The following is a 72,089-nucleotide window of genomic DNA, read 5'->3' as shown; positions in this document are numbered from 1 at the left end:
AATTCACAACCCAAACACTAGAAGACCCTAATAACAGAATCCAGAAAGCAAAAGAAATCGAAAAGTACTAATTCAAACATTGCGAGTTGTTAAACAATGAATATCTCAATGTTAAGATAAATAAGATAAATAAGTATAGCATTGAAACAATTAACACAAATTTTGGTAATAAAGTGAACTGTTTAAAATACTCTTCAAAAGTAAAACTACTATGGGACAGCCAAACTTAAGAAATTCACCACTAAATAGATTGATTCAATTAAAATAAGTCCTCTCTTGCAAAACCTTTGTAACCAACACTCCCTTTTACCAAGTAAACAACCTGATTATTTCTAATGTAGTAACTCCGAAACCTCTGACTAATTCTTCTCTCGAGCTTCCACTTGCAATCTTATAACTCTATTGGCTAAAGGCTTTTTATGGTCTTTGTGTGATTTAAACATAAACTTTAAGAATGATGCAATTGTAAGTATAAAACATAAATGTATCTCTTAGCAAATGAAGAAATATGCTTTTTATTCTCTAAAAATAATTCTCATTTTCTCTTGAAAAATAGTCCTCCAAAAAGCCTTTAAATAAACTTGGCAAAATAGCCTTAAAATTTCAAAGTTATTTTATCAAATATAGCAGTTTTTAAGTTGGGGTCTGGAACTATAATTGAGCTTGTTAGAACCTAACTAGGGTTTCACAGGGGTTCACAGCTTTCTCAAGCAGCGCATTTGGACCTACTTGCAAATGACCAACACTATCAAACTTCGTTTGGTAGATCATCTGGACTTGCTTTCCAAATGAGTAGCATTGCCAAGAATTTGTCCGGAGGAGCTAGCAAACGAGCTATTCTATCCATATTTCCAATTTTCTATTGACAACTCGTTTTGACCAAATAAAAATTGGAATTTGAAAATGTTCATGAAATAGAAAGTTGTATAATTTTAAATTAGCTTTCCAAAGCCATCGAGTTTGTCTCAATCTGATGTTTAAATCAAAAGTTATAATTGTTCTACGCCGACTAGGTTTATGTTTAATAACAGATACAAACTAGAATTCTCATGTTTTGAATCAACTTTTGCACGACTTAACCTTATACTTAAAACTTACAACAAACATGTTTTTATATTGAATTTGATAATATTAAAAACATAACAAACTCTTCCTTTGGAAATTTGGTGACAAATCCCAATTATAACAAAATTCTCAAGTCAATATACTAAAATCCTAAACCCTAACATAAACCTATTGAATCACAAACTAGGCTAGGATGAAGTTCTAAGTTTAACATGTTCTCTAATACATGAACAAACCATTAAACACATAGAGAATTGAAGTAATAAAGATCATATCAACACATAGATGATTATTTCAAAAATTATCCAATACAGTAGCACATAAATGTGAATCCATCCACAACATAACCAAGAAATATAAATACCACTCCCTCAATACTACTCCCCCTATCAAATACATCAATTGTCCAAAAACCAAAGCAAAAAATTCTCCTCCTTTTTGTCACAAAATTACAAAGCAAATGCATCAACAAAACAACCGAACACCTAAAACAATGCAACTTAAACACCATAAGTTATATGAAATGCAATTTAAGTCTGGACCATATGTCTAAAATGCATAAACTAAATGTAATGCATTAAGTAACTCAATTGAAAAACCTTCAACAAATCTCCCCTTAACTCAAATATAATTTGCACACCAGGAAACACATCTAAATGCACTTGACACTAAAGTTGTATTTCTCTATATAGAATTATTTAATTACAAAAAGTTCGTACTTACAAAACATTTGTAATTGACTCCCTTATACCAAGTAAACAACCAGCTTACTGCTACAGAAATAACTCCAAAATCTCTAAGCAATTCTTCTAGGAGCTTCTACTTGCAATTTTGGGATTTCCGTTAGCCAAAGGCTTTTGATGATCTTTGTGTGATTTAAACTTAAAACTCTACGAATTATGCAATTGTAAGCACAAACCAAAATTTTTTTCTCTTAGAACATGAACATATATGTTATTTGCTCTTTAGAAATAATCATATTTTCTCTTGAAACATCGTGCTCTAAAACCCTTAAATAAACTTGGCCAAATAGCCTTGGAATTTGAAGGTCGTTTTCTTAAATATAATAGTTTTTAAGTCGGCATTTGGACCTATAATTGAGCTTGTTCGGACTAGATTAGGGTTTTACAGCTTTCTCAATGTGTTTAACAAATTTCATAAGTGGCGCGTCCAAACATGCTTGCAAATGACCAACACTACCTAACTCCATTATGTAGTTCATTCGGACATGCTTTCTAAATGAGTAGCACTATCGAAAACTCATTTGAACGAGCTAACAAACAAGCTCTTCTATCCAAATTTCCACACTTTTATTGACAGCCCATTTTGACTCGGTAAAGATCATAATTTGAAAAGGTTCATAAATAGAAATTTTTATAGTTTTGAATTAGATTTCCAAAGTCACCGAGTTTGTCTTCATCTGATGTTAGAATCAAAAGTTATAATTGTTTTACTGCGACTATGTCTATGTTGGACAACATATACAAACTTGAATTCTCATTTATTGAATCAAATTTTGCACCGCCATAACTGTAATATTAAAACTTAAGGAAAAATACATTTTCATATGAAAGACTAAAAACCCAAAACCCAACATAAACCTATTAAATTACAAACTAGGCTTGGATAAAGTTCCAAGTTTAACCTGTTTTCCAAAACATTAATAAACCATAAATACATAGAGAATTGAAGTAATAAATCTCATATTAAAAGTAGATGATTAATTCAAAAATTATCAAATAAACATAGTAGCACATAAATGTGAATCTATCCACAACATATTCAAAAAATACAAGTACTAGTTCCCTAATCAAATACATCAATTGTCCAAAAACCACCCCCCCCCCCCTCTTTTTTGTCATAAAATGAGAAACGATGGTAACCCCAAATTAATACTTTTTAAAGTTTAAAGATATGATTGCAAAATTGATTAAAGATTAGGAGTGATAAGTGAAGTTCTCCCAAGGAAACATTATAGAGCAAATGCATCAACAAAACAAACAAAACTTAAACCGAATAATTAGTTTCCTTAATAAGAAAAGAGTTCATAGGGCACATAGTGTAACGCCCCGTGGAACTCAATTAACTGGTAATTGACTACATGGTTCGTCTCCTAGCCTACATCCCTTATGGGACAAGACTCTGAGATCTTAACGTTCTTCTAAATGAGAGAATACAATGGAAGACTTTTAAATTACAAGAATATAAAGCAATAACTACAAGCCACAAGTACAATCACTAGAATAAAGATAAATTATCATAACATAAATAGATCTCCTAAATGTACTGGTCGAAGACCAATCGTCAAAATAAACATATTACAGACCCAAAAGATAATTGTCTTGCAACAAAGTACTAAGATCAACGCCTAATTTTAAGTAATGCCAAAGAGATGACAATCTCTATCATATCCGCCCATGTGGTTCCTCCATCATCCCACATGGACTTCAAGCACACTGGATCCAAATCTTAAAAAATGACTCTTATCAAATCCCGAGCAATCACCTAAGTTCGGTCCATAGGCATCATCTTCTAAGTTAACTAAACCGCGCAATTTGTATATCATGGGAGAAAAATGAAAGGGGGTAAGTCCAAGGACTTAGTGAGAGTTAATGCACACAATACCTATATCATTTTAGTAATGAACTTCATTTAGTAAAGAATACAACATTTTAGGTATGACAGTCCATGGATGCAATATAGATATAATACATGCTATAATAATGAGTAACAGTGATAGTTTAATAGTATGGTCTACCTGAAATATTACTCATTCTCAACAGGATTAGCATTGTCCCGAGAGATAACTTATATGATGTAGTTAAGTTTATTCAAATCAAGGAAATGATTAAATCGGAATTTCTTTAATTGGAGTCAAAATCGGATTGGATTCAAATTTGGATTATGCACACGTCTCAGTATTTTGGCCATAACTTTTGGCTCAGGTATTTGATTGAGGTGAATCCAACGGTATTGGAAAGCGAACTCAAAATAATACAAATAATTGTGAAATATGGTTTTTTTAATGCGGACATTTGTTATGCCAAAATCGTCTCACAATAAAAGAACGCAAATTTGGACGAATCCTATTCCAATTTATACTTGGATTGCTTCCTAATTTGACTAGGAGATTGAAGTACAATTTTTACGGGATTCCTAAGACTTCTAGGGGTTTGTTTTACACCCTATAAATAGACCCCAAAGCTTCAAGAGGTGTTCTTAGATTTAGACATAAATAATCTTCTAGGAGGCTTGACAGGTTGAAAAGAAGAGGATCATGGCAGGAAGCCATCTCAACACCACGATGAGCAGCTAACTTCGTAATAGGGCATTGATGTTTCTAGGTAACAATGGTTTAATTGTATTTCGATTTAAGTATTTCTATATTATGCATGATGGTTGTATAACTGTGTGAATGGATCTTAATGTTTATATTCAATCATTATAAATTTCTTATCTTGTCTTAAAAAGTCTTTTATGTTGGTTGAACTCAATCATTCATATTTTATGTGATTATATGAATGATTGTTATACAATGGTTTTAATTGACATATGATCAATAGAATTATATAGATCATGCCTATGGAAGATAAATTTTATTACACCCTAGTTTAATGTAATTTAGGTAGACAGTTCGTGCCAACCGAAGATAAGTTATACTATTCCATCAATTGTATGTATCCTATTAAGGAATTAGATAGGCCATATATAGGGAAGACGGATCATACTGCATCTTAGTCGTTAAGTGGACGGTCCGTGCCAACTGAAGATGGGTTATACTTATGTCTTTAATGATGATATTTTCTTGACTACTCGAGTGAGACGAGCCCTATATCATGCTTAATATGATTTTTCCTTATTAATTTGTGATTGGCCATTGTTATGCGGTGAGTGGTGAAATCAATCTCCTATTCTATCTCTCATCACATCTATCTTTACTTTTATGTCTTTACTTTTATGCATTTAATTTAGTTATAAACAAAACAAAACAATCATCTTTTAAATTGAGTTATATTTAAGGGTTAATAACTTTTTTGATACTTGGGTTTTAATGTTTTTATTTTTTTTTCCCTAGGTTCTAAAACATTACAAATCTAGTACCTTAGATTTTGGAAAAGACAGAATCACCATCTCCATTAATTTTCATGAATCCCCCACTAACGGAAGTCCATGTCATCACGTAATATCGCAACATGTGTCCTCCTTAAAAAAAAAAAAAAAAACTAAATGGTAAATCCACGTCTGTAGAGAGAACAGATCAAAGAGAAAACCCTTCTTCCCTCTCCAAAATCCAATCACAAATCCCAATAAAACCCACAAGATTTCTAGTTCCATTCATAGAGAACAACGATGGGTTGAGCCAAGATTCCAAGGACGGGGAAGACAAAATAGAAGAAGAAGAAGCTGGGTCTAAAGGCGGCGGTGGTGGTGATGATTTGGGGAATGATTGGAAACTTTCCTTTATCAGATAGACTTCGGATCTAGTCGAGCAAAATCATCTGATCATCTGGGTATGCGAGATTGAGTGGTGCGAGCACTGAGTCAGACTGATGGAGTTACTAAGGCTTTTGTGGTGGTGGTGCTTTCCTAGCTTTTTACTTTGTGACCCAGGTCTTCAATGGTGTCCAATTGGTTTCAGATCTATGATAATTCTTTTGTGGTATATGAACAAATTAGAGTTTTCAGATATTGGGTTTTCAATCTATTCAAAGATTTTTTTTGCTTGTTGAAAAATGCAAATGTTAGTGGATATGAAGATGAACGATTTGAGAACATTGATCTGAACAAATAACCAAAAATGAGAGAAATCATATGCTCGTATTTGTTTATTCTGTTTTTTGGCTTCTTCTTATGTATGAACTCTTTAAAGGAAATCATATGCTCGTTGTTGTTTCGGCTAAACTAAATGGATTCTTAATTTAAGTTTGACTCCCCACCACCAATCTTTAGGACAGTGGCGTCTGATCTCGAATTCCCAAACCTCGACGACGAATGGAAAATTTTTTATTCCGACATGGATTTATCATTTAGGTTTTTTTTTTTTTTTTTTTTTTTTTTTTTTTTTTTTTAAGTTGGACATGTGTCACAATATTACATGATGACGTGGACTTCCGTTAGGGATTGACGGAAATTAATGGAGGTGGTGATTCAGTCTTTTCCAAAATCTGAGGTACTAGAATTGTCATGTTTTAAACCTAGTGGGGAAAAAATAAAAAAATTAAAACCCAGGTACCAAAAAGGTTATTAACCTTATATTTAATTTTGAAAAACTTGATAACAACACCCTACTGTCCTTGAGGTTCGACACACCCTCTATATAGCTAAATCCTACAAGGATTTGTTCTATTGCAAGTGGTTATTTTTATTATTGATATATTTTGGTACACAAAAAGACCGCATCAATTTTTGGCCCCGTTGCTAGGGACTGCTTAACGGTTGAGTTTTTAAGTTCTAAAGATTAAATTTAGGTTAATTATTTCCTGCTTTCATTTATTTTCTAATTTTATTTTATTTTATGTTTCTATTTCTTTTTCTTTTTTCGTTTTTGTTGTTTTAGTCATGTGGTGAGACATTCCAATACCCCATGGACCATGTTTATATTGCTATAGTTCTTATCACCATGTTAGAGATTGTCCTACTATTGGACAATTTTCTAATTAGTCTTATGAGCATATGAACACACCATTCTCTATACCGAGGAATGACCTTTAGTCTGATTCCTATAACTTGGCATGGAGCAACCAGTCTAATCTCTCATGGCAAGCTCAAGCCCCAAGAAATTATACTTCACAATGTCATGAACTGCACTATCAATCATATCCGTAGTTCAATGATCAATCCTATTCCCCTCAATATCAGTCAGCTCCACAACAACAATATCAGGCTGAGTCACCTTCTTCGAGGAATTCTGAATATGTAGAGAAGATGGTAGCTAATCAGGGGAAAATGTTCGAGAAGGTGTTAGCTGCCTTCAACAAACTATAGGCCAATGATCAACTGCTACACCGTCACTCTCAATCTATCACCGAGATAGAAGATTACCAAGAGGAGCCATCTCCCATCTACTGGCCTCCACAACAACAATACCAATGGGAGCCATCTCCTCTGTCAGATTCTTACTTTAAAGATAAGATGTTGAATCTTATGAGCAAGACTAATCAGATGGTGAACTCTCACTCTCAATCCATTGCTAGGATAGAGGCTTAATTAGAACAAATAGCCGATATCCTCAATAGAGAAGACGAAGAGTTTCAATCAGTCAGTGGCCAATCCTGATGGACACTACATTGTGGATGAGATTATTTATCATGAGCAAGCTATCGCCACACTGTGGAGTGAAGAAGTGGTCAAAAATCACGTGGAAGAGAGGAAGCAGGAGCAAATTGAGGCCCTACAGGATCTACATAGGGAAAAAGGCAAGGAAGTGAGCATTAAGGCTTCTTCACCATCAACTCCTATTCCTGAGATGCCATATGAGACCTAAACCCCTATTCCAGGTAATCTGAAATCTTTATTTTTAGGGACAAATGACACTTTCTCAATCATTATTGCTTAGGACTTTCCAAAAGGCTAGGAGAGTAGTTTGTTAAGGCTGTTAGAAGAGCAAAAAGAGACCATCGAGGTAGAAAAATTTCCTGAGTATTCTCCTTATTTTATTCCAGTTCATAATTTCCTTCTGGATGAGAAACTGTTTGAGAATACTCAGAGTGATCTACCTCGATCTGCAGACATTATGAATTACCTTTCTATGGGTAAAATTCATTCTATTTGGTCCAAGAGAATAAAAAATTGGTGCTTCAAATTTAAACTTAAGGGTCAGAGAGCACTGAGCGCATCAAGGATGTGGATTCAATTGACTTGTCTCATCCCATATATTTTGACTACATGAGTCAGCTTTATAGGATCGAGCGCAGGCCCTGTGCGTTCGACTCCCCACTCTACCGGGGTACATGATCTCCATCTAGGTTTATTTTTTCCATTGTTGTTTCATTCTTTGATTATCTTTATACAACAATGTGTTGCACTTGACTGGTATTTTGTTGGAGTATCACTTATTTTTGCAGGACATATGTTTTTGCATACAAGTTTGAGGGTATGATATGCTCCACATCTGCTCAACTAGGTATTTCTATCCTTTTGCTCTTATTTTTCAGTTCTATGCACATATTGTGGACAATGTGTGATTCAAGTTTGGGGTATAGAATAGCAAAACATTGTCCAATATTTTTATTATGTTATTCTTAAGCATATGGTTGAGCTTTAAATTCTGATTTGCATTTCATTGGTGAGCTTAACATTATAAACACATGATCACTTATCTAGGAAATTTGAGTCTTGTTACTTTCTTTGGTAACATGAGATATTACTTGTTTCAATTTAATTCTCACAAGCACACTAACACGTAATCTGTGGGGTATGAAATTCGAGATTAGTTTTGTCTGTTGTCAATATCTTGAATGCAGTTGAATAACTTGTTGGAGAAATAACCTTGGCATAATAATACAAATAAATAAATAAATAAATAAGAAGAAAATGGAATAATTTTGATTAGTTTGAGTTTCCCACTGAGTAACCGGACATGTTGCCTCATTAAGCAGTGAGTATTCGCATCAAAAGTGAGAAGTTGGCTTGATTAATAGTATGGCTAGTTTGGCTTCGTAGCCTTTTTGACTCGAGTTAGTAAGTCATTAGGGGTGTCTTTATACCTAATGCCCTAAAGTCATCTAGTTTGGGAGTTATTAGCTTAATGCTTGATACATGAGTTAATTAGAAAGCTTAAGAGAACTAAGCACCGCACAACCTGCATTTAAAAAGAAAAGAAAAAAAAGAAAAAAGCATTGGTTGTTTTATCCAATGGGGAGTCCAGCGAATTTTGAGTATTGAACCATGCATGATTGAGATTTAGTTTTTGAACTTCATGACTATGTGTTAAGTTCACTTTACACTAGTTGAATCTTGTGATATCTCATAATGCCATGTTTAGTAGCTTGATTCTTAATTTCTTGGAATTGTGAAGATGAAGTTTGTTTTGTAGGTATCATTCTTGTTAAACCCTCACGAGACTTTACTCTTCCTTTAGGGATGCCTAGGAGTTTAAAATGCTTGTTGTATACGCTAAATGCAATTGTACATCTCACAAAAGAATGATTTATTTTGTTGTTTTTCAGTTTATTTCCTGTTTTGTATTACTGGGGGACTAGTAATATGTAACTTTGGGGGGGGGGGGTGTGTGTGATATGCGACGAATGTTGCACATTCAAGCCCCTTAACTCGTATATGTTAATTCCTTATCATTGTTATTTTTTTTTTGATTTTGTGTTGTTTTATTGTTTTTAGGTTTTAAATAAAGATGCAATTAATTCCATTGGTTTCGGGCTTAAAGCACACTTTAAGAAGATCTAGAAGATATGGTTAAACTTAATCAATCATAATAGAGGACCTCAATGATGTGGTTAAGTTTAATCAAATCAAGGAAATGATTAAATCGAAATTTCTTTAATTGGAGGCAAAATCGGATTGGAATCAAATTTTAATTTTGCACATGTCTCAGTATTTTGACTATAACTTTCTGTTTAGGTATCGGATTGAGGTGAATTTAGTAGTATTGGAAAGCTAACTCAAAATAATAAAAATTATTGTGAAATAGGGTTTTCCTAATTCGGATGTTTGATATGCCAAAATCGTCTCGTAATATAAGAACGCAAATTTGGACGAATCATATTCTGATTTGTACTTAGATTGCTTCCTAATTTGACTAGGAGATTGAAGTAGATTTCTATGGGATTCCTATAGCTTCTAGGGTTTGTTTTACACCCTATAAATAGACTCCTAAGCTTCAAGAGAAGGTGTGGTTACCTTTAGACATAAATAATCTTCTTATAGACTTGACAAGTTAAAGAGAAGAGAATCATGGTGGGAGGTCATCCCAGCACTACGATGAGCAACTAACTTCGTAATAAGACATTGATGTAGCCCGTTCCAAGTAATAATAGTTTAATTGTATTTCAATTAGGTTTTTTCTATATTATGCATGATGGTTGTATAACTGTGAATTCATCTTAATGTTTATATTCAATCATTATGAATTTCTTATCTTGTCTTATAAAATCTTTTATATTGATTGAACTAAATCTTTCATATTTTTTTGTGGTTATATGAATGATTGTTATACAATGGTTTTAATTGACACATGATCAATAGAATTAGATAGATCATGCCTAGCGAAAACGGAGTGTACTACACCCTAGTTTAGTGTGATTTAGGTAGACAGTTTATGCCAACCAAAGATGGGTTATACTATTCCATTAATTGTATATATCCTATTAAAAAATTAGATAAGCCATACCTAGGGAAGACGGATCGTACCGCATCTTAGTGGTTAGGTGGACGGTCTGTGCCAACCGAAGATGGGTTATACTTATTTCTTAAATGATAATATTTTCTTGACTACTTGAGTGAGACGGGCCATATATTATGCATACTATGCTTTTCCCTATTCTATCTCTCATCACATCTATCTTTACTTTTATGTCTTTACTTTTATGCATTTAATTTAGTTATTAAAAAAAAAACAATCATCTTTTAAATTGAGTTATATTTAATCTTGAAATACTTGATAGTAACACCCTGCATTCCTTGAGGTTTCGACACCCTCTATATGGCCAAATCTTATAAGGATTCGTTCTATTGCGAGAGGTTGTTTTTATTATTGATATATTTTGGTACACAAAAAGACCGCATCAATGACGCATATCACTGCTGCGTGCTAGGGTGCATGGGGACGTGCATCCTGTGCTAGGGTGCATCCTACATCCACGCTTAGCTGCACCTCCCCCCTTCCCGTGCGAGTTCGATCACCTGCAATCCCCCCTTTTTCTCATCTCTCAGCTCTCTCACTCCCTCATGCCTTATCCCCCATCTCTCTCACTCTCTCTCCGGCGCAGCCACTCCTTCTGCGTGGTACTCCTCTAGTGTAACATCCCTATTCCAAGTGGTATGATATTGTTCGCTTTGGGCCAAGCCCGTACGATTTTATTATTGGGTTTACCTCCAGAATGCCTCATACCATTTAGAGAGAGTAAATTTCATATAAACACATCATTTTTTCCATGCCCAAGCAATGTGGGACGTTACAATCATCCCCTCTTAGGACCCAGTGTCCTCGTTGGCGACCCTCATGGGCTTGTGCATTCTCCCCTCATCTCAGGCTAGGCTATGGCTTTCATACCATATGTAACATCCTTGCTCAAAGTGGTATGATATTGTCCGCTTTGGACAAAGCCTACATGATTTTATTATTGGGTTTACCCCCAAAAGGCCTCATACCATTTAGAGAAAATAAATTTCATATAAACACATCATTTTTTTCATGCTCAGGCAATGTGGGACGTCACATCTGGCATCTTCTCTCTCCGGCCAACAAGTACACTCGATCTCCCTCTGTCTATATATATGTTTTTTTCTTAATTGTTTTTTTTATTATTTTTTTTATTTTTAAATATATATATTTAAATTGGTAATCAATAGATTTTAGATTTCTGTTTTTAATTTTTGTTTTTAGATTTTGGATTTCTGTTTTTAATTTTTGTGTTTAGATTTTAGATTTCTGTTTGTATTTTACAAATTAATTGTTGGAATTTCCATTATTATAATTTTGTTTAGGTTCTTTAACTTTAGATTATACATATACAAATAACCTAGAATATTTTTGTAGATTTTAGATTGTAGATCCCCTAACAAACGCAATTAAATTTATATATATATATATATATATTAGTACACAGAATATATAATTATATTGGAATCATATTATATGTAAATTTTATATTTCAGCAAAATTAATTAGTATTAATTAGTATTAATTATTATTACCCGCTTTGATTTGCTACTACAAATTTAATTATTATTATGGTTGTGTTTGTGGATTGAAGGAAAAAGTATTTCTTTATATATAGTTTTATGATCAATAAAACTTTTATCTTAGATGTTTGAATGAAATAAATGTATTGACTTTATTTTTTATTATATATATATATATATATATATATATATATATATATATATATATATATATATAATATTTCTTATTCTGATCATAAGGACAACATTAGCAATTTTTGATAATGTTTTCTTGAGAATGGAGAATTTCTCAATGTGTCAACAAGGTTTAGCTAGGAGAATTTTGTCATTCCTAAGTAAATTAGCTTCTCTCTCTTTTTTTTTTGTTGGTATTGATTTGTTATTTTAATAATGATTAGAATATGTTAATACTTTTGATTAGAATATTTCATTTCTATTTTGAGTTGCAATTGTCAGTTGTTTTATATATAAATAAAAAAATATATATATATATATAGTAGATTTTTTTTTAGTTTTTAATTTTTTATCTCCACGGCTAACACAACTGTTTAGCGTTCCCCTTCTAATCAGTCTATATATTAAGTGTGACGAATAATTTAATACACTTCTATCTCGATTAGTTTAATACACTTCTATCATTTTACAAATTATAGGCTTGATGAGTTTTTAAAATTCTAACTACGTTGTCATTTTCACATTTATCATCTTTAGTAGATTCTTTGTTATTTATTAATTTATTGTAACAAATTATCATTATTAAGTTGTGTATTGAAATAACAAATATTTCCCGCGTGGTGGTTAACTGAGTAGCTGGTCTTGTTGGTATTAGGATTGTTAGCTCTGTGTTGCAGAGTTGTTAATTGCGTGTTAGCTGGGTTTCAGCTTTCGTCCAGTGTACTGTTGTGCTGGAGTGTGTTGTAATTTTTTTTTTTTTTTAAAAATAAAATCTCTCATTCATAAAAAGAAAAAACAAATTCGAATATTTTAATCAGAAACAATAGTTAGGATTGGAAGAATTTCACAGTCAACTTGCTATAAGTAATTTAGAGAGTTTTTATATATTCAATCTATCGTGTTCTTAATAGAAGATAATTATATATTTAATTAATTAAGATGATCCTTATATAGAGTTTTCATTTAAAAAATCATTGAATTCAAAGTATACCTCTTTTGGGAGACGAAAGTTCATTAAATACTGGTGTAGAAAAAAAAAAAAAAAGAAAGAAGGAAGACAGAGAACAATTTTGGGCTTGCCAAATTCGATATTCCTATCAAAATTAAGCTGAACAGAAAATAATAATAATAATAATGAATTTAAAGTATGTTAAATTATTTATTAAATAACGTGTTGAGTAGTCTAGTTTTAAGATATACTTTTAGGACAAACAATAATTTAACAAAAATAGACATTTGAAAATATAGAATGCATGCCTGCCAGCATAATCTAAAGTCGGGCACAAATTTTCCAACCTTAATGGATGTTTCTTTTGAAACAAAGGCAATTTGCTCATGAATGTCAGAATATCTTGTGGGCGGCGCCAAATGCTTGGTTGGAGAAGCACCAAATGTCACAAAATGTTTTACTTTGGTCAAGGGTTGGGCCCCTTACGGCATCGACCAACAAATTGTGCAATGCATCAAATTTTTTTTGAAGTCTCTCTAGCTTGTGACTCCTTTAAATCAACTCACTTACCAAAATGGCTTGTCATATTTTATTCCCTATTCCAAGTCAACTTTCTCATGTGTTAGCAAGTCAATTGCCAATCCTAATTCTTCATATTCAAGTATAAAGTTCGTGGCATTAGCATATTTACTTTTGGAAAATAGGGTGTGCAAATTGACACAACAAATATTAATCTTTACCTAACCTAAGGATGATTCATACTGTGAGTGATCTAATCCAATTTGTCATCTGCTTCTTTCTTTTTTGAAAGAAAAACTTAGATAATTCTCATTCAAGAAAATCAAAGTGAGGAGGTTTGTAGTTTCCTCTCAATAATATAACAAATAGAGCTGGATGATTCACCTACTCAAGTCCTATCTATGAAAGTGTTGACTGCCAATTTAACCAACGTATGAGCTGCCATATTCGCCATACGATTCACATGTTGACAATTCCAGCTTAGTATTTATTGTAGCACCATCCTGGTATCCTTAATAATATGCGCAAACTTCAATTCTTATTGGATGAATTTACCCCTTTCACAATAATTTGGGCATCTCCTTCTAGAACAATACACGACAGCCCCAACTCTTTACAAATCTCTGCTACATAAAACGAAGCCAGAGCTTCACTTGCTGTTGGATCCACATACCCAGACCGTGGAACTGTTCGTGCTACTACAAATCGGCCATCAGAGTCCCGGATCACCATACCCATACCAAAATCGATCCAAAGACCTGTTAATTCCCACATCCCAGTTTATTTTAAAACAACCAATAGTAGGTTTTGTCCAATGAATGTTGGGTGCCGACCCAATCTACCCAGCAAGCTGTTTTTGCGAATTTGCCAAAATGAAGTCCTCCATCGCATGCGTAGTTGCCCGAACCAGATCATTCAGGGCAATGAGTTGTTCTCCATGAATCACCCCATTCCGCCTCATCCAAATCCTCTTGGCCTAACATGTAAATACCGTGAGCATTTCTTTCCCAACCTTTTCATATATCTCTTCCGCTAACTATATAAAGTCCTCTCCTAAGAAATTGCATTTCTGGAAAAATATTTCTCTAACACTCCAGACATCAGTAGTCGACGGGCAAGACCACAAAATGTGAGTTGCAATTTCGACCTCAATTCCATAGATTGGACATTTGGGATCCAAAATAATTTTCCTCTTCAGCAAACTATTACGTGTGGGAAGGATGGTATGACACACTCTCCACAAAAAATTCTTGTCAGCATTTGGCATATGAAGTTGCCACAGGACCCACCATATTTCACTTTCCTCCACTCGCCTAGAACACTCAGGTCTGCTCCACTGTTCTATCTCCTCAGCTAAATGATACACACTTCGAACGGAGAACACACCTGAATCAGTACCCCACCACACCAACACATATGGATGATCTAACCCGCTTATGGGAATAGTTTAGATAGCCTGCACCTCCTCATAATTGAAATTATCCCTCAGCCATTGAAAATCCCACCAGTTTGTGTCGGAGTTGATTAACTCCCTTACCCTTGCAGTAGCCGACAAACATCTTAGCCGACAAACATTTGGCATATGAAGTTGCCACAGGACCCACCATATTTCACTTTCCTCCACTCACCTGGAACACTTAGTTCTGCTCCACTGTTCTATCTCCTTAGCTAAATGATACGCACTTCGAACGAAGAACACACCTGAATCAGTACCCCTCCACACCAACACATATGGATGACCTAACCCGCTTATGGGAATAGATGAGATAGCCTGCACCTCTTCATAATTGAAATTATCCCTCAGCCATTGAAAATCCCACCAGTTTGTGCCGGAGTCAATTAACTCCCTTACCCTTGCAGTAGCCGACAAACATCTTGGCTGACTGTGGATCTTAAAAGTATTTGGGATGGGGATCCATTTTTTCCCCCAAATTCCAGCGTTTGCCCCATCTCTTATCCTCCATATTAAACCACTTTCCAACAGATCAGTAGCTCCATGAATACTTCTCCATGCATATGAAGGCTTTGATCCTAACCAAGCTGCTAGAATTGATTCACTTGGATAATACTTTGCCCTAAGAATCTAAGCAGGTAAGCTATCCGAATCATGGAATAATCTCCAGCATTGCTTGGCCAAAAGAGCCTTATTGAAACACCGGAGATCCCGAAAACCCATTCCACCCCTCGACTTAGAAACTCCTAATTTGCTCCAGCTCATCCAATGAATTCTAGAATGATTCTTTTGGTGGCCGCACCAAAACTTCTGCATCAAAGTATTAATATTGTTGGAGTTCAATCATTTGGGAAGCATGAAAATACTTATGATATAGGTTGGTATAACCTGAATAGCTGCTTTCAACAATACCTCTTTCCCTGCTTACGAAAGAAAATTTAACTTCCAATCTTGCGTATATGCTATGAAGCAAGGTTGAAATTTTTTGATAAATACCGCTCGCAAACTCGATACAAACTCGTTATGAAATTAACGAATTAGGGTTGAAGAGTACTATATATGGTCCATTTAGTTAAATAGGTCGGGTTATGATTAACCTATATAGTCTTTGTTGAGGTGTAACAATGCCGCTCTACTCACGTGAACGGCTCTTAAAACATGTCTTACGAAATGTGATTTCGAATGCCATAAAAAGTTTTGGTTCCTATCATTGAACACCAATTAACTTTCAGATAAGATGGTGAAATACCTTATTCAACAAATAGTATCAGAATTATGGTCATGGGTTTGAGTCGCAAGAGCATCACATTAAGAAAATAATTGTTGATGTGCAACAATACCGCTTTGCTCATGTGGACGGTTCGACTTCTCTCTTACTCGACACCAATTCCGTTTTCGAGACAAATGAGCCTTAAGCATATATACCAGTTTATAAAGCAGCTAAAATTTCTTCATTTGACCATGCGTTTCAAGCTATATGTGGTTGCATATGCAGTGTAACTAATTGTTAATAGCGTATTAGAGCATGCATGCAACATGTGAATGTCTGACTGTATCAATAATTAAAATTATCTTTTTTCTTTTGGACAATGCTTAATAATCTGTATTCTAGATATTCAAAAAACTTCGTAAATCGTAACCTTCCCATTAAAAGAAAGTATGCTAGAAACTGGTGTCAGATAATAGATCCTGATCCTCTCAATGCAGAAATCCGAATGAGAAAAATAATTGAAATGATAAAATCCAAGTCCAACCCATGTGACGAGCTGATAAAAGTTGTGGGATATATATATATATATATATATATATACAAATACAGATAAAAAGATTTAAAAAAGCAAAGTAAAAAACAAAAAAAACAAAAAAGATCTAGATTCCTATCTAGTACAGTTTTATTATGCAGTAGTAGCCTAGTGATAAAAAAGGAAAATGCAAGGGGGAATGAATCATACATATATTAAGAAATCTACTTACCTTTTTACAAAGAGAATTTTAATACTAATTATTAGTGGATGGAAGGAAAGTTAGGTTCCATTATAAACACTTGTTTCCAGATATTTATTAAATGCCAAAAGTTACTCAAAGGAGGTTCATGAACGTCAAATCCGTAATGAAAATTACTCTCCTTAATTTCTATTCGCTCAATCCCATGTACCACGGTCCACGCACGCAGACAAGGGTTTCTAGCTTCTTACGTAAGAAATGTCGAATCAAGCTTTGCCTCTCATCTCAAGCATCTCTAGCTAACCCACCAATTTCCATCCAAATCCTGTGGGCTGTAGTTTCGTGAAAGACAGTATGATTAGTGTTTACGTTTATTCAATGCCGCCCTGTATTGAAATTAGCAGCCTATAACTTTGATCTTCGTACGTTCAGAAATGAGACCATGTTTTCTTGTTACTTTGTTTTCAATGGAGGAGACAATTCATCACTACACCATATATATATATATATATATATATATATATATATACGTATAATTAATTGTGGCTCCTTTGACGAATTACTGTTTGTGTATGATCACCAACTGGAAAGCAATTTAATTTGAAAGAATTCTAATAAGCTTAACAGGTTTATTAGTGCACGTTTAACATATACATATAATCTTTTTTCTTTTTTCTTTTTTTTTCTTTAAATTATTTCAAGCTAAAGAAAAAGTATGAGGTATATATGGTCAATGATTGCTATTCTTGGGGCAAAATACATAATTAGAGTCGTGAAAGTCAAAAATGGCGCACGAACTTTATCTTTTTTCCATCCCTGTGCCCGACTAGATCGTATATTTTCAATGAAAGCTGTGGAAGAGGGGTCCCTGCAGTGTGCAGAGTGTGGACATGCTCAAACCATATGCACATGCATGTTTATGAAACACCCCATGTGTTAGAAATGAAAGCCACAACCCACGCCAGTCTTTCATTCTTATTTACTCGTGGGACTCATGGTGTCATGACTTTTGAATTTGGAATGTTCTATGACGCTGGACCTAGGGTTGAAAATTGGTGTTTGCGTATTGGTTTCGGATCATATCAATGCATGGATATAAGATTGTGTAGATCGCTTTTGACTCAATCTATTTAATTAAATGACTCAGATCCTTTAAATCTAACTGGCTAATTTCGTATCAACCTTACTAACCATGTCGAGGTATAAGTATATGATTCTATAGGTTAACCATAATCCGGTTTATTTAATTAAATTAGTTAGACCCCTAAACCATAAGCTGTTAATTTCATAACTGGTTCGTATAAAAAATTGATTGTTATATGTGGGCCCTCCCAAACTCGAATTGGTCGGGCCATATTGGGCCAGTCAGTGCATCACAAAAATTATTTGTGATTGTCTGTCAATGTCCTGGCCCATTCTAAAGAACTTTATCCTCATAAGTATCTCAGGTGAGTGAGCCAGTGTGGCCCTAATTGTTAGTCATAACCAATTTTTGTTGGTCGGTTTGAGGTTAATTGGTTGTTTTGTTTTGAGTGAAGACCTATCCCCTGTTTCTTAAACTCTCATTACCGATGAAGGTGAACTTCGTAATACAAGGTTCAGAAAGGTTCATGTGGGTTTACAATATTCACAGTACAGGTTCGATACGTCTTTAGATGTTGTAATTCATATTTGTTGTCTTTATTTATTTATTTATTTTTTTTCTTTTTGTGTCTAAATGTTTTTAATTGAGATATTGCTAATTAAAGTAATTGGAGGACATAGAACTACTAAATGGCAACAAAAAATAAAAGATAAAGAGAGAACATCTGGCCTGTGGGTGGCTGCGACTTCACCTGGCCTCGTCCTATATGATAGGGCCCGGGCCCAACTTCATATAAGGCTTACCAATCTTCAAAAAGGCTGCCCATCAGCCTCTCATCTCACTCTTATTTGATTGGGCTGGTTTGGCCATGCCCATCTGCCTTGAATTTTTTAACACAGGCTGATCCAAGAGTAGATGGCCACTACTATGTCAGCCAAGTGAGATGTAAGAGTAAAGAGTGGGGGGTGTAAATATCCCACAAATATATGGGTAGAGAAATGCTATATATATACTAGGCAAATATTTCACAAATATCTCATTATATTGACTTGACAAGGTGTAGTAGCCCTTTGATCGGCCCTTGTTAAAAAAAAAAAGAAAAAACCCAACTATAACCTACTTATTTATCTTTAAAAAAAAAATAGAAAAATTTGTAAAAATTAAAATTAAAATTTTATTATATGGGTGTTTTAGGAAATTTAATTACAATATAATTCAATTCACTTGTTATTGTGCTGAACCAAATAGTGGAGTACAAATTTAGGGTTCTATTTATGTGTTACAACCAAACTAATCAATAAAAATAAGGGTTAAATACCTCATACCCCCTAGGGTTTGCCAACTTTATTTTTTTCCTCTGGGGGTTTCATTTTTATCACAGGTCCTCCCCTGGGGTTTTGATAAAGGACTAATTTAGTCAATCCGTTAGTTGACCGTTAAGACTGACATGTGAACCAATCAGATGTTGACATGTGGCACCTATTTAATTTTTTTTTTAAAATTAAAAAAAAAATGTATTTTTTTTTTTTAAAAAAAAAAAGAAAAGGAAAAAACTGGGGGTGGCCGAGCCACCCCCTTGGCCATTTGGAGCCACCCCCTTTGGCCATTTGGGGGTGGCTCGGCCACCCCCAGTTTTTTCCTTTTTTTTTTTTTTTTAAAATGCTTTTTTTTTTTAATTTTTAAAAATTAAATAGGTGCCACGTGTCAACATCTGATTGGTCCACGTGTCAGTCTTAACGGTCAACTAACGGATGGACTAAATTGGTCCTTTATCAAAACTCCAAGGGGGTCCTATGATAAAAATAAAATCCCATGGGAGAAAAAATAAAGTTAGTAAACCCTAAGGGAATTTGAGGTATTTAACCCTAAAAATAACTATTCTGAAATTCGGTGCAATAACCAAGGTTGTAATGGTTCACCCAATAAAAATCCCAACAGGCATCGGAACAATCAGCTAACCAAACACTTGCATTTAATGCTACATAAGAAGATATCAAAATAAAATTAAAAAAAAAAAAAAAAACCTGCAACGTTAGTTCATCATTGGAACAACAAATAAATCATTTATCAACAAATCAAAACATAGTATTTTGTAGATGAAAAGGAAAACCATTGCAACAAGGAAAAAACTTATTTGGGATAGCCAAACCCATGATTCCACTACAACCTATTTAAGAAGTAACTACAACCACTATGGAACATCAACCATATACTAACGGTTATTTGTTAGCGACTACATTAAAAGAGCAGCATTTTTTTTTTTTGTTATAGACGTTTTTTTCCTTGGGACATCTTGTACAAGTCCTGGGAAAAGATGTGCCGATGTAGGTCCTTAATTTTTTTAGTTCACTTAACTTATATTAATCCTCGGGAAAAGATGCGCCGATGTAGTGCTTATATTAAAAGAGATCGAGGCACTTTTTTTGTTACATACGTTTTTTTTCCTAGCACATCTTGCATAAGCCCCGAGGAAAGATGCGCCGATGTAGGTCATTTTTTTAGTAGCGAACATATATGTAAACTTACATTCCCCGTAACTTTACCATATACTGTTGTAGGATGACCTGTTGTTCACGTAGTCTCTACTCCACAAGTCCAATTTTGGCCAATCTTTAACTAGCTGAATCCTTAGTGATCCCCATCGGTAGACTTTGGTTGTATTACTTGTATAGCCACAACACGTTACCCCATTGTTCAGTCACAATACGTTGTTGGGTTCTTCAACAACCTTCAATCGATCCACAAGATGATCTTTTTTTGAAGTACCTTCTTCAAGTGATGTATCACACCAAACACTTCGACCTGATCTCTCACAAACTCTTTCGGAGTTTCTCTAAATTTCGTGTGACTAAGAGATTGATGAAACTTTAGAGAGAATAAGCAATCCTTTATATAGAAATACTGCAATATGCGGCGGCGGTATCCAGACACAATAACTGAGTGTTCGGCCACAACTTGGGTTTCACAACCCTATATATATGTCTCGTCCGGACTTGCCTCTTTTAGATTTGCGCTATTCGTAGTGACGCCCAGACATCCCTGCCAATAGGATGTTTCTGGAACTCTAACCGTCTAGACATGTTCTTTGTCCATCCGGACACCCATGAACCCAATACAGTTGTTCAGACTTTTTTGGTAACGAGCACTTTATGTAATGCCTTCTGCAGTTTGTCGTCCGAACTTATCCTCTTCTTGTCCAGATTCCCAATTTTGTACTTGTCTTCTTTCAAGAGTTTCTTCACATTCTCTAATTGCAGACCTAAGTACGAGCTACCCAAAATCCCCAAAACATAAAATCAAGTTTTGAACATCGTATAAGCCAATATGAAATAATTTGCAAATTAACCTAGTCTAGGAAGATTACAATATGAAATAATTTACAAATATTGTAGCATATATGGCATACTAGGGCGTTATAGTTCAATTAGAAACCGCTCAAATAGCGCAAGGAGGAAAAGAAAAAGTCCCATTATGTTTCCAGTATTGTTAATATGATACTTCTAATAATATATTACAAGAAAATAGCGTGTGCGGCATTATTTAGATAAACAATGTGAATTTGAAAGATTAGAAAATGATCTTGTCATTCTGAATCCTTTGATGCAAATCATAAGGGGGTTTCAGTTTATTTTAACAATGTGAAGTTCATTACGTCATGAAGGGAAAAGACAAGGAAATAAAATCTTGAAGATCGATCATAGTACAACATTGTAGGCCTGGGTTTTGTTTATTTATTTATTACTGGATACCTTAAGGCAGGACCACTTTGTATACCTACCCTTTTAAGGGCAAACCCTATATGTGCCCCTCACATGAATCAGATAAACAATATCGAATGCTTTATGGTAAAGATATAGGTGAATCTTTTATAATATAAAAGATGCCTAAGGTTAAAATGAAAATCCCTTATACTGTCAAAAACTTGAGAACATGGCATATTAAAATAAGTTACGAACTTACGATACAATTACCTCTAACAAGTCTTCCTCCACTTCCTCTCCCATTCTTTGTGCAACTTAATTTGGACAAGAAATCTCTCGTTTCTGCTTCTCACTTTCAAAATAAAGATTTCCTTATATTTGCATGTAGGATGACAACTATATATGTATATGTAATCTCATGAAATCCATTTTGGCTCAAGCATATAGTCTATATATATATATATAATCCTTCACAAAGAAACCAGATTCAGTGTGGATCATGACCTAGTCGAAGCTCCAAATCCACTTCTTCATCGTTGTTAACTCCCCTCTTCATTCCATCATCCTCTACTTGCATGGAGCCGATTTGAAGGCTCAAATTTGCACCCAAAAGTTGTTGGTTCAAACACTTGGACCCAAACAAATCACTTTGATGGAAATTAGCGTGTGGGTGTGGCTGAAAATACGTATGACAATTCCTTTGCAATTGCGCCTCGAAAACTGGGGAATACTTTGATGCTTCGCATGAAACCGGTGAAATATATGTAGAAGAAGGGATGTAGTCCTCCTCGTTTGCTTTGTTTGAAAGCGAAGGGCTTCTGATTTTCTTGGTCTTGGCTCGATCTTTCCTGTGGATGTTCATATGCCCTCCCAAGGCCTGCGCGTTGTCGAAGCCCCGCTTGCAAAATGTGCACTCGTACGAGCTTTTACTGCCCATCTCGTCTTTCACTTGTTCTTGCCGATCATGATCATTCTCTTCGCTTGAAGTTTCCGACCCTCCTTGTTTGCCGGACTCCATACCGAGAGACCCTTTTCCGGCGATCTCGTTTTGGCGCAAAATTGATATGGCCGGGGATGGAAAGTAGTATATAGAGAGAGAGGGAGAGGGAGAGAGAGGGCCGGGGGGTGGGAAAGTAGGGTTTTGTAGAGAAGAAACGGTGTGAAGGGTGTGAGATAGAGACAACAGAAGACCTCGGCTTTGCCAATGAGGGTTTAGTGGATTTGTATTAAGTCATGAGACACTAGCAGTTTTGGCGTTTACTTGAAGACTTTTTCATTTAGCCGGCTCTGCAGTGGAGCGATCCTTATTTGGTGATGCTTATCTTTCTCTCTCTCTCTCTCTCTCTCTCTCTCTCTCTCTCTCTCTCTCTCTAATTTGCTTTTGATTTGGTTTTAATTTGTGCACTTGTTGCTCTCATTGAGGTTTTCTTGATGCAGCTGTTATCCAATGGACTGATTAATACAATTACAATAATGTTCATGTGAATTCGCCACTAATAGCAAGTATAGCATGAAAATGGTCCAGTTTAGGTGATACCCAATTATCTAAATTAATTAATGTATTCTTCATTACCCTTAATTAGACCTGTTTAAGGGTGAGATGGGATTAAGTAAAAGAAAAAAGTTGTTCATGAAATCCAAGGTTTAATTAAACTGCATGCCTTGCCAATCTTAGTTCTGGAACTGCAGCTGCAGTTCACGTGGCATGGGCCCTAAATGTATGCATCTTTTACATGTGATCGATAATAATTCTTGCATTTAAGAGGCGATGTTGATGCTAGGAAATGAGTGTGTCCATGAAAAACAAATGCTATCAAATCGCGTCAAAGTATCTTTAAGGCATAAATGAGAGAATTTTTTTTTTTTTTTTTGGTAGATCCGAACGGAAGGGGGGGAGGTCCTATGGAAATGCTATAAGAAACAAGGTGAGTAGCGGCCTATTTAGCTAAAAAGTGTGCACAAAAATTGGAACATATAGATACTTTTAAAGCACTCAAACTTTGAAAGAAAGAATGATCGAGAGTACATAATGTCAGTTACAATAGATACAAACTGCCAAGTGAAGAAGAGATGGAACTAATTTGCTGTAAGAATCACTAGAACGAATCTCTTTCTAAAGCAGCCAACAATGGAAATATAAATCGGCACATAAATGAGAGTAATTGAAATGGAAATTCTACAAATTCCATACGATCGATCAAGTCTTTATTTTTTTATTTTTAAATAAATGGGTCTAGCCTAGAAGCTAACGAGGCATAAGATGCAAATGGAGGGAGCAGTTCAAAAGGAATTAAATTGATTGCAACCCATTTATTTTTTAGACTGCAAATCTCTACCAGACAATATGTCTTGTAGTGTAGTAGTTGTTTTAGCATTAAAGATGGCCAAAAAAACGCGTTTACAGTGGCGTCAAATAATACTTGGGTTTGACGGTGTCTCTAAAATGATATCATGTATGAGGGCTTAATATATAGGAGGAGACAGCTACTTTTCAAGTTTATGTAACCCTCAAAGAATATTATAATCATAGTTATAATTTTAGATATAGTTTAGTGAAACATATTTGTACAAATGGAAGGAGGGAGTCAATGACAACTACGTGAGTGTTGTACTAAAACATAATTTGGAGGAGTTTTCATCCAACTGAACGAATTATCAAATTGATATCTATCATTATAATATATATAATTTTTGTGAATTTGCTATCCAGCGATTTTTATTTTTATTTTTTATGGCTAAGCTGTGAAGAGACTACTGTACGACAATGAGGTTTCTGCAAAATAAAAGCAATGTCAGAGGGTCACCGGTTGAGGATGAAGACTTTCATATGCTTAATTAAGTTAGCATATTTATTTTTGAGTAAGAAAATAAAAATTTGTCTCTAATTATCCATAAATTAGTGTGTGTTGAGAGAAGTATGTGAGAAATGAGAGGGGGAGAGGGTCGTCAAAGAGAGAGAGAGAGAGAGAGAGGAAGAGGAAAAAAAAAGACCCCTTCTCCTTCTTTCCTCTTTTTATGTAAAGATGCAAAAAATGTAGACACATGTTATTAGGTGAGTGGATAATGGCATATGGTAATAAGTGTAAAAAAATGGAGCCCACTAAGAGAGATTTTCTCCCCCCAACAATTTTCAAATGCATTTTCTTTTAAGACAGATGTTACATGGGATGTATACATTTGAAAATCACCCATACACTCTAAAGGTGTATATATCAATTGAGAAATGTTTGGTTTTATTCTCCGACATCTCTCTTATCCATTATCGTACAAAAGATGTGTAAATCTACCATTAAAGCAGATTCAATAGTGGTTTTTTTTTTTTTTTTTTTTTAATTTTTAATTTTTGATTTTTTAATTTGTCAAGCTTCCCCCCAATGATGATACCCTAAGTAAAATAAAAACAAAAAATACTAAAACTTCCAGAAAAAAACCTAAAACTAAAAAAAATAAAAAATCAAAAGGGTGGCAAATTTAAAATTAAAAAAAAAAAAAAGAAATCCTTTCTATAAGAAAAAAATTAAAAAATTTTGATTTTTTTTTTTGTTATAAAAATTGAAAATTTTCATTTTTTATAACTTTTTTAAATAAAAATTTCCGTTTTAAACAAATTAACAATTTTCGCTTTCTAAAACAAAATTAAAAAAAAAATGTTTTTTTTTTAAAAAAAAATAAAATTTCCATTTTTAAAAAAATATTCATTAAAAAAAAATTCGTTTTAAAAAAATTTCATTAAAAAAAAAACAAATTAAAAATGTTCGTTTCAAAAATAATCTTTTTAAATTATTTTTTATTTTTTTTTAATTTATAAGGGCATTTTTGTCTTATTAAGAAATATATAGGGGCATTTTTATCTTTTTGCTAGCCTTAGGAGAAACATTGACAATGTTTAGGTAGTTTGGGGGGAGGGGGGAGGGGAAAGATTGTCACAATTGAAAGTTTGGAGGTGACATTTATTAATTTGGTGGTAGTTTGAAGGAGGCATGTAGACTTTACTAGAAAAAAAAAAAAAAAAAAAAAAAAAAAAAAGATAGACAATAAATGTGTAGGAGAATGACACCAAACAAATCTCATACAAAGTTGAAAATATACACTAAAGCCATATCTTAGTATAAACGATTGGTTTAGAAGAATTTTTTACAATCCACTTTAGAGAAAAGCTAGAAAAGATTTTCCAAATAATCTAACTAGATAAAGAGAGAAATTTCCTAGTAGAAAGTATTTTTGTTGGGCTTATGGGCCTGAAAATCAATATTCCATCCATAGATGGGCCCAACTGAGTTCTTTTTATACGTCTGATTATAAATTTATAATAACTAAATTAAATGTACACGATTTCTACGTATTAAGAATGCGCGCACATTTTTATTATTATTCCAAACATAGTTTCTGGTTGGATCCAGAATACTGGTTCAAAGAATTAATGGGTCGAAGTTGGAAGCCCAGGTCAGAACCATTCTGTACTGGGTTAATTAGACTCCGACCCGGCCCAAAGAGATGAAAATCTGTTTCCATTTCAATTTTCTTAATTTCTGCTCCAATCTAGAAAAAGAAAAAGTCTAAAACAACGAATCCAACTCTCTCTCTCTCTCTCTCTCTCTCTCTATATATATATATATATACATATATAATGTAAATCATTGATAAGCCTTTTGCTTTCATAGCACCAATTATGAAGTGACATGTCAGCATAATTACAAATTTCTTACACCACCATAAACAACTATAAATCACACGAGCTTACTATAAAAATTTATGTTACCTCTGTATTCATGTTGTACGTATGTACAAGTGACTCTCTCAACTTTGACTATATTCTCTTTTAAAATTGAGTTTTTCCAATGGAAAAAAAGTACTGTATTTAGAAAAATTTATGTTATTTGTAATGCCTCCACACTAATTAAAAAAAAAAAAATGATCTTAGGCAAAACTAATTATCTTTAAAGACAACATTTACTAACATCAATACCATTTATACTGAGCTTACAAAAATTATAACTACAGAGTAACACATCTACTCACTGTATATTCTAATGAAACTGGACTAAATGAGTTATTCTTTTGGCATCTTCATCTCAACGAAATGTTCGTTCTAACGGTTTACGAAACATTCTGACTTGCAAAACATGATGTGTTTGAAAATGAAAAATATTTGTGTAAGTTCACAACTTAGTAAGTAAATTGTTGCATAATTTATTGTGTGATGAGCCTTAAGTGCCACAAACATATTTCATACACTTTTTTTTTTTTTTTGTAAGATATTTCATACACTTTTGAGATTATCAAGAATGTTACGGTTTTCATCAAAATTATAAATATTGTCTCGGTTAGTACATTAATATAGAAATGGGTTTTGTATTAAACTAATTAAAGTAAGCTTAATTTAGGGCAATTCACATTTAATGCATCAAAACATGCTAATTGGAATTCAAATATATATTATAATCATAACTTTCTTCATATGGTTAACCCAAAATTTTAACCACTTTACAGCAGGAAAGTGAGCCACTCTCCTGAGGGACTTGTAGTACAACATCGGTGCCCCAATGTTGCCATATACTGCTTATCAAAACCGACCCAACCAAGTTCGACCCTTGGTGATCCACACTATGGGTATGTCAGTCACACTATAAATCTCTAGTACAGAAGTGACTCTGATATGAATTGGACCATAGGGTAAAGTGTATATACTGTATTGGTAGCCGCCATCCATTCATGGTGATCCGCCGTATATTTTTCGATTATCCAAAAATATTGCTATTATAAGCAATTATAATAACCTAATGAAAAGTAATGCTCATAAGATCAATCATTTAGAAAATTAGCATGTAGGAAACTTTTCATCAGAAAACATCGTATTTGCATAATTTAAGAGCTGATATATTCTGTAAGCATTTACTTACCTTACTTGATCAGCCTCAGCCTCTAACATCTTACTTCACAACTGACAACAGTGCAAATCACACTCTAGTACGAGACACATAATATGCTAAAAGTTTTAATCTTACACGTATGACCTAATCATATACTTTTGTTTTTACATACACTTGTATTGCCAAGTAATAAATAAAAGTACGAAAATATCATAGTCATGTGAGGCCAGGGTCCTTGTTGTTGAATGCAATGCAAAAGCTAGGGAATGAGCAAAGATGCTGATAAGGACCGACTGGCTTACTTTATGCCATGCCCCCCACCCCTCCTTTCTCACAACTTTCACCCCATTGATTAATTAGTATTGAATTCCTTTCCATTATTTTCTTGCACATTATGTCAAACCAACGTATACCATATACTCTTAATTTAGTCTTAGGTGTGACACATCGCTGTCTTTCTTAGGTAAGTTTTAGTCTTAAGCTCTTTGCCTTGTGACGTTGAAAGCAATTTTTCTATAAACTCCTTTTCACAAGAAAAGAAAAGGTGAGTTGATGAAATACAACGTTGTTATATGGCTCGTGTTATTTGGGATTTATAGTCATAAGAGACAACATTCTTGTAAATGAAACTAATTTTTAATGCAATGTCACCTCGTATTATAAAGGTAAGTTTATAGTCAACCTGCATAATACTCCATAGTCGTGCTTAGTGGTGAAAGGCAGTTAGTAAAATTTACTAACCGCTTTCGCTAACCACCTAAACGATTAACCGCCTAGGCAATTAACGGTTAATAATCGTAATAACTGTTTTTTTTTTTTTAAAAAAAATTAAAATTAAAAGAAAAAACCAAAACAACCTTGTTTATATGGTAATACAATAATATGCACGATTAGGGGTGAAAAGGCGGGCGCTAACCGCTAACTGTCTAGTGGTTAGTGGTGTTTTCAAAAGCGCGAACCGCTAACCGCTTTTTAAATAATATAGATTTATATTTATATTTATATAGTATATTACTTATTAAGTAACATTAGTAAATATAAATTAATTGTATATAATTTATTTAATATACAATAAAAATATATTGTTTGTATGTTATATAATGTTTATAATATTAAGTTTTTAAAAAGATGAGTTGGGTATGAAGCCAAGAACGCTACACATGGGGAGTAGGTTTTCAATTTGCCTCTTGGTCTTGTCCCAAACTCCCACATGGACAAGTACAAGTGTTTTCAATTGCCTCTTATTTGTCCCACATCAAAAAAAAAAAAAAAAAAAAAAAAAAAAAAAACCACCACTTCCACCTTCACTCATCTATATAAAGCACATGTCCTTTCCTAATCGTTTAAATCTTACCTTAGTCAAGCACTTAAGTTGAGCGAGCCAAGAGCCAAGTTTCGAGTACTCGGCTTGCCTGGCAGGCGAGCTTAGCTAGCCAGGGAGAATGGCGAGCCGAGCCAAGCACAAATTTTAAAATTTTTTTTTTCCTTTAAAAAATGGTTAACCGCTAACTGTTTCAATAACCGCTAACCGCCTAAGTGGTTAGTAAATTTTAGTAACTGCCTATACGTTATTGTATAAAAACGATGTCGTTTCATGTATGTATGTATATTAGCGGTTAATGCGACTAGTATAACTCATATTTTTGGTTAATGAAGTCAAAGTATTTGAGTAGGTGAGTTAAATAAGAACTCTTTCACATTTAACATAAAATTGTTAATAATTTGAACAACAAATTCCTAGATATCCGAATTCAAAGTTCATTCGTATTAATTCAACGTGGCTAGCTTTAACAACCATCCAACACTTTCTGCCCCTCTAAAATGCAAAACAATCCAAGTGATAGTTCGTATTTAAGACACAATTTACGAATTTGACATCAGGATTCAATATCTGGCCGGTTGGTTTGTACATTGCAAGGGCTTTGCCTGTGGCTATTGTTGAACTTTGGCAAAATTATATGTCGTGGGCAAAACCGGTTCCTGATCCATATATATGATGGCAAAAAAGGTGACGTGGAGGTACCCGCTCCTATGGTTCTAGCACTCACTCACCTATCTCACCTGTCAGTATCCGACTTGAATGAGGGAGGAGCTTGTACGTTTCATGATTGCAAATGAATGTTGCCATGTGCTCTTCCTTCAACTCTCTTACATTTTATTGCTCATTTCCTTTGACCGAAACCATGTATTGTGCATATATTAGTGAAGAATTTCGCAGCTATATATAACATTACTCAATTATCTTATAGATTGAGCGGCATCGGGACCTAATTAAAGGAGTTTCTCCTTCAAAACTTATCACACCATAATTCCTGAAACTTGATGAGCATTGATGCATGTTCTAAACTGATGTAGAGAGAGAGAGAGATTTATCATGAAGAGAAGAGTGAAAGAAAATAGAATGTGGAAAGAAATTAAATACAAAACAGAATAAAGAAAACAAACACAAGAAATTAATATGGTTCGGTCTATGACCTACGTCCACGATAAAATTCAAAAGACTACATTTTTATCTTATTAATTCATTTATGAGTTTACAATATTCAAAATGCTCTATTTATAGAGCTTACACATAAAATATAATCTTAATCAAATCCCTTAATGGAGGTGATTCAATCTCATAAAATCCCAAGTTATGCTAATTTAATCCTTATCAAATTCTTAACTTAAGAGTAATTCAAATATACTCTAACATCCCTTCAAACTCAATGTCGAAGATTTTGAAAGCTTGAGTTTGATTTTTTCTTTTGTTAGACACCATAGTGGTAGGCAATGACGGCCTATGATGGTGGTCAAAAACTCGTTGGAGTCGGTATGTAGCAGTGGCAGTGACTTGATTTGATGGCGGTCGGAAATAGTGACCGGATGGGCCTTTAACAATAAGCCAAATTTTTGGGGCCGAATTGTAGGCCGAAAAGAGAGCTAACAAAGGGTTGAAATGGGCTAGGCCAATTATGGGCCTTAAATGGGCTTGGGTCTTCAAACAATACCACAAAGGCCAAGCTTGAGTCATTAACAATATCACAAACGCCTAAAGATGCATGTGAAGAAGGCTATGTTTGTTAAAATTTCTATAAAGCCTTTTTTCTTTTTTCTTTTTTCTTTTCTAACATTAATTAAAACCCTTTCGAGAAAAAAAATTTATAAATTAAAAATGAAATGCTCTTCAAAATACAGAACACAAAACACTTTTCAAAAGACAACAAACACAACACAATACACGTTTTAGAAAACATCCCATGAATATTTTGAGAAAATACGTATTTACTTTTTCAAGCGTGTAGGCTAACTTGTTAAATAAAAAATTAAAAAAAAAATGCAGCCGCATGGCCACCCTAGTAACCAAAAATTTCAGAACGTACACTTTTCCATAATTCCTTCTTTGAGCCAATATATACAAGAAAAAAAATTTCGCTGTTACGTCTTTGCAATAAAAGTTGGATGAATAATAAGTACTACATTATAAAAACAAAAATTAGACGTCTTTACTTCATGAATGCAAGAAGTTGAGTTTGTGGGGGGAATCAGAAAGAAATTTCCAATTACTAAAAAGAAAATGCCTTGTTAGTTGTTAAAAAAAAGAAAAAGAAAAATATAAGTTGTTACGCATATATCTTTGACCCATTTACACGACTTTATTGGATGATTCACTATGAGATTATGTGGAAGTAATGATATTTAATCTCTTTTTCAAAATGAGTCTTTATTGGATATATATATATGCACAAGAGTTTTTGCATATGTTTCTCTTCAATGTCATCTAGTTACGTACATAGAATTGATACATATATAATCTCCTTGTCCAACGCCATATATGCATGACCAAATAATGAAATTCCTAACGATATTGACCTAAACCAAGCTATGATTTACTTGTTCATCGCTAATGATCCATATTGGGCCTAATTCCCAAAGATAGCTTGCTTCCAGCATATCGCCGGCCTGAAGAATACTTAGTCCAACCCATGGAAGCATCATGTTTATGCTCGAATGCACCTGATGTAACACCTAGGTACCATATTGAAAAGATGATGAGTAGCTCATATAGAGTGGGTGGTTCATAAAAATAGTTATAAGTGTTAAGTCTTATATTGTCTAATTGTTAGGTGAAACTGAGCTTTATAAAAAATTCTAAGGAAGTTCTAAATTGACAAGTCTTTTTGGAGTAATAAAGCAGATGTGGCTAGTGTTTTTTCTGGGTCGTTACAAATAGTATCAAAGCTACATTGTAATACCTGGTCATGTGGTACTAGAGTACGACATGACGTGGCCTTGATGACAATGTTAGGAGAGTGAGAGTTTGTAACAACCCAATCCCATTTTGGGAAAATGAGGAGTAATTCACATAGAATAAGTGATTTATAAAGATAGTCAAGAGTGTTAATTCTCACATTTCCTAGTTACTACATGAAACTGAGTTTTATAAAAAATTTTAGGGAAACTCCAAATTGACTAATTATTTTAGGGTGGTACCATAGATGTGGCTAGCGTTTTTTCATAGATTGTTACACCTGATGACCAAATAAAGCGTCGTGCCCCAAGACGGTTTCTAGCAAGGCTGCTGGCCCAAAAATGCTTGGTTCAAGTCATGGACTCATCAAGTGTACATTCTTGTTCGACTAACGATCAGATATGGCGCCAAGCCTAAATAATCCCAATAGCATGCTTGAAGCCCAAGTCGTCTAGAGACACACCATGCATGCTTCGAGTGTCGACTAGTGCAGCGAATCATGCACCCTGCCAACTGCCTTTGTTATAAATAATGCAAAATGTGTTCCTATTTCTTAGCTTGTTAGTTGAGTAGTGAGTTATTGGTTCCTATTAAATGGCTTGTTATTTGTTTCAACATTATCTTTATTGTATGCACGTTGAGTCCTTGAGTTTAGGAGTTTAGTAATTACTTAGTGCTTCATGTTATTCTAGTAGTGGTTAAGTGAGTCCTTGTTTTTAGGTGTAAGTGGTTCAATTGTAATCTATTTAAATGGTTTACTTAATGAATTATAACATCAGTTTATCCAGAATATATTTGCTTTCACTTTGTTTTTACCTCTCTCATCCTAACAGTTGTAGAGAGGATACTATTGCTTATGCATCTATCTTTCTAATTCTTAACATCTGGTATTAGAGCAAGATTTATGGCAAGCAACGGTGTTAACCCCTCAAATCCATCACTCCCACCCTTACAATGAGTTGGGTATGATAGTTGGAGTACAAAGATGAAGACTCTCTTTATCTCCCAAGACGTATGGGATTTAGTAGATAAAGGTTATACAGAAACTGGTATTTCTACAAACACATTCAAAGTGTTTCGAAAGAAAGATGCCAAGGCTTTGTTTTTCATTCAACAAGCTGTGGATGACTCCATCTTTCCCCGAATTGCTACTGCAACAAAGTCGAAGGATGCTTGTGATGCATTGCAGAATGGGTATCAAGGTATTGTCAAGGTATTGACCATCAAACTTCAAACTCTTCGTAGAAATTTTGAAAGTTTGATGATGAAAGAAGGTGAGTCTATGCATGATTATTTCTCTAATATGCTAGACGTTGTGAATCAAATCAGAAAATTTGGTGAAAATTTATTTGATCAGAAAGTTGTTGAAAAAATATGAGAAGTATGATTATGTGGTGGCTGCTATAGAAGAATCTAAGGATTTAAGTGTGCCAACGGTTGATGAATTACTTGGCTCATTGCAATGTCATGAAGAAAAGATGAAAAGATATAAAGAAAATTCTATAGAAAATGCATTTCATACTAAATTGCAGTTTCCTAAAGGCAAAACAAGTGGTGTGACTAATGAGTCTGCCGGCGAGGGTTCAACCACAAGAAGGCTTGGAGGCCAGTTTTTCCATGGGAGAAGAGGTGGTCGAGGTAGTGGACATTCAAGTAACAACTACCAATATCATAATGGAAAAGAAGTTGAAGCTGGTAATGAAGGTGAAAATTCTTACTGAAAATCCCAATGTTATTATTGTAAAAATTATGGCCATATAGAGCGGTATTGTAAGCTCAAAGAAAAACAAACAAACTTTGCGAAGAAAAAGAGAAAAATGAAGCAGAAAGCTTGTTTCTTGCGTGTTATGCTGTTAAAGAATGTGCGCCAGATGATTGGTATATTGATAGTGGGTGCAATAATCACATGACACCCAATTTGAAAGCCTTCATTAGCTTGGATAAATCCGTAAAAAGCAAAGTGAAGATGGGTGATGGAACCATATGTTCAGCCCATGGCAAAGGTAATGTAAAGCTGAACTCATGTGGAATGGACATCATATACAATGTTTTGTATGTTCCTGATTTAGATACAAATCTGTTAAGTGTGAGGCAATTTATAAAAGAAGGTTATTCTCTTGTATTTGAAGATTTCTCATGTTATGTGTATAAAAACAAAACCAAGAAGGATTTGTTACTCCATATCCCTATTGTTAAAAACAAAATGTTTCCTCTTAATTTTGCTGAGAAAAAGTAAGCACTTAAGGTGGATGGTTTGCCTTCAATTTAGCAAAGTGATGAAGGAATTTATACATCTCAAAAGGAGTATGGAAGTGATCCTTTTGAAAAGTATGGGATGCATGATTGCAACCCAAGGAAGACTCCTATGAACACCAATCAGAAATTCAGTTTGAATTTTGAAGAAGCTAAGGTTGATGCTAGGATTTATCAAACTTTGATTGGAAGTAATCTTTTTGAAATACTTTATGGTGCTACGATAATGGTGCTGAAATATGTGAAAGAGACATGCTCCTATAGTCTTTGGTATACTAACGTTAACGGTTGTGAATTGTGTGATTTTTTTGATAGTAATTTGTTTGGTTTATTGGATGATTGTAGAACAACGGGGTGCGTCTTCGCCCTTGGTTTGGGAAAAATTGTTTGGAGTTCAAAGAAGTAGAGATATTGATGTAATCTATTGCTGAAGTTGAGTATATTGATGTAATCTCAACAACTTGTGAAGCTTTTTGGCTAAGAAGAATTTTAGAAGATATGAAGCAACATCAACGAGAAGCTACAAATGAAGAGCTTGCAAATATCTTCACAAAGTCCATTCTTTTAAATAAATTCATTCAATTTAGAGATTTGTTAGAAGTTGTAAACATTCTGCATTAAGGGGGAGTGTTAGAAATAATGCAAAATGTGTTCCTATTTCTTAGCTTGTTAGAGCATTCCCAATGGAAGAGCCAAATGTTACTTTTATTTAAAATAGCTCTTCAAATGTTTAAAAAACATCTTACATTGGATTAGCCAAAAGAAAATGTAAAATAGATATTTGATTGGAAGAGCTAAAAAAAAAGTTAAATGTAGCAGCACTTTTCAAGGGAGCTATTTTATTTTTCATTGTTTCTCTCACCTGTTTTCTCTTTTTCGCAAATATTTTCCTACTTTTTCTTTGCATGTTCTTTTTTCGCAATTTTTTTTTTCCATTTTTCCTCTCACATGTTCTCTTTTTCCCAAAACTTTTCTTACTTTTAATAATATTTTAATAGAATATATAGAAATATAGCTAATCGGATGTAGATACATTTAAAAATGGTTTAGCTAAACTAGATAAAAGTGAGTTTTGATGAGCTATTTTACATAAAAATATGGCTTCTCCATTGGGAATGCTCTTAGAGCATTCCCAATGGAATAGTCAAATGTTACTTTTATCTAAAATGACTCCTCAAATATTTAAAAAAAACCCCTACATTGGATTAACAAAAAAAAAAGGGTGTAAAATAGATATTTGATTGGAAGAGCTAAAAAAAAGCTAAATGTAGCAGCACTTTTCAAGGAAGCCATTTTATTTTTTATTGTTTCTTTCACCTGTTTTCTTTTTTTCCCAAATCTTTTCTTACTTTTTCTCTCGCATGTTCTCTTTTTCCCAAATCTTTTCCCATTTTTCCTCTCACATGTTCTCTTTTTGCCAAAACTTTTCTCACTTTTAATGATATTTAAATGACATAGATAAAAATATAGCTAATCAGATGTATGAGACTTTTAAAAATTTATTAGCTAAACTAGATAAAGTGCGTTTTGAGAAGCCATTTTGCATAAAAATTTAGCTCCTCCATTATGAAAGCTCTTAGTTGAGTAGTGGGTTAGTGGTTCCTATTAAATAACTTGTTATTTGTTTCAGCATTATCTTTATTGTATGCAACACGTTGAGTTCTTGAGTCTAGGAGTTTAGTAATTACTTAGTGCCCCATGTTATTCTAGTAGTGGTTAAGTGGGTCGTTGTTTTTAAGTGTAAGTGGTTCAATTATATATAGTTTATTTAAATGGTTTACTTAATGAATTATAACATCAGTTTATCCAGAATATATTTGCTTTCACTTTGTTTTTACCTCTCTCGTTCTAACAGTTGTAGAGAGAAGACTATTGCTTGTGCATCTATCTTTCTAATTCTTAACAGCCTTGTATCGCTCATAACGTTCTCCTAAAGTTGTACTTCCACAAAGGAGGTACGCTACAATTCCTCTCTCTCTTTCCAATGTTATCTTAACGGAATAATCTCCAAGTCAAACTGACGGGGTCCGTGTAATGGGCAAGGCCTATAAAAGGAGTTGTCCAATTCACATGCAAAAGATATATCTTAATCAATTCACCAATTGCTCTACAAATTTCCTTTTTCCTGAACACGGGCTTGAATTTCGGACGGAAACCGCCCGTACCACCACCACCGGCTCCCTCTAATTACCTCTTGCAATTTCCTTCCTAGCTGGTGGCGTAAAGTCTTCTGCATCAACAGATCTCATTCATCAACTTAAGCCTCACTAAATTATCATGAGAGGATTATCCCATTTATCAATTTAACTGTTTTTTTTTTTTTTTCTTTTTTAAATAGCAGTTTGATTATAAATTATATTAATATTGCGAAAGTAAAGGTTGGGGGTGGGGCAGTGACGTAGTGGTTTGTAAGTATGCGAGTGTCGTGATGACTAAGTGCTATCTTGGGAAAGAGTTTGGGTCTCTCAGTTCTCTGTAATGCTTCAAACTGACCTAAAAAATTCATTCCATTTTAGGAAAAGCCATCATACCGTTTGACGCCCAGACAATGTCGGGAACATGCAAACCATCAGATTTCGGGAAAAGCATCCAATGACCATCTCATTTATCATTGACATGGTAACCATGATTGATGATTGTCTCAGTGATTCGTAATTACAGATGTGAATGACAAAGATTTCTTACATCTATCTACCTATCTCCATGTAACTTTTCATTTTCATTCTTGTTTTTTCGTTTGTACTCACTATCAAGTAGATACTATTATAATGCTAACGTTGTTCTATGAAATCTTTGTTGTCTTGGAACAAGATACTTTTCTGAACCCACAATCATGCTTTATATCTACACGACTTTCCTTTTTACTCTTTGTTTTAATTTATGTTTTCTGTCATATTTTTAAAACTTTTAGGGTATTCTAGTACCATGTAGAATTTCTTAAATCTGGAATATCATGAATTGTAAAATGGTTTAATGAAATCTTGTCATATAAGCATTTATTATTTTCACCAATCCCAATATTTACCACTGAGAGAGAATTCATGTATAACCTTCTAGAGGAAAATTACTGATAAATATTTGCTTTGTTATTGGCAGGAAGACTTGCAAGCAAGAGAGTAACTTAAATCAGATTTAACTAGATGCATGGGCTTACGTCAGCAAGTAATTTTCTGCTTGCTTTTAAGTTTCACCCTCTACGAATAAGCCACAGCTAGAAAATGACATGGCATTATTGGCTTTATAATCATAAAAGAAAGACGTTGGAACTTGGTTCCAATAATGATTTACACTTTCATCATTGGAAAAATGAAGAAAGACTTTCATGGAGAAAGATGAGGGTGCATGCATGGAGAAAGAAAGACTTCCAAAAATTTACTAAATTCAAATTTCTTTTGCAGATCAATCCGGCCATGGTTTTCTTTCTAGAACCAAACATATAAGTGCAATATTTTCCTTGTGCAATCCATGCAGCCATGTTATATATGCTTGGTTAGGGCTATAAATACTTGTTAGGTTTCTGCTTTTATATATCACCAAAGTGGTTGATTTTTTATTTTTTATTTTGTTATAAGATAAAAAGGAAGGGGGAGAGGCAATTCAAGTGGTTGATAATAGGGTATATATACAATTAATATATTTGTTATTACAGAAACTTTATTTATTTTATTATATTGTAACACGAAACCCCAAATGATGGAACCTTCACAACATATTTTCTGATCAAGTAAAAAAGGTCGGATGAGATGGGGTGAGGAACAAAAATCTTAGATTATTTTTTCAATATTTTTGTATGAAAGATAATATATATATATATATATATATATATATATATATATAAATGAAAAAAAAGGAAATATACAAGCAAACGGCTGACTCTAAGTAAACAGCAATAGACAACGAAATCAAACAAATATTAGGTTAATGAAATATTGCATTTACCTCCTTTTAACTATCATTTTTTTTCAATGTCATTTCAATGTTTCAATTTTTATAATATCTCTCTTCCGTGATAAAAAATAACAAAAATACTCTTCATAAGAACATTGTAAAATTAAGACATTAAGAGTGACATTACAAAAATGATAGTAGTAGAGAAGGGCAAATCTGGTTAACCCTTATACTAAAATCTAGCAAAAGGAAAAAGTGGTGTAATTTTAATTCAACGTGATAAAACAAATATTGTATCTGTGTTTTCCTTTTTAATTAATTATTTGGGCAGTTACTACAGTAATCAATACCAAATCCATGCATCATCATGCATGGAATCTCACTCCCCAGTGACAAAGTATCTATCTATCTACCATGTAACGCTCTTTTTTTTTTTCTTTTTTTTTTTTAATATATATATAAACTGGCTGCTTACAAGCAACCTAGATTGGACATTCTATTGTTTATCTTCATCTTCTTCTTAGTTATCATTTAACAGTCACACATCCTTCTCCAAGAGTATTAAAAAAAATTAAAGAACAAGTTGGTCTCCTCATTTCTAGGTGGAAAAATCACCCAAGAGGCCATCTAGTACTAATTCACAATTTTACCTTTTTTTTTTTTTTTTTTTAAGTAAACCAACAGCCATTGTTGTTAAGTAACAGTTAACCTACCAAGATGTACAACACCAACGACAATAACTAGAGCAAAGGAGAACACCCCACCCCACCCCCCCACCCCCCCAAAAAAAAAAAAAAAAAAATCTGAGAACTCTGTGTTTCTCATGAATAAACAAACAAACAAGAGATGAGATGATTCAAAACTTAAAGCCGATCGATCTAGTCTTTGCAATGCATAGGACACCAACAAATCTGATGAAATAGCAAGTATTTATCTTAGCCATATATAGCCCATAAGAGATGGAGAATGAGTTCAAAACAGTTAACATATACTTCAGGAAATGATTGAGATAATTAATTAAGCCATAAAACAGAAACTACATGCCAAATTGGAACAATATATTTAATACATCTTGCTATATTTAATTTTCTCAGATGGTAAATAGATGCAGTTAGCTGAAAAAGCTCATATCCTTTTTTTAAGAGTATCCCAAGCGAAGTTCCAAATCTAAATCATCCTCCTTTGACTCACTGAGGAGACCAATCTCCAGGTCTAACCTGACAATCTCAGCCTTCTTCAAAATCATGCACCCGTCTCCTTGCTTGAAGCCATCAAATTCTTTTCCCTTATTAACCAACTTTGCACTCTTCATTTCAGCTACATCCGTGCTTCTTTTGGGACTCAAAGAATCAAATAAGCTACCAACTAAACCCCATTTTTGCACTTCGCCAGGAGAAGCAGAAGATGGTGAAGTTAATGAAGAAAGTGGAGGAGAAACTAAACAAGGCAAAGGGCGAGCAAATGATAGTGATGATGATGATGATGATGATGAGGATGAAAACTTAGGGTTAGGGTTAGGGTTAAAGTTAAGATTGAGAATAGGGTACTGACCGTCTCTTGGGGGTGACTGTCTCAGCCTGGCTCTGTCTCTCCTATGGACATTCATATGGCCGCCCAGAGCTTGAGCAGATCTGAATTCCCTTTTGCAGAAGCTACACGTGTAAGATCTTGGAGGCCATGAAAACCCATTTACATAATCATCACCTCCATGGCTTTGGCTAATATTACAGTTGAGGGAATCCTTAGCCTTAGGCATAATGTTAACATTGTTGATGCTGTCTTTAATGCCTCTAGTGCCAATGCTTGGGTCTTTCAACTTGTTGTTCAAGCTGTTCCTCTCCATGATGTTTGCTAGCTTTTGGTTCGGTCAGACCTAGCAAGATCAAAAACACAATAATATACACTCTAGAACATATATACCAAATCATTCAGAAAAGAGAAAATAAAGGAACATGGCCGGACATCTCTCAAAAGCTGTGTGTGTGTGTGTGTGTGTGTGTGTGTGAGAGAGAGAGAGAGAGATAGAGAGAAAGAAGATTTATAAAAGAGAAAAAAGAAAGAAAGACAGAAAAAAAAAAAAAAAAAAACAGACCTGGAGAAAATAAAATGAAAATGGTGATGAGAGAGAGTTGGGTTGTTGGTTTTAGAGGGTAGTGATTAAAAGTTTCAGGAAAGGGCATGAAATTCCTAAGCCGATGGAAGGTGAAAATCCGATTGGAGGGTACCCCTGAAATATCCTAAATGTTTGGCGAGTGCTTACTTCATATGGAACCTCGGCCTGCCAGTGTTATGCCTTTTTGCCAAATCTAGCACACAAGTAGCGGACATCCTTTGCTTTCTCTTTTATTTATATCCAACTATTATAGTGTTTCTTCATCTGGTCTAAACAAAATAATGAAGATGAGCTGGGCTTGATGACTTCGGCCATACGTCGGACCCTGATAGGGTAACATCACCCAAAGTCAGAGCAACCAGAAATTCAAATCCTACGTGATTTTTTTCTTTCACCCAATCTCTTTTTTTTTTTTTGTTTTTTTTGACATTTCCTCACCTTCAATTTCTCTTTCCATTTACAATCACCGATTGGTTACCACCTCTTGATCCCTTTTTTCCCTTAAAAAAAAAAAAAAAAAAAAAAAAAGGCGGGGAGGGGGTAATTCTACTCTTGTATATATTTCATGGTAAAACTTGATGATGTGATAGGTGATGACAATCAGCTTTTGAAAAACAAAAATTAAAGGCTGATTTTTAGTGCTACGTCATAACAGTTGTATAGCAGTCTATTTATAAATAACATTACTCTGAAAAATAAATATTAAAGAAGCATGTATTTATGAGGAATCGTTTTAACTTCTAGATTAAATTTTACAGATTTAATACTGTATATGTTGTTAAGTTATTTAAAAAAATTAAATGGCGTGATATTATGTATACCATTAATTAGATACAACAAAATGAAATATGGATTATGAAATTGTTTCTTTCGTTTGCACTCAAAATTAAAAGGATCTTATTCCATCCTTTTTCAGCAAAGCTAATTAATCTCTAACATAGCTTCTAGTCTTAATTTTAAAGAGAAATGTTATAGTTCTTCCTGCTATTCTCTTGGTCCTACATGGATATTATTATTATTATTATTTTCTGAGGTATAAGTGGGATAAGTTATTTTATGTTTTTTTAGAAAATAATATCCACGTAGGACCATGAAAACACTAAGAGAACATCAAGAAGAATTGTAGCATTTCTCAATTTTAATGATGTGTTATCATGATTACAGTTAGATGCATGTAGTCATATAGTAAAACAAAATCTTGACCATAAAACGACTTATATCTAATGTACTTGGTGATATAAATGAATGTAATGTACGAACCAATGAACATTCATGAATGAAATTCTTAGCTTGGAGAACCTCTCAATTACTCATCAACAAAGTGTCGTATTAGTTGATTTGTGTTTGGTTGCGTAACGACTTATATCTCAAGCAATTAATAACGACTATTCCATTTTTATAAACAAACAAACATACCTTGAAGATGAAGGTCTTGCCTTTAAGGGTTTTAACTTTTTAAGCCGATTGATGGAAAGGATCCTAACAAGTAACAATCATGCATCTAATTAATCAGTGACAATTAATGGCCTTGATTAATGGACCCTTGTAGAAAATAATACTCATTAATTATTTTCTTAATTATTTCTTTATACAATGCCGGCCAAGACCCTAATCGAAAGATAAACTTACTTAAATTTTGACTTTTTATTTTTTTATTTTTTTATTTTTTATTTTTATTGATAAGGAGAAAAATGTGATAAATGAGGATATTTTCTACTCTTAATCCTGATGGACGTGAGAATGGGAGACCCATTGGAAATACTTCCAAACACAAATTTTGACTTCCACTTCACTGCAAAGTTTTAATAGGTTCATGGTCATCACAACTTTAAAATGCATTATTGTCAAGAAGGGTGTGAATATACATGTAAGCACATCATCATCCACGTACCCATGCAATGTCGGATGCCACAATATCAAAGAGACGTTTAAAAAAAAAAAAAAAACACTAAATGTGTTATTCTTGAACAGATTAATTAAGCGTATTGAGTAATTCGTTATTAAGATATATCTTAATATATAGTGTCAAAGTAGAATAAAAAAAATTATCCGCATATATTTTTTGGCTTACTATACATACTAATTCAATTTTCAATGACTAAACAGAAGGCTGCTAGAAAAAGAAATGCTGAAAAATGTTAATTTTACCATTCAGTATTTAATCTTTTTATTTTGTTCGACACTAGATAATGCATAGGTTTATGGACCTAATGGTAAACTAAACAACAATGAAGTGGATGACCATGGATATATAAGAAGGAAAAATAAAATAAAATACAAACTTTCCTTTTTGTAAATAATTATAAGAAGGATAAGAAGGCTAGGAAGAATGAGCTTTCTAAAATGACATCATTTACACTGTCAAATTCTGACTATGAGGAAATGGATCTCTCCATTCTATTCTATTAAAGCAAAATGGTATAAAAATTTGTACAAAATTATTCTTATTTTTTAAAACTTGAATAACTTTGTCTCACCATTTTGTCTATCCGTTTCCACCTACACCATTTATTACCAAAAAAAATTGGCAAATCAACGTCAGCTTAATGAGGGTCAAAAATAAAAGGGCACCTGACAGTACCTTTTGAAGGCAACTAACTATCAAGATGTTAAAACCTTTCCTTGAACAAAGAGAAGAAAAAAAAAAAAAAAAAAAGAGGTGCTTTCCCTTAATTAAAATAAATAGATTATTGACCCAATATTGTGTCGTGGAAGATTTCGAAGGTCATGTCTTCTTACGGCCAACCCTTTCTTAAAGTTTGGTGTTCTAAATACGGTTTAGGGAATATATTCCTCCTATCAATACATATAGGGAATTGCTATCCATTTCCAATTTACACACCTAATTAATTATGTGACAAATAACTTTAAGGGATCGAATATTGTGCAAATCTTTGGTAAATAGAATTCTATCCGTACATAAAAATGTCAATTTGATGTCAATTACAATTTCAATTTTCACATGCATGTCACCATTCTTTTTGTTCTCTTCTAGCAAATCTTCTCCACCTTTGGCTCTCTTTGCAGAGCTTTTTTGGTTTAACAGAAGTCCTAGATTCGGATTTAGATCTTAAATACATTCAATCTTAGTTATTTTTTGTCCCAGCCCCAGTTGATGTCTCATTCACCACTGTACAACTATCATGTAGTTTCATGTACATGCATAGTTAAGTTCAAATGAATTTCCTTTATTAATACTTATAACATTTATCATTCATGTGCCATTACAACCAGCTTTTTTGGCAACATTTCTGAGTGTCTTCTCCGTCTTCGAGAATTTTCTTTGGAATTGCAGTTGGATTGCTGTCAACATTGATTTTTTTTTTTTTTTTCTTACAATTGCTTTGTCCGTTTTCTACATAATATATGGAAATGCTCATAAATTCAAGCGCTAAAGGCACCCAAACTACAACTGATCAAAGGGTACAATTCTGGGCCCTTTTACAAAAATCATTATTTTAAGTGATAAAATTGTAATTGTGCTCCATTAAATACAGAATAAGGGGAGAGAGTGGCAGGTGGTTCATCTGTGCCACCCAATTCCATGACATTGAATGAAGCATTGATTTACACAGCCTCATTACTTGATAGAAAGGAAATCTCAGTGCACCAAGATTTCCCCTCACCATTTTCCTGCAAAAAAGAGAGATGGTTATCAGGGAAACCCTTCTAGACAGAAGATCCTTCCCATGTTCAGGCTAGATTTGGTGAAAGACTAGCGGCCAATCAGAGGCATCCATGCCATGCTAAATATGGCTGTGATTTATAAGGTTCTACAGCCGAAATTGCAGGGTTTACTCGCAGTGCAACACGGTGCTAGCTGTCTCGTCTACTCATGGTTTAAGAAAATTTGAGCTGACTTTTTTTGCATATAATAATAAATTGCCATGTTTATCTATGGCCTAGAGACTCAGACGAAAGAGAGGGTACTGTAGGCTGTGAATGAAGCTTTGTAACTCATGAGAATCAAATGCCTTTGCCATTTGGTTCCTGTCTCATCAACTTTGAACATTGCTTCTCTCGTTTGAAGAAAACATTCCATCACTCTCTCTCTCTCTCTCTCTCCCTAGCTAGCTTTCTCTCTCTCTCTTGCACACTCTTCTTGGTCGGACTAAATCGAAGCTAAAGGCACATGTGGAAACTAAGAAGCTTATTGGTTGTTTTGTAAGTGCAAATTACGAGCTTTTCTTACTTTGCTATTGCTTAAGTGGGGCATGGTGGCTGACACCTGGGTGAGTAGGGACGAAATAGATTTTATTTTTCGGTTGTGATGGGATAAGCAGCTTGTCCATTGGCATTGGCCTAGATATTTGCTACGGTTATTCCACATTGGTTGTAAAATGAATTGGTGGTTAGTTTATAAATGAGACGAAAAGTATCACCTCTTGAACTAGCTTTAAGGGTTAAAAGAGGCTAAGTTTAACCAATAAACTAATCTCAGTCCAACAACCCACGGAAAAAAAAAGGTTGTCTTCGCTTCGACCCAGAGTCTAATGTGTGAGGAAGAGATTGTTAGAGTTATCTCACATCGGTTGTGAAAAATATTGGTGGTCATTTTATAAGTGGAAATGAAAGTTTTACTTCTTAAACTAGCTTTTTAGGGTTGAGAGAAGCCCAAGTAGGGACAGATTTAGGGGTAGTGGCCATGGTCCCCCCCCCCCCCCCCCCCCCCCCAAATTAAAGGGAAAAAAAAATTAAGGCAAAAAAAAAAAAAATTTAAGGTATTTTTTGCCAATTGGTCCCTCCCAAAAAAATTTTGACCCTTAGTCTCGCCCTCAAAACTCAAAGCTGGCTTCGTCCCTGGGCCCAAGACCACCCAACAATATTTGGAACATGTGCTGCCACTGATGCATGGTATTATAGTCTTGAATAATTTTACTAATTAACCACGAATTTGGTTAGAACAAGCTCAAAAGGACTTCATTTGCATCTCATGGGAAAGCTGACTTTAAACAGAAACAAAGTGAATATATGCAAGAATATATATGTGTCTCTATATATGCAAGGCTGAGGAGAACTTTCTGAAGCAAAATTCCCGAAACAACTGGTTAAACCTTGGTGATCACAATATTGCATACTTTCAGAGTGGTAAAGGTCAGAAATTCAAAGAAACTTATCAACTTTTTTATGGGATGATAATGGGATTAAAGTGGAGGAAGCAAATCAAATTAAGAGTGTATGGCTAAAGAATATTATAGAAGATTAGTTGAAAGAAACTCAACACATGTTTGATGAAAACAAAGCAGCACGAGTATCTCAGTTGATCAAGAATAAGCTTCTTTATCAACTGAAGTTTCTGAGAAAGAAATCAAATATGTTATTTTCACTATGCATAGCAGTAATTAGGCAGTGCAGGATTTCTTCAACTCAGTAAAACTTCTTAAGGAAGACTTAACGATTTCAATCCTATAGTTTTGGACGACTTAACGATTTTGCTTATAATTGACAGTACAGTGTTTAACTATGCCCAATTTTGAGAGAAATGCTACATACCCTAACATTTTTTTCCAAATTCCCTTTTCCAAATGATTTGGACTCATGTTCATTTTAAAAAAAAAATAAAAAATAAAAAAATCTAATCCTATTTATTTCTTGAACGGACCTGTTCATTTGGGAAAAGAAATTTGATAAAAAATGTTAAGCATTTCTCCAATTTTGAAGGAATGAATAGCACTTGTATATAAACCAACCATTGCCATTGGTCCATTTCATTAGCTGCCACCTGGGCTCATCCTAAGTCAATTGTTGGGTCTATATATATGAGAATGGAAATGTGTTAAAAAAAAAAAAAAATTGGGCTTCTGTGGACTTCTTGGTTTAATGGGCCGTTGTGACTCATGCTCAATTGCTGAAATGGCAACCAATCGATTGGGTGTTGTGTTTTTTCTTTTTTTAGTGAGATATTATTAATAAAAGAACACAGAATACATAAGAAGGGTGGGATGCTCCAACAATGACATCATTATTTGAAAATAGGCCAAATAAATTGTCTGGCCTAATCATTATTGCCACACAATTAAAAAAAAATAGCAAAAATGACAATTTCTTAGGCAATATCAATAATTTGACCAACTGTTTGGAGAAATGCCTAGACAACCGCTAGAAAACTTGATAGCCAAAACCCTCGAGGCTCTACACAACACCATTTTTTGTTCAAACCCTTAAAGAGAGTGACACAATAGCACGTTCGTGAGCATGGGTGGAACTACATGGTAGCTCGAGGGGACTTCAATCCCCCACGCCCTTATTATTATTATTTTTATTTTTAAAAAATATTCCTATAATCTTTTAAAGATTAAATTTTTTTTTTTTTTCTTTTGCTCCCTCCAAACTTTAAATACTAGTTCTACCCCATATAGCAATTGATAAGTAATATAAATTGAAACCAAGTGTTGTTAATTGTTAAGGTCAATTCATGGCCAATTGAAGACAAAAAAACTACCGACAGCTCAAATTAACCCAACGCTGCCGGCCGTATCCAAGTTGAATTAAGATGAGCCGACTGCCAAGTCACAGTTTTTAAATGTATTCTATTTATTAGTAAAAAAGTTCTTGACCAATGTATTCTATTAAATATCTGAAACTCTTGAAGAATGTTAGTTGACAATCCTAGTCATTATCAGAATGGTTAGGTGGTGGAAAACAAATTTCTCGAACAATCGATAACTCATTTTTTAATTTGTGTACACTTGTCTTTTCTTTTTCTTTCTTTTTTTACATGTTTACACAAGAGGGGGATGAGAATAAGGATTCGAACTAGTGACCTCTTGTTGGAGTTATCCCACATCAGTTGTGGAATGGGCTAGTGGTCAGTTTATAAGTATGAGAGAAAGTCTCACCTCTTGAACTAACTTTTGGGGTTGAGAGAGGCCCAAAATCACCCAACACTAGTATCCTTAGTTAGGGGTGAACATCAATTTCAAATGCTCAGCGGAATTAATCTATCTCTCTTTGTGTAAATTAAATAGTAACACAGTAACAAAATAATAATCAAGCAAACCCACAAGCAAAACACCAAGATTTTTACTTGAAAAATCCTTCAATGCGAAGGTAAAAACCACAGGACTTAGTCCAGTTAAATCTTCCACTATCAACAATAATAAGTTTACAATTATCTTCCCTAGAGAAATATCTAGAGGTTATCATCACATCAAGGATACATGCATTCTTGGATTAAACATAAATTCATCACCCTAAAATGGATTTCAACAAGAATAAAGAAAGATCTCACTAAGGAAGTATTATCAACCAAGCGACTGGAGAGGAATTTCAATGATCGACACTAGTCAATACATAGCACTCGTCGTCAGGAGCAACATTCTAAAATTGCATCAAGATCAGACCACAAACGAACCTCCGATCTCTGACGGATGTGGTTAGGCAAACCCTTTTCTTTTTCTTTTCTTTTCTCTCTCTTTCCCTTGCACAGTCACTGTTTCTTTCTTCTCCTTATTTCTTTTTGTCTCTTAGTCTCTTCTAAACACATGTAGGTGTGTTCCTTTTTATATAGCAAACAAAAGGGTAGCAACCCTTTTGTTTACTAGTCCACGTGGGTTGGTCCCCATATAAAGAGGGACCACCCCAACAATGCTCCCCCTCTCGATTATGTGGGAGGTTTCACCAAGCCCGCCGTGCTTCTATAAATTTTAAGCTTTTACATAAGCAATGATTTAGTCATCATATCTGAGCCATTATCATCAGTATGGATTTTTTCAATCTGTAACAGCTTATCTTCCAGTGCATCACGAATCCAATGACACGTAACATCGATATGCTTCGATCTTGAATGGAAAGTTGAATTCTTACTGAGATAGATGGCACTCTGATTGTCACAATAAAGCACATACCTCTCTTACTGTAGACCTAGTTCTTGTAAGAACTTTTTCATCCATAACAATTCTTTGGCCGCTTCAGTGATAGCAATGTACTCTGCCTCTGTGATAGACAAAGCAACACACTTCTACGATCTGGACTGTTAGTACACTGCTCCCCCTGAATAAGTAATTAGGTACCCTGAAGTAGATTTTCTAGAATCAATATCCCCAGCCATATCTGCGTATGTAAACCCATCAAGCACCTGTTGACCATTGCTAAAGCATAAACATACTTTCGAAGTACTTCTAAGATACTTGAGAATCCATTTCACAGCTGCCCAATGTTCTTTGCCAAGATTAGAAAGGAACTAACTGACAACTCTAACTACATAAGCGATATCAGGCCTCATACACACCATGGCATACATCAAGCTACCCACGGCTGATGCGTAAGGTACTTTCTTCATTTCACCTTTTTCTTTCTCACTTGTATGACTTTGATTTGAACTCAACTTCAAATGACCTGCAAGTGTAGAGCTCATCGGTTTTGCCTTGCTCATGTTGAATCTGTTCAATACCTTCTCGATATAACTCTTTTATGATAGCCACAATTTTTCTTTCTTCCTATCACGAGAGATCTTCATACCAAGGATTTGTTGTGGGGGTCCCAAGTCCCTCATAGCAAAGGACTTACTCAATTCTTTCTTCAGTCTATCAATTTTACTAGTGTCACGACAAACAATCAACATGTCGTCCACATATAGTAAGAGAATAATAAATTCTCTATCAGAGAATTTCTTCACAAACACATAATGATCTGATGTAGTTCTGTCATATTCATGATCAACCATAAAAGAATCAAACTTCTTATACCACTGTCTCAGTGCCTGCTTGAGTCCATACAAGCTCTTTTTCAACCAACACACTAAGTATTATTTGCCTTTAGCTATGAACCTCTCTGGTTGCTCCATATAAATTTCCTCCTCTAAGTCACCATGAAGGAAAGCAGTCTTCACATCAAGCTGTTCAATCTCCAAATTCATTGTGGCAGCCAAACTCAAAAGAACTCTGATAGAAGACATCTTTACCACAGGTGAGAAAATTTCACCAAAATCAATGCCCTTCTTTTGACCGAACCCCTTTACAACTAGTCGCGCCTTGTACCTTGGTTGTGATTTGTTTGGTTCAATCTTGCATCTGAACACCCATTTATTCTTAAGTGCTCTCTTGCCCTTAGGCAATTCCACCAAATCATATGTGAGATTCTCATGCAAGGATTTCATCTCGTCTTGCATGGCTTCTAACCATTAATTTTTCTGGTCATGTAGTATAACCTCTTGATAACTTTCTGGCTCTCCCCCATCAGAAAGTAATACATACTCATTAACTGAATATGTTCTGGAAGATCTCCTCAACTGAATCTCAACGGCTGGTTCTGAAGAAGCTTGCTCTGGGTGCTCTTCTGACTCTACATTATCAATTGCAGACTCACCATTTTCACCAACTGTATCAACCTATTCTTCTTGTACATCTCCCATGTGTTCATCATGCATCATACAAGGAGGAATAACTGGATCCAAATCAACACGGTATTCACTGAGAGACTCTGTCTTTTTCTGATCCAAGTCTTCAATGGTTTGATCTTCAAAGAATATGACATCTCTGCTTCGTATGATTTTCTTATTAACTGGATTCTACAATCTATAACCAAACTCCTCATGCCCATAACTCATGAAGATAAATTGCTTGACTTTGCTATCAAGCTTTGACCTCTCATCTCTAGGAATATGAATGAATGCCCTGCAGTCAAACACTCTCAAGTGTTTAAAAGAAACATCTTTCTCTGTCCAAACCCTTTGAGGAATGTCACCATCCAAAGGAACTGAAATAGAAAGATTTATCAAGTAAACTGCTGTCCTCATTGCCTCACCCCAAAAATGTTTAGGCAATTTTGCATGAGAAAGCATATACCTGATTCTCTCACAAATCGTTCTGTTCATTCTCTCTGCTATGCCATTATACTGTGGAGTCTTAGGTACAGTTTTCTCAAGCCTGATGCCATGGCTTTTGCAATACTCTTCAAACAATCCTCTGTATTCACCACCATTGTCTGCACGGACACATTTTCACTACCTTCCAGTTTCTCTTTCAACCTTCATATGAAAGACTTTGAACACATCCAATACCTAATCTTTGGTTTTCAAAGCAAACACCCATACATTTCTAAAGTGGTCATCAATAAAAGTAACATAATAAAGAGCACCATCTAGAGTTTTAGTGTTCATAGTGCAGACATCAGTGTGAACTAAACCAAGAATATTAAACTTTCTTGATGAAGAGGATTTTTGAAATGAAACTCTTCTTTGTTTTCCAACAAGACAATGAGTACATGGCGTTAGTGACGTACCTTTATTATTAGGTAGGAGCTATTCCTTGGCAAGAATCTGAAGTCCCTTCTCACTCATGTGACTAAGCCTCTTGTGTCATAGCTCAGTGAAGTTTTCATTCTCAACAACAATCGCATCTCCCTTTACTAGTATTGCAGCTGTTTTGTAGAGAGTGTTGGTCTTCTTTCTCCTGGCTACGATAAGAGAACATTTGCTCAGTTTCTACTGTCCACCTCCAAGGTAATTGTGGTAACATTCATCATCAAGTTTCCCAATAAAAATCAAGTTGAAGCGCATTTCAGGAACATGTCTAACATCCTTAAAAATCAATTTGCACCCAATGCTGGTTTCTAGTTGTACATCTCCCATGCCCACAACTTTACACTTTGCTTCATTTCCCATCCTAACCTAGCCAAAATCGCCACTGGTGTAGGAAGAGAAGAAATCTCTATGTCGAGTAATATGAAAAGATGATGTTGTATCAACTACCCACGTAGATTCATCACGTGCGAAATTAGCACAAGCTTCATCAAAAGCAAATACCACATCACCATCAGATGCAACTGCTGCAGTGTCTTTTTCTTCTTGCCACAGTGAAAACATTTTATGTCTATTTTTTAATTGGACTTTCCTCTTGACTTGTCACGACTGTCATACCTGTGAGGTTTTTTGCTTTTACTTCTCCCCCGCCTTTCTATAACAAGTGCTTCTGAATAAGAAGAAATACCTTGCTCTTTTCTTCTTACCTCTTCATTGAACATGTTATCTTTTACCATACCCATAGTTATCACACCATTGGGAGCTGAATTACTGAGTGACACCACCAAGGTTTTCCAATTGTCTGGCAAAGAACTCAACATAAATAATGCTTGCACCTCATCATCAATGCAAGTTTCATGATAGACAACTTATTTAACATTCCCTGAAAAATTACTTAGATGCTCTGTAACACTATGCCCATCTTTGTACTTCAAATTCACAAGTCTTCTTATCACGAAGGCTTTGTTTTGAGCAGTCTTTCGTTCATAAAAGGCTCTCTAACTTCTGCCAAAGACCATAAGCATCAACTTCTTTAGCTACGTGATGAAAGACACTTTGATCAACCCACTGCCTAATATATCCAACGGTTTTTCTATTCAATTTCTTCCAATCATCGTTGGTTGCAGCAACTGGTTTGACACCTTTCAACTTAATGGGGTCAAACAATTCCTTGCAATACAAAATATATTTCATCATAGTCTTCCAAATTGAATAATTGGAAGCTGTGAGTTTAATCATGCTCTTAGATGACTCTTCCATTTAATTCAAACAAGAACTCCACACGAACAATGAACCAAAGGCTCTGATACCACTTTGTTAGGGGTGAACAGATGCTTAGCGGAATTAATCTACCCCTCTTTGTGCAAATTAAATAGTAACACAGTAGCAAAATAATAATTAAGCAAACCCACAAGCAAGACACCAAAATTGTTACGTGAAAAACCCTCAAATGTGAAGGTAAAAACCACGGGATCTAATCCAATTAAATCTTCCACTATCAACAATAATAAGTTTACAATTGTCTTCCCTAGAGAAATATCTAGAGGTTATCACCACATCATGAATATATGCATTCTTGGATTAAACATAAATTCATCACTCTAAAGTGGATTCCAACAAGAATAAAGAAAGATCTCACCAAGTAGGTATTAGCAACCAAGCGACTGGAGAGGAATTCCAACGCTTAACACCAATCAATACGTAGCACTCATCGTCAGGAGCAACACTCTAAAATTGCATTAAAATCGGACCATAAACAAACCTCCGATCTCTGACGGATGTGGTTAGGGAAACCCTTTTCTTTTTCTTTTCTTTTCTCTTTCTCTCCCTTGCGCTGTCACTGTTTCTTTCTTCTCCTTATTTCTTTTTGTCTCTTAGTCTCTCCTAAACACACGTAGGTGTGTTCCTTTTTATATAGCAAACAAAAGGGTAGCAACCCTTTTGTTTGCTAGTCCATGTGAGTTGGTCCCCACATGAAGAGGGACCATCCTAACACTTCTGCTTCATTAAGTGTGGTCCCAACGTATTGAACTACCTCTTTCACACTCATCTTTTCATTTGTTTCCCTCAATTCACTCCATTAGATAAGATACTCTTTGTCTATCCCTATCTCTCACCATGGGTTTTTCACATTCAAAGTAAGATTTTTTAGTAATGATATATGCAGTGCTAGCTCAAGCCTTAGGCGAACTAGGCGGTCACCTAGCTAGGGCCCCCAACTAATAATTATGCAATAATTTTTTTTTCTAATTTTTTTAAAGGCTAAAAAAAAAAAGAAAAAAAAAAGTGTAATAAACAGTATCTAATTAATGGATTGAGATCCCCTAGAATTCCCTTTAAATTTGAGATTTTCAAATTCATAAATGTTGGCCGTTCATCTCATGTAAGTGTCTAAAATGCTTGCTCCCTCCTCCTTTCCCTTCCCTTCTACTCCCCTCTTCTTTCCTCCGCCCTCCCCTTCTTGTTTTTTTTTCTTCTTATTTTTCAATTTTTTTTTTTCTTTTTTGGGTTTTTTCGACTAGTCTAGTTGCTCCAGCCATCCATTGCTTATGTTGCGCTGCCTTTGTCCGCCCTCCATCGTGCTATGCCGCTCTTCGCTTCCCCAAAATCGGTTGAGCTTTAGATGTAGTTTTTCAAATCTAGATCCAGTCTCCTCAACTAGTTTTGTTCAGCCACATGCCAGCCCGCCATGCTCCCCCAACTCCTCAGCTGCCCATCAGCTCAAAACGGCTCCATCTCGTCCACTCTGCGTAGGCCAATTGTGCTTTGCCTCCCTCGCTTTGGCTGTTGTAGCTGTTTGTTAGCTTTTTTATTATGTTTTTGTCTTTGTTTTTTGCTTCTTCTTTTTTTGAATAAGGTTTTGACTTCTCCTTAAATCTACTACTTTGTGAGTGATCTTTGGGGTGAAATTTTTTATCCTACCCTTTGGGTCGAAGATGATTAGTTTCGGGTGAGAGTTTTACTCACATGGCTGAGAAAATAAAAGTTAAGAACATGGGCTACCTATGTATTAAATTAAGTCTACTCTTGTAACCTCATAACTTGGACTATAATTTATCAAAATTTTATGCTCTTTGATGTAAGAGTTTTTTATTTATTTTTTATTTTTAATGGATGAATATGAAAGATTTTCCTAAAAAAAAAGAAAAAAGATTGGTGATTATTTAATGTATCACGCCATAAAATAGAGTTACGTTATTCCAACGAGCTTGAAACCCGTGCATTGTTTTTAAAAAGGAAATAATAATAATAATTAGTAGATGCATAAATGACTGGAATTTTTTTTTTTAAAAAAAAAAAGTTTCAAGTAGGAAAAATTAAAAATTTTGTCTAGAAAAAAAAAATAGTTAAAAAAAAAAAATCTTGTTTTTTAAATTAAAATTTTCGTTTTTTAAAAAAATTAAAAATTAAAAATATTATTTATTATTATTTTTTAATTTATAGAGGTATTTTTGTGTTGTTGATAAATTTATATGGGCATTTTATCTTTTTGCTAGCATTGGGGGGATATTGACAATGTTTTTGTAGTTTAGGAAGACATTGTCACAATTGAAAGTTTTGGGGCACATTGTCAATTGGATGGTAATTTGAGGAGTATGTAGGCTTTATCCATAAAAGAATATATATATATATATAATAAAAAATAAAAAAGAATCACATATTGAAACTAATAATCCAAATTAAAAGGTCTGCAAAAATACTGTTATAATACAACACTAACAAAAGATCATGGTTTGATTTTGTCCATGCCCTCATCTTTGCCTTCCCAAAATAACTTTATTTAAGATACTTTCTAAGAGAGAAAACTTTATTCTTGAATAATGTATAAGCAAAAGAAAAATATCATTCTATACTTGGTTTGAAAAATTGAGTATTTTTTGTTTTAACTTCTTACTTCTTAGAAAAATACTAATAATTCCAATTAAATTTCATTTCCCTCTACAACACTTTTTCTTATGCCAAAATTATGTACCATATAAAAGCGACTGGTTTGTGGTTAAGGGGAATTAATAGTAGGAAGAGACAATTGTTATCAAACAAAATGAAAACTCATTCGTTAGGTCAATTTTAATGGACAAAGCTATCAAAAAAAAGTTTAATTTGTACCACAAATTATATATTGTTTTATAACAGCATTCATTGTTTTCAGAAGCAGTACTGAAAATAGTATGAAAAAAATTTGAAATGTTGTAAGCAGCTAAATGTTAACACTAAGATCAAATTGCATACCCTATTCACATTCTATATTTATCTACATTTTCTCAAATTCCAAATAGAGTATCCCATAAAGAAAAGAAGTTCTTAAATGTAAAATTAATCTTAGAAGCTTAAACTAAACATAAAAAATTAAAAATTAAAAAAATAAAAATCCAAATCAGCAAACATTGCTTTGGCTGGTTATCCTAAAAAACCTTATTACAATCAAATGAACAAAATTACATCAATTACAACTTTCGATTAAAGTCAGACCCTTTTGTATTCAAGTTGCTCAAAGAATTAACCTCTAGCCACCTACCCTCATATCAAAATTCTTCCTTTCCTCAGGCCTATGAACACCGGATATAATTTGAGAATAAAAGTAAAGATTTGGCATTTCAAGGGCCAATCCCTCCACTCTCTCTAACTCACGGCTAGGAGATGTAAAACACTTGATATAATTTTTTGGATACTCATTTACATGAGACACAATCACAAAGCAAATAACTGACAGCCCACTACTAACGTAACTGTTGACTTAGTTATGTGTAAACCAACTAAAAAACATAAACCATAATGTGGCTTCTATCCAAGCTCATAACATTTGTTGGAGGAGAATTGTTTAAAGGGGAGGAAGAGAAAACTAATCGCGTGTTTCAAAGATTTTCAAGCAATCAGATTAAAGTAACAAATTAAACCCTAAACACAACAAAAATGAAGTTTCAAAAGGAATATAATAAACTTACTCGATATAAAGGGTGAGGAGTTTCAGAAGGTAGTGATTTATATGAAGAATGAGAAATAGTAGGGAAGAACAGAAAAATTAAGGAACAAAGGAATAGAAATAGCGGCGACTCCCCAGTATGATTTGTAGCATTTGAGAAATGTGGGAAGAAAGTTGTAACATTTATGTTTGGTATGAACTGAACTGACGAATAATAAATAGCATTGTAAAGAAAAGTGGAACCGTTTTTTGTAGTTTGGAATGTTTACAGTTGGTCATGAAATAAAACTAAACAAACGGTTAGCTTACCACTAAATTTAAACGCACGTTTAATACTTAAAAAACACATTTGGCAACAAAATATAAAGCCACTTGTCGCAATGATATGCTTTCTTGTTTACGACTCGGCTTTTATGTCGTTTGCTATTATTTAATCACAGAATTTGAGGTTTAAAAAATAACTCAAATCTTGCTACACAAAAACAACAACAATAATATTAATAACAATGGGAAAAAAAATATCAAAAGAGTGTAAGAGATTAAGGAGATGATAGTTTTGTGTCTTTAGATTTCAAATTCTTATATTTATCAAATCAATAGGTAACAAAAAAAAAAGGGTTTTAAACAAAAAGTTCGTTGTCACAAGAAAACGAAAAATGGGTGAAATGATACACAAAATCAACTACCTCTTGCAGGAGGATTCAATTGGTGATGTGGGTGGGAGTTTTGGAGATAAAGAGAAACAGTGGGGAACATAAAAACCGCCAAACCTTTAAATCCATTAGAGAAAAGAAAGCAACAATAACAAACAACAATGAAACCGAAGGTTCTAAAGCAATCGTTTACAAATATAAAACACGTATGTGTTGCTCTAAAAGACCAAAAAAAATTAACAAATTTCTATATCCAATTCAAATAGAACATATAATATTATTTTAAGCAAAAAGTGAAATATTAGCATAATATATTGTCAACATCATATTTCAACTAAAGAGTATAAATACATGTATGTCTTTCAAATTATAAAAACCAGTAAAGTTTAATTGCCCAGTTTTAGATGCCACCTGTGAAGTTTAATTGCTCAATTTTAAACGTCATGTGTCAAGTTATTAGACTATCCTATCTAAAATTTCTTTCTCATTATAATTTATTTAAAAAATCTTTAAAAGATTATCAATAACAAATTTTTACTTCTTCACTCAATTAACTCATTGGTTATTTGAAATGAATAATAATAATAATCAATTTGAATTAGAAACAATATATATTATAATAGAAAATAAACACAGAATACAGAAAAATAAGAACAAAACCACATTTTAAAAAAAAAAAATACAAATATAATGGGAAAGAACTATATTTTCCTATATGTTTCTCGTAGTTTCAATGAAACCTTGAAATCCAATATTGTCCATGAATTAAACACATAAAGAATGTATATATATTACACAAAAACGTATTACTCAATTAACAACAATGAAAACTTTTAAAAATAAACTTTGAATGAAACCTTAAAAGAAAAGGAAATATGCTAAATTTTAAACATCATGTGTCAAGTTATTAGACTATCCTATCTAAAATTTCTTTCTCATTATAATTTATTTAAAAAATCTTTAAAAGATTATCAATAACAAATTTTTTCTTCTTCACTCAATTAACTCATTGGTTATTTGAAATGAATAATAATAATAATCAATTTGAATTAGAAACAATATATATTATAATAGAAAATAAACACAGGATACAGAACAATAAGAATAAAACCACATTTAAAAAAAAAAAAAAATACAAATATAATGGGAAAGAACTATATTTTCCTATATGTTTCTCGTAGTTTCAATGAAACCTTGAAATCCAATATCGTCCATGAATTAAACACATAAAGAATGTATATATATTACACAAAAACGTATTACTCAATTAACAACAATGGAAACTTTTAAAAATAAACATTGAATGAAACCTTAAAAGAAAAGGAAATACTCAAGAATACTCAATTTGAATGAAAAATAATATATAAGGATACAAAACGGGGAAAAAAGGAAAAAAATCTAATATAAGCATTAAATATCTGTTTTATATATGAATTTGTCATGATTACATACTAATAGCCCGCTAGCTTTTGCTAGATACAATAGCCGACTACATAATTGACACCTCCTATGGTTTTCATGGAAATTTTTAAAAAAATTTACAGTTGGAAACCAAAATTTAAATTTAAATTGGGCAGTTAGATTAATTAAGGAAGAAAGAAGAAAAGGAATCAATATTTAAAGAAAAAAAAAAAAACCTTTGGATAGCATTCAACAATATGAAAGCTTTAAACTACAGGCAAACATGAAAATATTACAAAACTAAAATACACCCATTTGTCAAAACCCAAAACGAAAGCCAAAAAAAAAAAACTTTATACCCTGTCAGTAACATTAGTGACATACAATACAGTGGCACCCTCAAATCGATGGAAAAACGACTCAGTCACTCTGTTTTTCTTTTGGGTCTCCTACGACTGCCTAAATTAATCTCTAATATTGGATTTTGTACAAAACAAATTAACAATTATTTATTTGTAAATGAAGCATGGTTTTTTTTTTTTTTTTGCTTTCTTAACAAATATCGTCTAGGTAAGCAGTTCACATAAAATGAATAAACAACTGCCATTATTACCCACTAACAAAAACTTAAATAAGCATCAAACTATATATATATATATATATATATATATATATATATATATATTCCTTTTTCTGTCTTTTTTTTTTTTTTTTTTTGTTTCTCAGGAGGCAAACATGGTTTTAAAAGAAGGCTCGGGTCTTACCTGAATTGCAGAAGCAGGAAGTAAAAGTTTTCGCACATGTAAATCCTTGCCCAGATGATAGCTGCCATTTACAAAGGAAAAAAAAACATAAAGCGAAAGCGAGAAAGATGCGAAATTCCCTTAACCAAAATCCCATTAAAATTAGCCAAACAAAACAAAACCTATTTGCTGTAGGATCCATCTTGTTAAACTTAGACAGAGGAACAAATATTATAGACAATAAACAACTTACATTTACCAAACCAAAAATCAAAAAAGAGCATAATAATATAAAACTTAAATCTATATTTCTATTTGTGGCCGAGCATAATAATATAAACCTCAAATCTATATTCCTATTTGTGGTCAAGTTTATGAGAGAAATAATACATAAAAGAACTGATAACTGACCACAGTAATATTCTACCCGGTATCGCTTCTCACATTACTTGAAATCGTTGTCCTCAAAAGTCAAGCATGGTGTTAAAAGAAGGGTTGAATCTGACCTGAATTGCAGAAGCAGGAAACAAAACCTATTTGCTGTGGATGTAAGATTTTTGGGCTTCCTACGGTGGTAGGAACGTCGGCGTCTTCAGGCAAAGTAGAATTCTGGAAAGCTCTTGCTTCAGGTAATTTTTCTTCTTCTTCTCAAACCCAACGATTGACTTATAGAAATCTGAAATGACCGCAGTAATATTCTACCCGGTATCGCTTCTCACATTACTTGAAATCGTCGTCCTCTTTCGTGATGGAATTATAGAAATCTACTTGAAAAAAAGAGGGGACAATTTAAAGTTTAACTGGTTCTGTTTCTTTGGGTTTCTAAAAAGCCAAGCATGGTGTTAAAAGAAGGGTTGAATCTGACCTGAATTGCAGAAGCAAGAAACAAAACCTATTTGCTGTGGACGTGAGATTTTTTTGCTTGCTACGGTGGTAGGAACGTCGGCGTTTTCAAGCAAGATAGAAATCTGGAAACATCTTGCTTCAGGCAATTTTTCTTCTTCTTCTAAAACCCAACGATTGACTTATAGAAATCTGAAACGATGCTTTGTCGTTTAAAAACTTTGGCAACTTAGATTTGTGGAAACCGTTATGCACAGATTGACACTTGTCAAAATTTTAGAAATTCCTGTTTTAAATGAAATGACACCTGTCATGATATTAGCTTATTTTACTTAAAACTTTAAAAAATTTAAATGCACAGTTTCATTTAAACTCTTAGACTCTCCTATCTAAAACTCTCCTATTATATATTATATTAGATAGATATTAGATTATATGATTAGATTAGATTAGATTAGATTAGATATATATATTAGATTATATTAGATATGGCAGTTGAGATTGAGAAAGAGGGTACTTTGAAAAAAAACACGTGTTTTCATTTTAAATGGAATGACACATGTCATGATATTAACCTATTCTACTTAAAACTTAAAAATATTAAACGCACAGTTTCATTTAATATAATGATTTGTCAGATAAATAGAATGCCACGTGTCAAACTCTTAGGCTCTCTTGTCTAAAACTCTCCTATTATATATTATATTAGATTAGATTAGATTAGATTACAGATGTTCAATCAAATCCATTTGTTGCTCTACTTTTAACACCTTTCCTTCATCCAACCAATCAAAGGTATGTCATTTGTCAACCTTTGAATGGATACATTTATTGATTATTGAAATTTATAGATGTAGTACCTCCCCAAGAACAAGTCTAAAGTTTTTTTTTTTTAAAAAAAAAAAAACAGTTGAAGTAATACAATTTTTATTGTAAAGTTATTTATAAATAATTGATGTATTAATTTATAATTAATAAGTCAAATTTGGTTAATTATTTCATAAATTATGCATTATCATGCATGTCAATCTATAAATAACTTTATAATAAAATTCATATTACCTAACACCAGTCCAAAAGTTAATCATAAAAACTCACGAATTCAATAAAATTAATCTTTAAAAGCTTGACCTTTCCATATAGTTGCGAACGAATTTGTTTCTTGGGCTCCAAGCACTACCAAATAGCAGCCAAGCAACAAGTACATTACCATTCAACGGATCGCCCATAAATCTTGACTTGGCTTTTAAAGCCTTCGACAATGGGTCAAATCCAATGAACCGCTGGAAAACGTTGGCTTTTTTACCCTTTCCCAAAAGAATATCACTGTCACTTTCACTTGCACGCACCAGAGACGTCCAAATGCGTACAAATTTGTTTTGTCTTTTTATAAAGTCTTACATCAGTCTGTGCGTCACCAGAGACGCCTCCACGCCTCTTAAGTCTTATCTACGACTTTTTCAACTCCTGAACGGCTTCCTTATCGGCTGATAATTCAAAATAATAATAATAATAATAATAATAATAATAATAAATTCATATGTTATATATATATAATCAAAATCATGCACGTTTTAAATTAAACTTAGAAGTTTTTGAACTATGTCAAAAAAAAAAAAAAATTTATTCGCTACTAACAGATTTTGATTAAGTTAATGCGATACTTATTTAAATAAAATATGTATCATAATTTTATTAGTTCGATGGCCGAAAGTAGCGTTTAGACTTTAGAGTATAGGTGGCAAAATTAAAAAAAATTGGGAGGTAAAATTTTCAAAAAAAAAACATGACCCTTTTTCTAAAAGAGCCACGTAATTATGTGTGATTGGCTCTGACAAGTCACATTATCTTAAATAAATTTATTGTCACGAACAAATTAAATTAGTATTTTTTGTTTTAGAATATTAAAAAAATCTAATTACAAATCAAGTAAACATGTGGACTCATTTTGCGTTTTCCCGGTACATAAACCATACCATACCATTGTGCCGGACCAAATTAACACCATCCCACAAGCTAGCAGTAGTGAAGTAAACAATGGAGGATTCTGTGCCTCTCCATGTCCGCCATGTGCACAAACTATCCATATTTATCAACAGATCACATTCGCTTATTCACTCGATAGCTATAGCTTTCTTGATTTACTACAGAGCCTCTTTCCTCTTCCAAGACCCCAAGACCAGAGCATCCCCAACTCTACCATGGCTGCTTTTGTTCGCTTCGGAGCTCCTCCTCTCCTTCATATGGCTCCTCGGCCAAGCATATCGCTGGCGTCCCGTTACTCGAACAGAATTTCCAGAAAGATTGCCGGACGACGATAAGCTCCCGCCCATTGACGTCCTCATATTGACGGCGGATCCAGACAGGGAACCGACTGTGGAGGTGATGAACACGGTGTTATCAGCCATGGCGCTCGACTACCCGCCGGAGAAGCTCCACGTGTATCTTTCCGATGACGGGGGTTCTCCTCTGACTTTGCATGGCATGAGGCAGGCTTGGTGGTTTGCAAGGGGGTGGCTTCCTTTTTGTAGGAGGTACAGGATCGCCACCAGTTGCCCACAGGCTTATTTTTCGGCTCCGGAGGATGATGGAGGTGTTGGAAGCTCGGAGTTCAAGACTGAGCGACAGAAGATTAAGGTTAGCTCTAGGAGTAGACATTATTCTACTTTCAAATTAATGTACCTACGACTCGTAATTAAAATGAGTTTTAGCGGCCACCGTTGATATTGGCGGCGCATGCAGGAAAGGTACGAGGTGTTCAAGGATTCTATTGCAAAAGTAAGAGAAAGAGGTGGGACAAACGACAATGGTCGGATCACTGCACGAGATCACCCTTCTGTTATTGAGGTATCACTTTTTATTTCTTCTTCTAGCATCTACCAGATGTTCTAAAACTACAACATTTTATATATATATATATTTAGATTGTCTTTTCCTTATCTAAAATATTATATTTTGTCTTTATTTCTTGTAAAATTACTTAAAAAAGTTATCCGATATCCGACATGGCGTAGACAAGGTTAGGTTTGTCGATGAATTACTCAGATTGTCTAATTCTCAAGAGGTTGGCATTAATGGCATGCAGGTGATACAAGATGATCATGCCAACGACACCGTTCCGCCTGTAGACCAAGCTAAGATGCCTCTCCTTGTTTATGTTTCCCGTGAGAAGAGGCCTTCTCATCCCCACCATTTTAAGGCTGGAGCACTCAATGTCCTCGTATGAATCTTCCCTGGCCTCCTATATTTTGTTAAAAAATATTTAATTAAATAATGAAATTTACTTAATCATCTTATTAACTTAAATTGCTGCGTCAACGGCATATATATAAATAATTAACTTAGACGACTGACATAATTATATATTGCAGCAAAGGGTATCAAGCGTGATAAGCAACTCCCCCTACATGCTAGTGTTAGATTGTGACATGTATTGCAATGACCCCACTTCAGCAAGGCGTGCAATGTGCTTCCACCTTGATTCTAACATCTCACCCTCCCTAGCTTTTGTTCAATTCCCTCAGAGATTCCACAATATCAGTAAGAACGACATCTATGACAGTCAGCTGAGGTCATGTTTTTCGGTAAGTATGGGAACTTTCTTTTTCTTTTTCTGTTGAAAAAGTGTTGACTTACATTGAAGAAGGTAGAAATTTTCACAAAGATTTTTCTATGTACCCATTGGTTTAGGTGCTATGGCAAGGTTTTGATGGACTTAATGGACCCGTCGTGTCTGGGACAGGCTTTTATATCAAGAGGGAGTCATTGCGTCGAGGTGTCATACAGCAAGGTTCGTTGGATTTTTTGTGTATTGCTATTTTCTTATCTTGATTAATATTAATGGATATAGAAACTGATTATCATTCGTCTTTTAATTTGCAGACGTTAATCTCGAGGAACTTAAACAATCATTTGGTTCATCTAATGAGTTAATCAAATCCTTTCGCCAAAACCACAAGCCTAATGTGATCAACAGTCAGGATGGATTGCTAAAAGAGACTCAATTCTTAGCCTCCGTTGCCTATGAAAATGATACTAAATGGGGAAAAGAGGCAAGTAAACCTCATCAAATTTTCTTTTTATATATTTAAACTCCAATTGTTTCAACTTCAAATACTTTTTGTTTGAAATTTTTTTCTGCAAAAGAAAATGGTTTCTCTCAAAAAAATTTGGACGGCAGTAAGGAATGAAGTGTGAGAAAGTGCGAGTAAGAAGAAGAAGTTTAAACTCGAAAAATAGTTTACAGTTTTAAAAAAATTAAATTATTTTATGAAAATTAAAGAAAGTCTTTTTGTCAATCAAAAATATTCTCGGTTTGACCACAATTTTCAATCGGACAAAAGACCGAAAAATATATTTAAAAAAAAAAAAAAACATTTTCGAGAAACTATTTTAAGTCAAAACAAATGGAAGCATAATTTTCAATTATTGATTGATTGGGGTACTTCATAAAAGTAATTTTATTTCTCCTAATTGGCATACAGGTCGGTTTCTTGTATGATTCTGTGGCAGAAGATTTATTTACAGGGTTCATGTTACGTTGCAAACGTTGGACTTCAGTTTATTGTGATCCGTTGAGGCCACAATTCTTGGGAAGCGGCATCACTAATTTGAATGACTTACTGAGTCAAGGCACCAGATGGAGCTCCGGATTGGTAGAAGTGGGTTTATCAAAATTCTGCCCTCTTATATATGGACCACCAAGAATTTCTCTTCTCGAGAGCATGATCTATGGGGATCTTACATTTTTCCCTTTGATCTATTTCTTCCCACTATGGTGTTTCGCCACTATTCCCCAGCTCTGTCTACTTGATGGCATCACCCTGTACCCAAAGGTATGAACACGTAACCACATATAACCACATATTGTCGTGCCTTCAAAACGTTCACACAATCTCACTCTTACCCTAATTAATATACATCTATTGTACGTGTCACAGGTCTCAAACCCATATTTCGTTATATTTGTGTTCATCTTTTTATCGGCCATTTCTAAGCATTTACAAGAGGTTCTCACAACGGGAGGGTCATTCCAATCATGGAGAAATGAACAAAGGATATGGATGATTAAATCAATTACAACTCACTTATATGGAAGCTTGGATGCTATTATGAAGAGGATGGGGGTGAGAGAAGCCAGTTTCTTGCCCACCAACAAAGTTGAGGACGATGAACGAGTCAAACTATACCAAATGGGAAAATTTGATTTCCAAACATCAAATATGTTTCTTGTTCCCATGGTTGCCCTAATCATCCTCAACATGGCTTCATTTACTGGTGGACTTTTTAGGGTGATGTTTCTTGGCGAATGGGACAAGATGTTTGTGCAAGTTTTCATCTCCTTCTATATCTTAATTATGAATTTTCCAATAATTGAAGGGGTGATGATAAGGAAGGACAAGGGACGTATTCAATCATCAGTCACTTTATTATCTGCTGTCTTTTCGTGCGGTATTTTGTTTTTGGGATTTATATTTCTCCTTTAATAAGTCACTTAATTAGTGCAGATTTATTCTACATTTTCACACTAATTATTGTATCACTATTTCTGTTCTAGGTTTCATTATTCATGAAGGGCATATTTCTTTCTTGACGACAAAAGTGTTTGATGTTTTGTTCTCTATTTTATGGTATGCTTTTTGCTCGTTTGTGCAAGTAGGAGTTTGCCAAATCCCCTCCCCTAGCTAGAACAGGTTGGTTTAAGAAAAAGTTTTCTTTTTCTTAGTGGAATGAAATTGGACAGCTTGCTCTCACAAGTGTTGCTTTCTGTCAAATATCAAGTATGTTTGATGTCCTCAATTAAATTTAGGACAAGGTGCACGTGGTTGTTATGTTAGCCATCAAAATAATTAGAGTGCTATAGATTCAATCCAGGTGGAAGAAAAATTGCATGTGTGGTCCTTGATGCTCAAACTCGAATGCTAAAAAAAAAAAAAAAAAAAAAAAAAATAGAGCCAAAAAGAAAAAAAATTGAACCAAAAAAAAAAAAAAAAAGTCCATTTCCTTTTAACAAGACAAGTAGTAATTGATCTGTTCGGTCTCAACTTCTCTTTGCCTGCTTTTGTTTCGAGCACGGTTAGAAGTGACAGGGATTGGAATTTGTCTTAATAAGGGTGGACCTAATTAAAATAATAGAAGATAATTTATTTTATTCTCTTTATATATTATATTTTTATTATAATATATAAAAGTAAAATATAATTCAAAATAAAAATTATAATACAATAATATGTGTATTAGAAAACCATATCTATAAGATGCATGTCATAAATATATGTCAAAGTGATATATCACTAAGATAAAATGTAGGCACTAGTACAAAAGTAAAAACAAAAATAATACAAAATACAAAGTGTCTAAAATTTCATCTTACGCATTGTATCAAAAATTTTCCTGTCAATGTAGATAACTAAATTATTTGAAAGAAATTCATCATCTATTTTGTTAAGAAATATTGTTTTAACAACTTTTATATCTAAAAATTCACATTTGGTAGTTGTTGTAGACATTAGAAAAGTCAAAACAAAACTAATCAATTTATCAATAAGATAATATTTTTCTGATTTTTATGTTTCCATCAATCCACAACATAATTTTGCAAATGGAAGATAATTATTTTTTTTAAAAAAAAAAAAAAAATTTGAATGATTTAGCACATCAAGTTCACAATGTTTCATTTGAAATTGTATATCAATTTTCTCTTACTTAGAAAAATCATAAGAATAGTACTTCTCAAAACTATATCAATGCTAAAGAATTTACATCCATCGATCTAAAGAGTATCGAAGAGTCGGTGTCTTTCACCAAATTTACTATTCAACTGTTGGCATTAGAAAATTATAATAATATTAAATATGTCAAAATAATAAAATAAAATTAATGGCTCGGTTTGTTAAACACCATTCATTCTAAATACTATTCACTTTATTTTTTATTTTTTATTTTTTTAAATTGATATCAAAACATTCTCACTTTTTATATCACATTATTCATTTTTTATATCTAATCATTTACTTTTTATTAATATTTAATTAAAAAAACTCATTACAAAAGAAATTTTTTCATTTCTCAATACAATTCTTCACTTTTCTATTATTCTATAGCAATCATTATTTTTTTGTTTTGTTTTCCTTTTAAAAAAAAAAAAAAAAATTGACAGTACCCAAGTGTTTGACAATGAGCACCAATGTTTCATCGTGATGTAATCCATTAATAATGACTTCGACCACTCAAGCAAATTAACCCTTTTATATAGGTGGCTGACTGCTAGGGAGATGGGACAATTCATTTCCTATGTTTGTCAATTGCCTTAAAAAAAAATAAGTGGTATTTGATTAATATGATAAAAAGAAAAAAAAAAATTTTAGTTAATTTTTATTTCAAAAATTATTGGTGTAATGTAAAAAATAAAAATATTAGAAATTAATTTTGAGATGAATAATATAAGTCTTTTTTAAGGCCATTTTGTTAAAAAAAAAAAATAAGTTTTATTGAGCTAAGGAAAAAAAAAAAAAATCGAGAGAACCCCTCCCAAGTCCCAACTCCCAAGGCTTGGAGGCACAGACGTACACTAGGCCCCGTTTGCCAACAGCCCAGGGACGGCATTGTAGCTGGAACGGCACTGTTCCAGCTAAAGTGCCATCTGATATGTGCAGGCTTTGCAGTTAAAAATCTCACACAGTTTTCAATAACAAAATTTAAATTATTCATACTTTTCCTACACCTCAACCAACAACCGGATAATGACAACTTAAATTATATTTTTTAAAAAATTAAAAATTAAAAAAAAAAAAAAAAGGAGAAACAGATCGGGGTGGCTCCTTGGCCAAGAGGGTGGCTGGAGCCACCCCCATGGCCAGCATGGGGGTGGTTCAACCAACCCCATGGCTAAGGGGGTGGTCCGGCCACCCCATTGGCCAAAAAAAAAAAAAAAAATGGGACCGGGTGCATTTGGGGGTGGCCGGACCACCCCCAAGGGGCTGGGGGTAGTTTCAGCCACCCCATACGGCCGGTGTGGGGTGGCCGAAACCACTCCAGCCCCGGACCACCCCCAAATGCACCCGGTCCCCATTTTTTTTTTTTTTTTGGCCAAGGGGTGGCCGGACCACCCCCTTGGCCATGGGGGTGGTTCGAGCACCCCCAAATCGGCCAGGAGGTGGCTCCAGCCACCCCCTTGGCCAAAAATGGGGTGGTCCGGCCACCCCATTTTGGCCAAGGGGTGGCTGGAACCACCCCGATCTTTATCCTCCTTTTTTCTTTTTCTTTTTTTCAAAAAAAAAGTCTACGTAGTAACCAATGTGCAGTACCATTCTCAAATCATTCACACTTCACACACCCCAAGCCTCACTAACTCTACTGTCTTTCAACAAAAAAGAAAAAAAATTAACAACTTTTCTGCTGTAAAGAACTGTTCTCCCACATTCTTTCAACAAAATTTCTTCTTCCTCTCCACTGTACGCCGACAGCCCATCTCAAATCATATTTTCTTTCTCAAACCCCTTCCATTTTCCATTTTGTCACACACCCACAAAGCATTTCTCTATTCTCCTCTACGAGTGGGTATTAGTGCAGTGCAAATTCTCTCATCCACCGTTTTCAAGGTCAGCCAATGCTAATTTCTCTCATCAAACTTTGTTATTGTTCATTCATTATACTATATTTGGCTATTTTTTGTTCCTGAATTTGCCAATTTGAACAATTCTGAAACAATCTTATTTAAGCCTTATTCATAATAGTGTAATTAGTATTGTTTGGCGTGCTATCATTTCTACAAAAGAAAGCTCTTTTTACAAGTATAACTACTGAAGTATAATTAATAAAACAATTCAGTAAAATTTTTAATTAATTAGTAATTGAGTTATTAATTATATATTGTTAATTGTTTTATTAATAATGAACTATATATATATATTGTGGTATAAATTATACTACTCCGAATATTTTTATTTGATTAAAAAAAAAATCTTATTAGTGCTACTTAAGCCATTGAATCTTTATACGTCTATTATTTGATTGAATGAATTAAATCTAAGATTTACCGTAACTTCATATTATATATTTTTTGTCATCAATGTCAAGATCCAATTATCTAAGTTATTGAATTTAAATAGCCCACAAATTTTTTAAAAAAAGTTGGAGAGACCATAGATTATAAAATTTTGGCCGTCTTATAGTAGAAACTCGAGGATCCAAATGTCCGTCTTGCATATCTGTTTGGTATCCTAGTGTCTATTATTTAATTGTGTTGAACCAAGCATTTTCACGCTAAGTGATTATTGATACTACGCTTATTTGTCTATTTTTGTAGATTGTTATTGATGAAGAATGAATTGGGCTGCAAGTGAGCCAAGCCGTTCATGTGTAGCTTCAAACTTTGCTTATAATTGTTTGTTTATTAGCTATTGATAAACCAGCGAACCCACCCCCAACCAACAAACACAGCCTAGCCAACCCACCGTCTTTCTCTTATTTGAACCCACTTTCTTTGTGTGTGCACTCTGTTTTCTGACGAACGGTGTGTGCGTTGCGGACGTGATTCTGTGGCTTCCACAGCATCTCGGGGACAAAATCTGCAACGCCCTCCTGCATCGGCATGGTCCCTGGGTTCCATTTAAAAACCTTTGTACCGTCGGTGAGTTTTCATCTTACCAAACATTGTGTGTATTCTTCCTGCTTATAGTCAGCCCATCCACGAGGAAAATTTATTCTTCCTCTCATACCATCTCAATAGCACTACCTCATTTTTGTAGTATGCGACTAGGGGGCTCGACAAAATCGGGCAGACCACCCCCGCCGACCAGATCATCAACCAAGGTTAGAACTTAATTGAATTGAATTGCATACATAAAAGCACTTTGGCTTTGATTCTCATGGAAGTCCTGTAATATATATGCATCTATATGTTAAGGGGTGGAGCTCCATTGATTAACATTGGTATTCCTAGTTTCTCATACGTTAATGTTAATTGGCATTTTTTTAGTTTCTTGTTCGTTAATGTGAATTGGTATTTTGAAGTTTTTTGTTTGTTAATGTACGGTATCGTCCTGGTTTTTGTCATGTTGTAGCATGTAGGGTATTTCTTTCGATCATTGGTGAAGGACAAATCGGCTACCTCTATACCAACTAAATTGACTGTGTTACGACAACAAAAAGCAATCTCAAATGTATGATTTTTAGTAGTCCATTAGATACATTACTTATACATTGCATTATCATGACACTTCTTACGTTTGCTGAGGTACATGTTACCGTATTCTGTTTTGAATAATTAGTACCACTACAGTAACGTATAGTGTCATCTCATGTACTGTCTACAATATATTTACACCTATCACACTATCCCATAGATGTCCACGCACGGGACACCTCGCAAATCACCTCGTAAGCACCTAGCCCCATGCAATAAGCACACACCAAAAGAGGTTGCCAAATGGCTTTCTGCCCACAAACATCAATTGGTATATATTCTGCTGGACAAGGCAAACATTGGCGTAAAATCCTTATACCCCTTAACATTGGTCAATGAGATCACAAACATGCTGAATGGCCTTATTCGTCCATACGAATTCACATCCGAGCAGGTGAAGAATAAAATTAAAAAGTTTAAAGCTAATTACACGGATTTCTCAACACTCTTGAAAGGGGATTTTATCACGGGTTTTGGCTGGGATCCAGTGACCAACGTGGTATCTGCATCGGATGCACAATGGGAGGCTGAAATATGTATGCCTCTCATCTCCTTTCTCACATTCCATTACAAATTTTAAAAATTTCAACTATTTATTTGCAGCTGACCATTGGCGTAAAATTTTGCAGGAACACCATGAGAAGTACTGGCATTTTAGAGGTGGTGGACCACTATACTATGATCTCCTTTGCAGTATATTTGTTAAAACAACTGCTACTGGGGAGTATGGCCATGCAAGTACAATCACCCCACCTAATTCAGAAGAGGGGGATAACGGGTTCGACCTTAATACCCTAGTACCAGTTAATGACCTGTCAGATGGTGGCGGTGCATCGGCACCAAAGGGTCCATCCAAGTCCAAAGGAAAGCGAAAAGTATCACATAGTGGGTCACGTGACTCACGTACCAGTAAGCGTGTGTCCATAGAGCACAAAGAAGTTGAGGGTTTCAAACTCCGGCTGGATGATATGTTGGACAAGGTTCAAAGTATCAGGGAAGGCATATCGAGAAGGTCATGTGCATCTAGCGCAAAAGAGGAGGACCCTATTGAGGCTGCGATGGACATACTTAACAGGATGTGCACAGAGATAGACGTATCTGATGAAAAATATTTCCGTGCTACAGACTATATAACTGACCCAAACAAAGCAAAAATGGTTATTAAAATGAATGATGCATTTAGGAAGAAATGGCTACTTAACTATATTTGATAGTTAAGTACGGGATGGTTTGGTAGGGGGTGTAGGACTAGTTAGCTTTTAACTATATTTGGGACAATTTGTTAGCTTTTAATTTAACATGTATGCACTCCTATGTTTAATTTGACGTGTACTTTTAATTTGACATTTATGCACACCTATGTGTAAGTTGACGTGTGCTTTTAATTTGACATGTACGCACACCTATGTTTAACTTGACATGTATGTACTCATATGTTTAATTTGCCCTATATGCATTCCTATGTTATGTATACATGCAATTAAGCCTACTTTTTATTAGCTCGTCTTTTAGATGTTATTCAGATTAACCTTAATTATTTGTATATTCTCTTCATGATACTTCACTTAATGTGTGATTTGAACGGAAACCAATTTGTAATATGACCAAACAAAACTAATTCACTTGATTTGAATGTCGTAGGAGACGTAGACATGAGTGAAGATTCCATGAATGACATAGACATGTATGACATAGACGATGATGACAATTGGGTGGATGACATAGACGAGGATGACATAGACATGGGTGAGTGGGGACCTAACAATCCAGATTACATTTACCAACATTGGTACGATACACTGAAACAGTCTTATGATCCTACCATCGATCCAGATGCCGATGTGGGTGACGTAAGCGATGATGATGGCATGGATGGTGATAGCATGGATGGTGATGGTACAAATGATGTAATGAGTGATTTGGCCCTTTATGAGATGGAGCTAAAAATCATGGGATTGCAACTAGAACTGCATGAATTGAAATCTAGGTTAAAAGGTAAGCGAAGGAGAGGTGTACTTCAAAGAACTTCTGGTCTCACAGGAGCGATGTAGGTACATTGGGTGTTGCACAATCCTAACCAGAATACATGCTATGAGCGATTTAGAATGTGGCCGGCCACTTACATTGCTCTTTGTAACACATTACAACAAAATGAGCTTTTACGCAACACCCGAGCTGTTCAGGTAACACAGCAACTGGCTGCATTTTGTTTGGTCATGTCACAAGGTTGGTCGGCACGATCCGTGGCTGACAAGTTACAACGATCAACATACTTCGTAAGCATTTATGTTAGAAAATCGGCAAGAGCACTTTGTCAATTGGGGAAATCAATTTTACAACCCAATCCTGTTCTGCTACCATATCCCAATGTCGCCAATAACGCTATGTACTATCCATGGTTTGCGGTAAGATATCAAAATACTGTATTTTACATTTTACCAAAATGATAAATAGATGCTTTCATGATGTTACTGTTTAAAGGCGAAATTATGTGTTGTATATTTCAACTATGTTATTACTGTTAACACCACTCTTGCTAGCAGGATTGTATTGGAGCAATTGATGGAACACAAATAGATGCTCATGTATCAAGTAAAAAACATATTCACTACCGAGGTAGGAAGTGCACCACAACTCAAAATGTCATGCGCGTTGTGGATCTGGATATTTGCTTCACATATGTTTATGCTGGATGGGAAGGGAGCACGCATGACGCACGGATTTTCACAATGTGCGTTAACGATTCGAGGTTAAAATTTTCTACTCCAGTAGGAGGCATCGTACCATATTAGCTTCCCAAAAATTACAAAGAAATTTGTTCTCATGGGCAGCAATTTGAATAAATTAACTAATGATTAATTACATATTATACTTTATTTGTAGATGCCTACTACTTGGTGGACTCGGGTTACGGTTTATACCAAGGTTTCCTAACACCTTTTAGAAGGGAACGCTACCATCTTCAAGAGTGGCAAGACGGGGGTTTACCAATTAATCA

The 72,089-nt window shown here is 34.2% G+C and overlaps 4 protein-coding genes across 5 annotated transcripts; 2 read left to right on the top strand and 2 right to left on the bottom strand.

Moving 5' to 3' along the window:
- Positions 1-22,189: 22,189 nt before the first annotated feature.
- Positions 22,190-22,871, bottom strand: LOC132176892 (C2H2 and C2HC zinc fingers superfamily protein). Its single transcript, XM_059589051.2, has one exon. It carries the CDS (start codon positions 22,765-22,767, stop codon positions 22,237-22,239), a length of 531 nt encoding a protein of 176 aa, XP_059445034.1. The 5' UTR covers positions 22,768-22,871; the 3' UTR covers positions 22,190-22,236.
- A 9,964-nt stretch (positions 22,872-32,835) lies between these two features.
- LOC132178271 (uncharacterized) lies at positions 32,836-34,523 on the top strand. The gene is made up of 5 exons (XM_088515668.1): positions 32,836-33,124; positions 33,180-33,554; positions 33,722-33,969; positions 34,120-34,332; positions 34,449-34,523. Exons 1-5 carry the CDS (start codon positions 32,836-32,838, stop codon positions 34,521-34,523), a joined length of 1,200 nt encoding a protein of 399 aa, XP_088371794.1.
- Positions 34,524-39,088: 4,565 nt separating this feature from the next.
- On the bottom strand, positions 39,089-40,326 carry LOC132179899 (transcriptional regulator SUPERMAN-like). Of its 2 annotated transcripts, none has more exons than XM_059592692.2 (2): positions 40,084-40,326; positions 39,089-39,864 (listed from the first exon to the last, which is right to left on the bottom strand). In XM_059592692.2, the coding sequence occupies exon 2, from the start codon at positions 39,832-39,834 to the stop codon at positions 39,130-39,132; it is 705 nt and encodes a 234-aa protein (XP_059448675.2). In that variant the 5' UTR covers positions 39,835-39,864; positions 40,084-40,326; the 3' UTR covers positions 39,089-39,129. The 2 variants fall into 2 exon arrangements, with proteins under 2 accessions (XP_059448675.2, XP_059448676.2); XM_059592693.2 differs by having other exon boundaries at positions 40,252-40,315.
- A 20,563-nt stretch (positions 40,327-60,889) lies between these two features.
- LOC132177622 (quillaic acid 3-O-glycosyltransferase CSL1) lies at positions 60,890-64,495 on the top strand. Its single transcript, XM_059590021.2, has 8 exons — positions 60,890-61,542; positions 61,648-61,752; positions 61,991-62,125; positions 62,277-62,489; positions 62,596-62,695; positions 62,788-62,957; positions 63,390-63,740; positions 63,846-64,495. The coding sequence occupies exons 1-8, from the start codon at positions 60,943-60,945 to the stop codon at positions 64,389-64,391; spliced, it is 2,220 nt and encodes a 739-aa protein (XP_059446004.2). The 5' UTR covers positions 60,890-60,942; the 3' UTR covers positions 64,392-64,495.
- Positions 64,496-72,089: the final 7,594 nt, after the last annotated feature.

Source organism: Corylus avellana, chromosome 4 (assembly GCF_965113065.1).
Source record: "Corylus avellana chromosome 4, dhCorAvel1.hap1.2, whole genome shotgun sequence".
Lineage (NCBI taxonomy): Eukaryota > Viridiplantae > Streptophyta > Magnoliopsida > Fagales > Betulaceae > Corylus > Corylus avellana.
This window is presented reverse-complemented; position numbering and strand designations above follow the sequence as displayed.

Bases quoted from the DNA above. Each gene is read 5' to 3' on its own strand.
- LOC132176892 (XM_059589051.2), bottom strand. From the start codon at position 22,767: ATGGAGTCCGGCAAACAAGGAGGGTCGGAAACTTCAAGCGAAGAGAAT.
- LOC132178271 (XM_088515668.1), top strand. From the start codon at position 32,836: ATGAAGACTCTCTTTATCTCCCAAGACGTATGGGATTTAGTAGATAAA. The intron at 33,125-33,179 runs GTGAGTCTATGC...GAATCAAATCAG, and splicing joins AAGTTTGATGATGAAAGAAG to AAAATTTGGTGAAAATTTAT. The intron at 33,970-34,119 runs GTATTTGAAGAT...CCTTCAATTTAG, and splicing joins TAAAAGAAGGTTATTCTCTT to CAAAGTGATGAAGGAATTTA.
- LOC132177622 (XM_059590021.2), top strand. From the start codon at position 60,943: ATGGAGGATTCTGTGCCTCTCCATGTCCGCCATGTGCACAAACTATCC. The intron at 62,490-62,595 runs GTAAGTATGGGA...CCATTGGTTTAG, and splicing joins AGCTGAGGTCATGTTTTTCG to GTGCTATGGCAAGGTTTTGA. The intron at 63,741-63,845 runs GTATGAACACGT...TACGTGTCACAG, and splicing joins GCATCACCCTGTACCCAAAG to GTCTCAAACCCATATTTCGT.
- LOC132179899 (XM_059592692.2), bottom strand. From the start codon at position 39,834: ATGGAGAGGAACAGCTTGAACAACAAGTTGAAAGACCCAAGCATTGGC.